This window comes from Atractosteus spatula, chromosome 7 (genome assembly GCF_055471065.1).
Source record: "Atractosteus spatula isolate fAtrSpa1 chromosome 7, fAtrSpa1.hap1, whole genome shotgun sequence".
Classification (NCBI taxonomy): domain Eukaryota; kingdom Metazoa; phylum Chordata; class Actinopteri; order Semionotiformes; family Lepisosteidae; genus Atractosteus; species Atractosteus spatula.
The window spans coordinates 1,867,330-1,936,111 of NC_142712.1; the positions used below are offsets into that span (position 1 = coordinate 1,867,330).

At 47.2% G+C, this 68,782-nt stretch overlaps 4 protein-coding genes across 8 annotated transcripts in view; 3 read left to right on the forward strand and 1 right to left on the reverse strand.

The window, feature by feature from the left end:
• Positions 1–2,750: 2,750 nt before the first annotated feature.
• Positions 2,751–17,404, forward strand: slc51a (solute carrier family 51 member A). The gene is made up of 8 exons (XM_088921356.1): positions 2,751–2,999; positions 8,856–9,007; positions 9,783–9,856; positions 10,717–10,875; positions 11,542–11,653; positions 12,043–12,189; positions 12,974–13,079; positions 14,156–17,404. The coding sequence occupies exons 1-8, from the start codon at positions 2,927–2,929 to the stop codon at positions 14,332–14,334; spliced, it is 1,002 nt and encodes a 333-aa protein (XP_088777482.1). The 5' UTR covers positions 2,751–2,926; the 3' UTR covers positions 14,335–17,404.
• A 4,202-nt stretch (positions 17,405–21,606) lies between these two features.
• On the forward strand, positions 21,607–43,812 carry LOC148830064 (pyruvate dehydrogenase (acetyl-transferring) kinase isozyme 3, mitochondrial). 2 transcript variants are annotated; one of them, XM_088921567.1, is made up of 11 exons: positions 21,607–21,965; positions 31,061–31,202; positions 32,563–32,634; positions 34,418–34,602; positions 35,220–35,309; positions 35,539–35,616; positions 37,081–37,157; positions 38,131–38,232; positions 38,667–38,777; positions 39,192–39,305; positions 40,089–43,812. In XM_088921567.1, exons 1-11 carry the CDS (start codon positions 21,860–21,862, stop codon positions 40,230–40,232), a joined length of 1,221 nt encoding a protein of 406 aa, XP_088777693.1. In that variant the 5' UTR covers positions 21,607–21,859; the 3' UTR covers positions 40,233–43,812. The 2 variants fall into 2 exon arrangements, with proteins under 2 accessions (XP_088777693.1, XP_088777694.1); XM_088921568.1 differs by lacking the exon at positions 35,220–35,309.
• An 867-nt stretch (positions 43,813–44,679) lies between these two features.
• On the reverse strand, positions 44,680–58,850 carry LOC148830065 (choline-phosphate cytidylyltransferase B). Of its 2 annotated transcripts, none has more exons than XM_088921438.1 (8): positions 58,436–58,850; positions 53,047–53,146; positions 50,831–50,947; positions 49,689–49,840; positions 49,019–49,097; positions 48,325–48,467; positions 47,609–47,797; positions 44,680–46,677 (listed from the first exon to the last, which is right to left on the reverse strand). In XM_088921438.1, the coding sequence occupies exons 1-8, from the start codon at positions 58,505–58,507 to the stop codon at positions 46,480–46,482; spliced, it is 1,050 nt and encodes a 349-aa protein (XP_088777564.1). In that variant the 5' UTR covers positions 58,508–58,850; the 3' UTR covers positions 44,680–46,479. The 2 variants fall into 2 exon arrangements, with proteins under 2 accessions (XP_088777564.1, XP_088777565.1); XM_088921439.1 differs by lacking the exon at positions 58,436–58,850 and adding an exon at positions 55,478–55,594 and having other exon boundaries at positions 44,686–46,677.
• A 2,143-nt stretch (positions 58,851–60,993) lies between these two features.
• Positions 60,994–68,782, forward strand: part of pola1 (polymerase (DNA directed), alpha 1) — a 77,704-nt gene continuing 69,915 nt past the window's right edge. For 2 of the 3 annotated variants that reach the window (XM_088921490.1, XM_088921492.1), the window contains exons 1-14: positions 60,994–61,136; positions 61,913–62,037; positions 62,259–62,355; positions 62,602–62,682; positions 63,323–63,441; positions 63,631–63,693; positions 63,858–63,959; positions 64,077–64,233; positions 64,569–64,737; positions 64,942–65,123; positions 65,786–65,898; positions 66,375–66,488; positions 66,896–66,970; positions 68,356–68,494. In XM_088921490.1, coding sequence (XP_088777616.1) covers positions 61,088–61,136; positions 61,913–62,037; positions 62,259–62,355; positions 62,602–62,682; positions 63,323–63,441; positions 63,631–63,693; positions 63,858–63,959; positions 64,077–64,233; positions 64,569–64,737; positions 64,942–65,123; positions 65,786–65,898; positions 66,375–66,488; positions 66,896–66,970; positions 68,356–68,494 — 1,585 coding nt within the window. In that variant the 5' untranslated portion in view covers positions 60,994–61,087. The remainder of the gene's footprint in view (positions 61,137–61,912; positions 62,038–62,258; positions 62,356–62,601; positions 62,683–63,322; positions 63,442–63,630; positions 63,694–63,857; positions 63,960–64,076; positions 64,234–64,568; positions 64,738–64,941; positions 65,124–65,785; positions 65,899–66,374; positions 66,489–66,895; positions 66,971–68,355; positions 68,495–68,782) is intronic. The other variant, XM_088921491.1, reaches the window with a different exon arrangement.

The window sequence follows — 68,782 nt, forward strand, 5'->3', positions numbered from 1 at the left end:
CTCTCCGTGGGCACCAACCACCCCATCTCGCGTGCTCATCACTGGCCCAGATCCTCGTCTGGGAGGATCTTCCCCCTTCCCTGCTTGTGAAAGAGTGAATCGATACTGTGTGCCTTCCAAGAAAGAGGGGCTAAAGGTGAATTAGCAGGACGGCTTGCAAGTCGTTTCTCCCGGCGTGTGATGTCACATGCGGCAGCACCACAGTTCAGATAACAGTGCAGACTGAAGCTGCCGCCACTCTACACACTCCACGGACTTTGGCACACAGCTCTCCACGACTGTACCCTTCTGGGGCTGTTCACTAGCATGCGTACTCTTTTTTTATTTTATTTTTTTCCACAAGAACAGACTGTGAAAGCTGGGCTTTACTTCCCTGAAGAACTGCAAGGAGATGCTGTTTACTGAGGAATACGTCAACAGCATGCTGGTTTCCTCTTTCTGAGGAAAGGCAAAATTCTAGATTCAATAATAATGGTACTGAAGTTTTCAGTGCCTGATGGCATTCAACCAGTTGTGCTTAAGGGAACAAAAGATGTTTTCTGTAGACAGTTAGTAGTACTATTCCAACAGTTCCTCAGAGCCAGTATCCCTGCACTAGAAAATTGCCATTTCCCAGAAATAAAGGCATTAAATTGTACCCAATAAGTGTTAACATCTGTTAAATGTAAAATGTAAAATTATGGAAAAGATCATTACAACTAGGCTAAGAGATGGTCTCTATGAAAATATGGTTTTAAACAACAAACCATACACACAAGACCACTTTTTTTTAAAGTGCTGTGCTAGAGGTCAGTCAGTGAGCCACACTTGGCATTTAGTCCAAAAATGTATTTGTAGTTTAGTTTTGTTTCATATCCAAATAGTAAAAAAAATAATGAGCTATTCTAAGCCTTTGACTTGTTTATTTTGACCCTATTAAGGTTAAACAGGTGACTGTCCTGGACTCGCAGTGGCGTCAAAAGGGTGCAGTCGCAGTTCCCTGGTGACGCCCTCCCGGGGGGGGTGACAGGGAGAGAGGTGACCGCCCGGCGGTTCAGCAGGCCTCCGAGGTGAATGGCCTCAGTTCTGCTGATCTCCACAGCCCACAGCGGCGCTGAGCCTGGCCTGTCAGCCGGAGGGAAACGCTTTGGAATACCTGCACTGAAGTTTTTTTGTTTGTTGTCGTTTTACGTGCTTCTGTTCCAAAACGGTTTTTGTTAATAAATTCTGCAGAAAGTATGCCCATATTTCTGGATAGCTGTGCCTTCCAGAGACGTTCACTGTCCGGACTTGGGACAGGTGTTTTTGCTTCTATGCCTAACAGAGTGCTTGCACTGTCCTTACTAGTAAAGGTTTTATCCTCTACAGAAACGCCATGACTGTTTTTTTGGACAGGTGTGCTCTCAGTTTCTGTAGAAGACATATAGATCAATTTATTTCCCATGTGAATGCCAGAGGTCTGTCCTGAAATAAACAAAGGCTGTATCTAATTGCTTGCATGAATGGTCTTAAATCTTCACTTTCCAGACCAAGTATCATCCTGCAAATCAGCCTGCTCACTCTACTAACTGATAATCCACCCCCCTCCTGCTGAGCGCTCACCTCCAGATAGTTAAAAACAGAGATCTGTTTTCAGCTATTATGCACAAGTATTCGGATTTGATGTTGTTACATGGGACACGCTGTACGTAAGAACATGTCAAATGTGGATTTTAATATTTATTTATAAATATAAAATATAAATATAATAATATTTATTTTAGCAACATTGTGCACAGTATGCCGCATATCTAAACTGGCAAACTTTCAGGAATCACCGGCTCACGGGACGGGGGTATCTCGGGGGCACTTCTCCCGCTCTCAGGCTCTGCGTGTTTGGCGCTGGGGAGCGCCTCCGGTTCGGGGTCGAGGGTGTAGGGGTGTTAATAACCACTCCTGTGGCACCTCAAGGCAGCTGGCGGTTTCAAAGATAAAAGGGCGCAAGGCTGTTGGACGAGGGCATCCTTGACAGAGGACAGGCCGGCATGAGTCAAGGTTTGTCTGGAGAGAGGAGGGAGCGCTGCTGTTCGAAAACTGCTAAACGCAGCTCCCGGACTCTTCGCCTTTTCCGCGTCTTGTGAAAGCGCTCAATGGGAGAGTTTATCCACAGGCACTGCGGACGAGGCCTGGCGCCCAGCCCGTTCGCCTTCCGTGAAGACCCGGCTCCGGAGGCACACGAGAGGAGGCGACCTGCGGCGAACACTGGTCGCTGTCGCAGTGGTGCTCTGAAGCCCGTGTTTAATGGGGATATTGTTTTCCCGTCAACAACGAGTTTGGTTAGGAGTGTGTTAAATAGACTTAAAACATCTCCAACCCCGGTCATCTCCCCTAGATCACATGCTGAGCAGTGCTGAATGTCTCTTTTCATGAGAGAGGAGATCGCCCGCTGGCCCTAAACGCAGAAAGGCTGCTTTAAGCCACTTTTTTTTCCCCCTATTACGCGCAGTTAGTTTCAAAATGTCCCAAATATATACTTAAGATACAAAATCAACCTGTTCATTTTTTGTGCTGCCGCTTGTATGAGTTTGATAGCCAAATCAGAGGCGACTATTTAGAAGCGGGTTTTTTTTTAATTTCATTGTTCCGACATCATTGTGTTTCCTTTACCTCTGCAGGAGTTATCTCTTAATCGAAAACCTTCGGTCTGCTGCGGGCGTGAGCAGCTTGCGTAATGGTTTGGAGCCGTTTGATGCCCGTGAAAGAATTTCTTGGGATGTGCCCCCGGAGGAGGCGGTCTTAGCTGTGCTCTGGGGGGCCTGGAGAGAGTTTATTCAGGGCGGCGCACTCTTCAGCTGCAGAGAGCACCTAGCGAGCACAGAGGCGCTCCGAGCACCGGTCCAACACTCGGATCTGCGACGCCAGCTCGCTCAGACACCTCACTGGTCTCCACCGCCCAGGGGCCGCAGGCATGGATGGGTTAGGAAACGCCACGGACCCGAGCTGTCTCCAGCAGCCGCCGGTTGCCATCGACATCATAAAGAGTGAGTGCCAGGCGGATCTCTGCATTTCTAAACAGCCCTTGTAAAACGCCGAGATTTCGGTTCATACGTCAAGATCGGTGATGATAGTACGAACAAAACTAAAGCCCGCGTTTCCATTGGTAATAGCGAAATAGCAACAAAAATCTACAAGAGTGTTTTCCTTTTTTGCTCAAATGAAAAGAAAACACGGTTAGAGGATCATGTGTTGTAGCGACCCTGCAGCAATAACTTGCGTTGTGGTTTGTTACAGTGCTTCGAAAACATCAGTGTGCAAACCAGGCTGTTGCCGTTTCGGCACCACTTGCGGTGCTCTGTTTTAAAACTCTCCTGCCTGCCCGAGGAGCTTGTACGAGTTGCGCTCTTAGCTGTTGACTCTGCCCTGCTGGCACGCCGCTCGGCTACATTAACATTAACACATTAACGGGTTGTTTCTCCTTGGAGTGCGAGCGGCGGATTAACATACCAGTCATAGCGAAGAGCGGACTCCCCCGGGCTGCGCTCTCCCTCAGGGGCTGCCTTTGCCTTGCAGAGCTCACCTGCTTCTCGGGAGAATCCAGTGCGGTGGTCGAGATGAAGTTGTCGTGCTGGACACTTGCTCGCTATGAGCTTCCTGTACGGCAACAAAGTTAAGCGCAATAATAATAATAATCCTAAATTGTATATTATATACCTTAATAAATAATAGTAATTTAATATTATTTAATAAATAATATATTTATGTATTATTTATTATATATTATTAAATGATATGTCCTTGCATTTGTGCCAGCACTTTTCATGCTCATCCTCAGGGGTCCAAAAGCACTTTGCACATAGGAGGTTATCAGCCCTGGGTAGGTGACATTGCAGCGCCATTCTGCACCAGCAGCCCCAGGACACAGACACAAGACACAGGAGACACTGTTGACCTGTTGAATCAAGATGCCGACTGTAAAAGCAGAGAGTGGTCTCCAGCCAGGACTCAGGGATCAACACCCTTACTCTTTCCAAAAGTGCTGTGGGACCATTAAGGAGCAAAGTAGTCAGGAACTTGGCATTGCATCTCATCCAGAGGACAGCGCCACATACGGAAAAGTGCCCACAATTGCCACCCTGGTTTTGGAAGTTCTGGTCCAGACGGTAGACCCCCACCTGCTGGACCAGCAACACCACTCACAGCAGCAACCGGGTGTGTTTTAGAGATCTCCCATCCTGGTACTGACCAGGCGCTGACATAGCCTTCTAAAGATAACATGGCTCGAGCTCTGAGTGTGTTTTCCCTCACTAATCCAAAGCAGTAGATGGCATAATACTGTTTGTGCAAAGATTTAAAATTCTTCATCTGCTTGTAAGTGCCTCCTGTTCTCTGTTCTACATGCATTTCCGTGTTGTTTTCCCTGATAACCTCTGCTCCGTGTTTCACTGCTAATGCTGAAACAGTCTGGTTAGAGTGTGTCAGTGCCTTCGAGGATTATGAATACTTCTTCTCTATTGTCTTGTCATGTATCATGTTTCGAAAGATCCTGGGGTTTCTGGACTTAGCATTTAGTTACACAGAACTTCCTTGGTCTTCTGTGCCCAAGCGACAGTTTTCCCTCGTATTCATCCAGACCAATTGATCAATATCCCACATCTCTGATCACCACCCTTGTCTTACAAAGTGTGTTTGAGCCTCTGATTGCTCCAAGGATCTGTGGAGATTGTTTAAGATTGTCCATTGGATTAAAAACACCTTCACAAAACAAACATTTCAATCAATCAATCAATTAATCAATCAAGGCTTATTTATCAATGCACAACCATACAGCATACAGCGGTGGTTGTTGGCAGTGAAATGCACTTTCCACCAGCTCGCCAAGGAGAGATACTGAAGGACAGAATTTGATAGAAGGTTACAAGAAGAAAACAATAAATTCTACAGTAACGATTTACAAGGTTACGCAACAGTAAAACAAACGCAGGCAAGAAGAAAAACCACAGTGGACTGACTATTTATCGGCGGTGGTTTGTGTAATTGCTGGTGGCTGCTGTGGCTGGCTGTTCAGCAGTCTCGTTGCCCGAGGGAAAAAGCTGTTTTGAAATCTGCTGGTCTTTGTCTGCAGGCTCCGGTATCGATTTCCAGATGGTAGAAGGGGAAAACAGGTTGTGGTTGGGGTGATTTTTTATCTCATGTAGAAATCCGTAGTTTGTAACTTGCAAATGAGCTCTGGAGACAATGTTTGTAGTTTGCACTGTACACTTTGAGCTAACCAGTGAATCTGCTGGACACTCCTGAGGAGTGGAGCTAAGAGCAGAAACTCCAGGAGAAAGAGAAAGTACCAGTGTCGATGGCACCAAGTTGTATAGTTGAGAAACCAACAGGTGAAAACTCATCCCAGAGACACACCCAGGGCAATGTGGCTGTGAGCTACGTTGATTTCCGGGCTGTGCTGTGCATGAGGGGTATTTTTCCCAGTGTTATTTGATATCATAACTCTAGCTGGTCTTACACAGTTTCTCAGATTGTGCATTCCACAGATGTTCTCTCCATTCACTCGAGCCAGACCAGACCATGACATTATTTACATTGACTGGTGTGCTTCTTCAGAAATCAGGTATGACTTTTAAGTTCTGATGGAAACTCGTCATAGCTAGTTTAATAATTAACCTTTACATTGGACAGCTTGAGGCTGGTTATTATACTTTATAGGGTTCAGAAATGTAATAAAACACAACAGTACAATTGCATTTCTCCACAAGCAGGGGCTTAAATAGAGCAAAATGTGGTTAAAAATGATGTATGTCACATTTAAAGCATTTTTGATTTTCTGGACAAAACTCTTTTTTCCAAAACTCTATGTCTCACAGCATTACAGCATTGCCATTGTGAACCAGTATTGAGTAATAACATCACACTTGTCTTAACCTGTTAAAGATACTGAAGGAAGTACGAAAGAAAAGAATCTATGAATAACATGTTTCTGCATGGTGGGAAAAACATACATACAGATCTTCACTGCAGCCAAACCCCCTGACACTAAGGCTGGAAAAGCTCATGAAGTAAACACACACATAGCTATTACATCTCCCAGCATGCAGTATGTATTTGCACCTGAAATGCAAATCAAGTAGTAAACGAGGGATTAGAAAACCCACATGTATAGCGCGTGATAGGAAAGATGGGTCCACCAGGGTGGGTGAAGACCACAGCCAGTCGCACAGATCTCTTCGGTAACTCATGTAAGGAGATGAGTCCTCCTGAGCACTTTCTTGGTTCACGGCAGCTGGCTGTGTGTTCAGATTCATTAAGATATTCAGGGAGTTGTCACGACCTGTCCAGTCAGCTGAGACCTGTAGCCTAGACTTTGACAGTGCAGCCCTGGTCACGTCATTGATCGCAGGGCTTGGCGAAGCATCAGCATCTCCAGGGAAGTGTGGAATACTGTCGGCAAGCGACACTTCTCCTGTCGATACGGACTCTCCTATGAGGCACCATGGAGCGGAGCTCACGCCAGCTCAAATGACAGATGGATTCAAACACTTGTCAACTGTCCCCTCGTGGTGCTGGGCTCCTAGGTGGACAGTTAGGAGAGCACAATGAGGGAGCAGACCTGGGCATCCCAAAAAACACACTCTGCTATCCATCACGTCATCTGCTGACCAGATATCTGCGGTAAGGCAGGATTTGCCTCAGAACTTGACTAATTTCCGTCTTGAAATACAAGATAAATGAATCAAAACACCGTCTCCATTCCATGAAATCTGTAGCCAGTATCTCCCCGAATGTTATGAATTAAACAAAACGGCATTTTCGAATTTGGAATGTGTGTCATGTGGTGTTGTCTGTACAACAATACATGGGGCCCAAGGCAGGAAAAGAGCCTGATTCATCAAAGAACAGGTAATCTTCAAATCCCTACAGTTCTCAACACTCCCCAGAAAAGATGCGAACAGGGAAAGTAATGGGTACGACCAAAGCCAAACCGCTCGACGTGAGACGGAGTCGAGGACAGGTTCCGAATTCAAGACCACTAGTTATATTCGAGAGAAAGTGCAAGGCAAGTCATCCCTAAGGAGCAAGCGATGAGATGAGAATGGGAGAGGGTTTAAATGAGTCTGGATGTGGAGGGTGTGGTAACCAGCGAGCTGTCCTGATTGGTTAACGGATCTGATTGGTGGCGTTTGCAGAGACTGCCCCCAGCTGGTGCTTGACTGGGGTGAGACCGTGTGTGTGGAGGACCCCCATTAGCAGCAGGCGTGAAAATCCCTTGATTCCCTTTTTGTAAATAACTTCTGTCATGTTTGACAACTATTTGACAGGAAGAAACAGGAAGAAACATGCATTATTCAATCAATGTCTCCACCTTCATTTTACTGAATTGGTCACATTACCAGTGATTTTTTTTTTTTAACCGAAGAAGAACTAAGAAAACATTCAAGCTCACGATTCAAGGTAGCTCTCTTCCTTCACACCTAGCTAAATGCAATAACATATTTAAGGCACAATGTAAAAATGTGAATTTGTTTCAGACTTCCCTGGAACACCTGAGTCTCCAGCAGGAGTTCTGCTTTGCTGTTATAAAGGAATGTGGGAGGGAAATTAAAGTCCACTTTCCCCTGCTGCAGATCCCACTGGACACCACTCTGTTATCTGTGAGGACACTGGTCATTTATGCTTGAGGGGCAAATGTTTCTTTTGAGTTTTTCATAGTTCAGTTTCATACAATACAGTTGGAATATATCTGGGTTAATCTATTAAAGAAAGATTAGATTACAAAACAAATATGTGGTCAAATAAGATTTTACACTTTTAAAACTGGTGGTTCAGTGGGTCAGCCTGTAGAGGAGCATTTATATAAATTACCTTACAAATGAATTTCCTTGAATCAAGTGAGGCAGGTAGATTATCGGCATCGGTCTTGAACCGCTCCGCTCCAGGGACCTGGCAGGAGGATCGGGGCTCCGTGGTGCTGAGGTCCCAAAGCGAGGTCACTCCCTGCAGCAGGGACAGTGCAGAGTTCTGCTGCGGTCTGGGCCGAACTGACTGTCTCTCCTGGGTTTGTGTCTGCCGCGTGAGTTAAGTGACCAGTGTGGGTTCACAGCACTCATAAACATTATCCTTGTGCGTCTGAGCAACTTCAGTAACGTTTCAATTATTCATGCGTCTTTTATTTATGCACGCTTTGTTAAGACTGTATTGAGATCTAATTCAATCGGTATTTGATGTTTTTTTAATTTCTTTTAATAACAATAATAATAATAATTGCTTACACTTATAGAGCGCTTTTCTGGACACTCCACTCAAAGCGCTTTACAGGTAATGGGGATCCCCTCCACCACCACCAGTGTGCAGCCCCACCTGGATGACGCGACAGCAGCCATAGTGCGCCAGAACGTTCCCCACACATCTGTGAATTCTGTTTATTCTTGTATTTGTTATCCTATTATGGGATTTTGTTTTTCAATAGAAGCAAACTGTCTGAACACAATAAAAAGTATCCTGAGGGGATGGACCTGAGAACATCAGTGTACTGCTTCTCCCTCTTGTGCTCCCGGCTGACTCGCAAGCCTGCCTGTGGCCAGAGCTTTGACGGCACTTGTCTGCAAAAGCTTCGTGTTCCCTGAAACGCTGTGTAGAGCGCAGGCCTCTTCTAGAAAGCAAAGGAATGTGAATCAGACTTCAGCTACTCTTGAGAAACGGTGTTGTAGCACTCGAAATAGAAGGGCAAGGGAGAATGAGGTCTACTCATTTCCAGGCTGAAAGATTAATTTGGTGTTTCGCAGGGGAAGTGTTTGGCGGAAGGCAAATGAAAGTTTATTGACCCTTGTGTTTGTTACCCAGTGGAAGGCTCCCATCGTGCAGAGCCTGACCCGTCTTATCCCTCCTCCCCCCCACAGACCTGGACATCTTCGGGATTATCCTGTATTCGGTTCTCACACTGATGACCCTGCTGTCTGTGCTCATATACATGGAAGAGGCAGTTTACATCTACAAGAAAGTTCCCTCTCCAAAAAAATCGGCCATTATGTGGGTCAATGGTGCAGCTCCTGTAAGTAAAACTTTTGTTTTTTAACATTATTTAAACCTCCAAACTGAATGTTAGTACACTAACTTAAAGGAATATTTTATCTATGATTAGGGAGCATAACATTACAAATAGTTTGGTCAAAGTCTGAGTCAGAACCATTAATAAAGAAGTGAGTAAGGACTTACTAATCACACATGAATTTGGTGGTTATTTCCCTTTTACATCAAAACAAAACTGCATAATGACCTTCCACATGCCGAAGAATAGAACTGACCATATTATACTGGATGGTGCCAGAATTATTCCTATCCTGGCTTTTAAAGAGCAATACGACTTTCACTAGCCTGGAAAGACAGTTGCACAGCCACTGCCCCTATGGCCATCCTGAATGTCATTGTTAAAGGCATAAAACACAAGAAGGACTGAACGAGAGGCCGTTGAGCCTGTCTTTCTCGCTGGGTTCTCTGATGAAAGAATGAATCAGCTGAGGACCAGGTGCAGCTGTTTCATGGAAAATGACAAGAAGTCAACGTTATAGCCAGGGAGTTTGTCCGAAACTCCTACTGTAGGTGCCGCTTTTGCTACCCGTGCTGTTGGAGTGGCTGTGGGTTTAAAGTGCCCCTCAACCTGCCTGGTGCAGCAGTTTCTCTCTCCTGCCCCTGACCTGCTCTTCAGTGGGGATGAAGTGGGTCCCTTCCTGTGCGGTTAGTGTCTAAAGACCCTTTGGGGTGAGCAGTCCTATACCTGGTCAATGCAAGGAATTATTAGCATGAGTATTTCTCATACTGTCTTTCAGGTGATTGGCGTCACGTCTTGTGTTGGCATGTGGATCCCTCGCTCCAGCATGTTCACAGACTTCACAGCTGCCTCGTAAGGGCTCGTCATCAGACACCACTCGGGGGCTGTTCTACTGCAGGAGCCCCAGCGCGTCACCTCTCTTACAAGCACATCCTTTCCCTCTGAAGCAGAGCCCAAGACTCCTGTCTGAACATCTAATAGGCACATGCGATCTTTGTAAATGTGTTCTTTATAAAATTCATGCATTGAGTTTGATAATTTAATTTCCTGCTTGCTGCACAACATGCTGAATGTGTTGCACAGAGCAAAGATGGCCAGATATGCAGCAGATATAGAATGAAATACAGATTTACTAAACTGCTGTTGGAGCAGACAAATTACGCTGACACAGGCTATTTAAATAGCCAGAAAAGGCTCTTGGGCCCAGAAAGAAACAGATTGTAGAGATATCAGACTGAAGTTTCCCCAATTCTGAGCGGGATTAATAGTGTCAATCCAGTGACCCTTTAAACTCAGCACACAAGGGGCTTCAGTAGTTAAAGAGCAATTAAGTAAAGGATTTAGAATAAGAGACACAATGGGACGAGCTATACAGTAGCACACAAAATGAATAACCTCCCCTCGCCGTTGGTGTTTTATGTGTTGCCATGTTCGTGAGACAGAGCTGTACGAGCTGGTGGGGTTAATTGCTTTACTCCTTGCTGTGGTCTGACACATTGCTGAACTCTCCCGGCACACAGTCACATGGTGCTGCAGGAACCATCTGCCTTAATGAGGTGCTGTTTTGGTTATTTGTGTATAAAGTGGCACTTGATGTCATTACAGTTAAAGGTGCTGCGTGCCGCAGAAAGATTTGTCCCCAGTTTCAGATGTGTTTTGCTAGCTAGTGCAGGCAGTAGTAGGACACTGAGCCCCCCGCGTTGCACTTGCAGGTACTTCGCCATCGTTATCTACATGTTCCTCGTGATGATGATCGAGGAGTGCGGAGGCGACGAGGCCTTCCTAAAGCGCTGGGGAAGAGATCGCCTGAGGATCAGCACGGGGCCCTGCTGCTGCTGCTGTCCCTGCCTGCCGTACGCGGGCATCTCCAGGTGAGTCCCTGGGGCCTGGGGCAGCACTGAGGTCACTCTGACCACTCTGAGCACCTCGTGTTCCGTCAGGGGAGCGCAGACCTGGTGTGGACAGGTGAAGTTCGGAGAACAGCCCCGTGCTGGTCATTGAGGACCACACGGCAGTCCCTGCGCTTGAGAGAAGAGCCTCCACCAGTAATTGTCCATAATTCTCCAGCACTTTAATCCCAAAGGGCGCAGCTGTTGTCGTTTAGCACATACATCTCACCGTGGGGTCACATTCTCTCCAGCAAAGGCTGCGAAACAGCTTGGTGCTCGATGCAAAAGGACAGCAAAAGCTTTTTCGGGAGTAGTCAGGGTGTGATAGAACAGAACGTGTTTTAGACATTAGCAATGCTGAAGGGGTAAGGAAGTAGGGAAATATTATAAGTCAGTCCTTCAGCTGTGCAAAGACCTCAACACCCCCTCTGTCTAGCAGGGATTCCCCTTTTAAGATAAGAGCATATTTCACTGATGATTCTGTTTGTCTTTACACGTAAAGTATTTCAGTGCCACAACACCTTTGTACTTCTCTAATGGATCATCTGCTCCGGTGACCTTGGCTGTCAATGTACTGTAAGTGACCGACCAAGGTTACAGGAATCTTCTTTTCTTAACAGTGGTGTCATTTTTTTTATAATTTGACAGACGAACCCTGTTCTTATTGAAGGCCGGATCTTTCCAGTTTGCTTTACTGAAAACAGTCTTCACCATCCTTTCCATAGTGCTCTGGGCGAATGGGAACTTCGATCTCGCCGACGTAAGAACACGTCCCTTTTGTGTACCAAGCAAGGTCCCAGCTATGGAGATCCACTGCTGCTCTTCAGAAGATCAGTGTACAAGTGTCAGGCACAAGTGCAGACAGAGACAGTTGCAGTATGTTTGCATTTATTAAAGAGGCACCACTTTAAGTCTCAGCTTTGTTCACAGAACAGTGTAATTCATATCCGTATATTTATATACATGCACCAGCTGTAGGCATTGAAAAAGAAACCTGTCTATTTTGTCTGCAGATGCTTGGCCATTATTTCATATATATATATACTGTATAGTTATTCTAGAGTTTGCACCTTCTCAGCAAACACATGGCAGTCAGGTACAAAACTGTTTATGCGTTTGTATAACAAGAATTGCTCTTATTTTTTGCAGTTATCCATCACCGGTGCTGCTATATGGATAAATCCCTTTGTTGGGATTCTCACCATCATTGCTCTGTGGCCTGTTTCAATTATATTCAAACATGTCCAGGGGTTGCTGCGCAGCCTGAAGATTATCCCAAAGTTTGCCATGTATCAGGTAGGAGCTCTCCCTGCCTCCTCCTCCTCCTTCTCAGGCTTCAGAAATGTCAACCAGACTCCAAAAAACAGAGCAAAGGTTACATACGAGAAGAGGCCGTTCGTTGTCGGTGCCCTTGTGCAATTTTCCGAATCTGAATCGGATTCCCTCGTGGTCTTTTCTGTCAGTGAGAAGGGCCAGTTCCCTGGAATGGATCCAACTGCTCTTCTCTGAATGGACTTCAATATCTTTAGTATAAGAAGGGGACCAAGATTTTACATAATATTCTAAATGCAATCTTACTATATTGTACAATTTTAACTTAACATCCCTCCATTTAAATTCAACACTTTTGACAATATTTTCATCTAACATCGAGTTTCCTTCTTCACACTGTCAAGAAGATGTGAATGATGTGTCAGCACAGGCACATGAGTCTCTTTCATAAATGTCTTCTCCCAAGATTAGTCTCTCACATTTCGTGAATTTCATATTTCACAATATTCTGCACTTGTCTGCTTTAAACGGCCTTTGTAATTTGTTTACAATCATGAATTGTATCTCATTTTCGACAGTGTCTTCTAACCCTCTAATGTGGTATCATCTGCAGACTTGAGTAGATTACTATTTATGATTTTAGATCATTAGTCAGATTATAGCCTCCTCTTGTTTTATAACCTTTCTTATGTTCCTGTGTTTCTTAGACCTTTTAAGTAGTCTCTGTCCAGCTGATCGTAACAGTTATGGCTCTGATTAGTGGGGGTTGTGTTTTCCTGGGCTGATGTTAAGCTCCGTATTTTCACAGATGGTGCTCATTCTAAGCCAGCTTCAATCTGCCATCATCAACATCCTTGCCATGGGCGGCACCATCGCCTGCGCGCCTCCATTTTCATCCCAAGCACGGGGGACCTGTAAGTTCACTTTGATGTCTCTCGCCTTGTTACCATGCTTCCAGGTATGGCTGTGGGGGACTCCCAGGAGTCTACGCCCGCGCGCCTGGGTCCACGCTGGACATCTGCATGTGGTCCAGATGTTGGCAGGTGATGTCAAAAGCCAGCTGCAGCTGGTACTTCCCAAGCTGCCACCTCCATGTGCCAGAGATCTGGATAAGCAGGGCCCTAAGTGGGCGTGAGTGTGCCAGGGCCCTCTCTGCCTCTGGCAGAACAGTCGAATCTCGCAGTGATATTGCCACATCAGTGACGTCAGCGAGAGACACACGCCACTCTGAGCCATCAGGCCCTGCGGATGTGGCAGTGGGATGAAGCCCGTCTGCAGGTCCTCATCCCCTCCAGCTTGTGCTGCAGGCATGTCTGTAAAGTCAAGCCTGAAACAAGCAGCGATTCTAAGGTGAAAACAGTCTGTCACTCTGTGTTGTGAAGCTACCTGAAACAAAGGTGCTTATTAATTAAACACTGGAAAGATAGCTTTATAATAAAGAAATGAAACTGTCTGCAAGTATTATAGGGACATAAATTAACATGGATGCAGTTCTTCTGCTGCAGCCTGCTCTTCAGACAGGTCCAGCTTCAGCCATTCACATGTTTATACAAAACTTTGCCAAGTCCTATCGGGTTGCACCTTTTCAGATAAACACCATTCCTTTGTTTCACAAAGATATTCACGGAAATGACTTGTTACCAGTCATATAAATGAGGTATTGAAAACAAACATGAACCAAACATTGTGCTTTTCATCAGAAAGCGAGCCCTGCGGGGACACTTTGATACGGAGGCTACGGCACTGAGTCATGAGGCGACAGCGCATGGCCCTGTGGGATTGTACCGCCATTGTAAAGTCAAAGCAAAGTTCACAAAGTCAGGGAAAGCGGCGACAGGGTGGCTGAAGGTGACATGTGCAGCGGCTGCTCCTACAGTGCTGCCGCCGCTGATAAGAGCTGCTCGCGCTCACAAGCGCACAGGGGGTTGTGGAGGAGCCGCGGGGAAGACCCCCGCACTGACCGGGGCACCCTGCCCTTGTGTCTCCTCAGTTATGAACCAGCAGCTGCTCATCATGGAGATGTTCATCATCACCCTGGTGACGAGGATGCTGTACAGGAGGGCGTACGACCCCCTGGACGGGACAGATGAGCACGAAGAGGACAACAAGGACAACGCCAAGACGCTGCTGCAGGCGGGCTGCGGGGAAGATGGGGTACAGAGCGTGTGAGAGCAGGCCGGCGCTGGGTGTCCACAGTGTGCGCGCGACCCCCTCCCCTGTGTTTCTCCCAGGACCAGCACAGCTCGCCAGAGCACGAGGGGAGGGGGTTTGATTCAGGATTCCTGCAAGACCAAGAGCCCCAGCCAACACCTCCCGCAGTCCTCCTGCTGCTGCTGCTGAGCCAAGGCCACGGCCTTCCATCAGCGGCCCGCCCGAGCCCACGCCGGTCAGGGGGCAGGCAGAGGCTGGGTGGGGGCGTGCACTGACACAGAAGGGCGTTTTAGTCTTGTGGCTGAGTGCAGGTGAAGGCCAGCAGCGCACCAGCTGTGAAAAGAGGAGGAGTGGGACCCAGTAAAGGGTTTAGTGCAGAAAATGCTCATCATGCGAGCAAGTCTACCAGCTCACGGCAATTTCCAAACCTTAACTACTTCCTCCTGCCATTAATTGGGGGTTTCAGTAATTCACATTGCAGAATACACATTATTTGATAGTTGTGTCCACGTGTACTATCTGGAATATTCCCATTACAGAAAGCACTTCACATGGCTCAGCCCAGGTAACAATTTAATATTGGCTCCCAGGCCGTTCCAAGAGCGATTATTTTAGTCACGGAAGCAGAGCCCTAGAATGTTCCCCAAACATTTTTCAAGTTCGTGTTCCAGATGGGTTCAGAACGTTATGGTTGGAACAACTGTAGCATTCTCAATTGTATTGTAGGACAGTGATCAATGAATCACCACCACACAGGTGATTTTTCACTCTGCAGCCCTAGTTGTTTTATTCTTTCTGCTTTTCTTCTGCCTTCGGTGGGAGTTAAGGACAAGAAGCCTTTGGAGCAGGTGTGGAAGTTCTTTTACTTGTAAGCTCCTCTCCGCAGAGTGCCCGGCCTCCTTCTTAGCTGAAAAAATAAACTCATGCGGACACAGCATTATAAAAAAACCTTAAACTGTGGAAAAAGTGCAGCAGGTTGGGGTTTGTCTGAGATTCCCCCTGCTCCTAGACCATGACATCTGCCCAGAATCAAGTCTGTATCATTCACTCCACGTGGTAGACACGTGCGTTTGGCGCAGAGGAATGGGAAACTTCAGGAATGACAGGAAATGTACTAAAACACAACAGTGGTGGTGTAGGTCTGTGTATTCTTCCCCAGTGATAGCTCTGCAAAATACTTAGTATATTAAAGTCACATTAAGCACCTGCATAATGCGTGATAGTGTAAGTGGGCTTCAGAGTAAGACTAAAGGTAATACCGTGTGTATTAATGAAAACCCTGATTTTAGAATTACAAATTATGTGTTTACCTTAGTATCTTAAAGTGTTCCCAGTATTTACAATGTATTTGACTGTTTATTTATTTAGCATATTATGTTTTAGGACTTCCTGAAGAAACTCTTCTTACTCAGCCACAAGACTAAAGCCCCATTCTAATCGCTGTGCCAGTTCCTCCATAGGCTTCATTCTCTACAGATTGAGATCTCAGCGTGTCCAACAGAAAAAGCAAATTAAAAATTCCAAGTGTCTCCTGATGATGTCGTTAGTTTTTATTACCAAACTTGAACAAGCCACAGATCAATAGGGTACACTAGCAAGTCCACAATATACAATCCATAACACCGTATATTCTGGTTCTTGATCTTCAAGATCCTAAAGATTTTTTTTTTTACTTATTAAGTTTAAACTTGATATTATATCACCAGAAGGTCATCTGTGAATCCTCTGTCCTGTTTAAGAAAGCCTTTTTTGCCAATGATCTTCTGCTGGAGATCACTCAAGGAAAGACCCCAGTATCTTCTCTTGTTAAAGGGGTTATGACAGACTGTCTCGCTGAGCTCGGACCCGGACCTGCACCAGTACCAGCTATGGGTACCAGGCACATCGTGAACACTGATGTCACGATTTGGTTTCAGCTCAGCAGAACAGTGTTGTGGTGTGGTGTTGTGTCGTGTGTTGTCAACAGTGAGCTTCACTGTGAGGGCTGGTCTGGCCTCGGCCTAGGTGAGCCAGTGTAAAAAGGCCACAACAGGACACTTTTCTTAAAATATCAGGTTTAAATATAACAATACAGTCGCTGGAATCTTACCTTTACAGTAAGCTTACACTGCTCTTTTGAAAACATTGCCTTTCATGCTCTGAGCGTATTGCACCGTCAGCAGTGAAAGATGCATTTGCATTCATTCTTTTTCTTCTTGCGTATTACAGACAAATTCTGAATTATTTCACATTGTCTTTCCTAAAGCCACCTCACCCTCACTGTCATTGATCTCCCACACTAGCGCCGGCAGGAGAAAACAGACTGTGAGCAGCAGAACAACCAGGTTTCAGTCTGGATGTCACTGAGGTGCAAACACAGCAACAATTGCTCATGTATCATTTTAACACAAATTCTACAACTTCAATTCTTATTACTGTATAGTAGTTGGAAGCTTTTACACATCCTGTTTTTATTAACTTAAAGTAAACTCAAAGTACATCCAAAACCCCAAAAAAGAAAAACGATCACATTGAAGTTCATCAAGTTTATCAAAGAGAGGAACTGGAGTTAAAAAAAATAAAAGTTGCTTTAAATTTTATCTGATATGGTTATCAGATCATTCTGCTTAATGTGTGAACTGAAAAAAAAAGAAAAACAGAAAGCTAAAATATAAACCCAAGAATGAGTTTGCTTGAAATAAAAATTGAACCTGAAGCTGGCCTTGTTATCTAAATGTAACACTGCAGGTATTTCCTTATGTACATTTCAGCTCCCTTAGCTAGGACACTTACACTGGAGCACCTTTTCATAGAATAGTAAGTACAGTATATACATTTCATAAAAAACACTCTTCCAGAATTGCACAGCATAGGATATGAACAAAGGGTTAGTGAAAAATAAAGTCTCTATTGAAGTATTTTGAATGTATTGAATGTTTCTTTTTTTTTCATTTTTGCTGTTTATTGCCAGAACAGATGAGGACAAAACAAAGAATACAGAAAACTGGGATATTGTTTGTGTGATTGACAAACCGGCCACAATGGTGAAATTGTGCGAGTAGAATTCCACAAACAGTCAAATGGTGAATAAAATTCACTAACTGGAGAACATCTCAGTCTTGTCTGGTTTTATCCAAATGCTTTGGTGTATTTTGTTCTAGTTATATTTTCTGCTTTGTGCCTTTTTGTTTTTCTTTGTATCTGCTTTTATTTGCATGTCTCAGTCTTTCCGGGTGTTGACAGAGGTGATGCCACTAGCACTGTGTTACCAAGTGTTCAGTCTGCAGTGTGCACAAGTACTGGCTCAGACTCAATCAGGACAAACTGCCAGTTCAGCTTTTGTTTGGACAGACATGTCTTTCTTCTGTTCATTGGAAACTCACCATGGTGGACTGGGCCTGTAACAGTGATTAGCGCAGGACCCGAAGAGTCTGACTCAGGGCCTTCATGAAGGTGAGGCAGATTTCCGAAGTGTCCTGTGGCTCAGGCTGGTGGTGAACCCATTTGGAGAGGAGGAATTAAAACACTAGTTATTGAGGGTGATTGGTCTGGGGTTTTCAGCACAGTCACCAGGGCTGCCTGAGGTTCAGAAAGGAGTCAGGCTGCAGAATAGTACAAGACTCTGTGTGCTCAGAAGATATGGACACCGTCGTCATCATCTTCATCATCTTGTTAAAGCTCTTTGTCGTATGATGCCATCTTCTGTCGTGTGTTTATATCTGTTTTTTAAACAAAAGTGCATATAAATAGAAAAAAAAGAAATAGAAAAGCGTATTTTTATAATACCTAATATCTTAATTGATGTACTAACAGGCAAACAATAACAAATATGAAGTATATATTTTGTAATGAGTCTTGCCCTTGACTGTGCAGTACGTTTTTAGTTTCGAAGTAAAGACGTGAGTATTAAAAAATAACTGGCCGAAAATGAGCAGTCCTCCCAGTGTAAACTTGTGGAATCAGAATTCCAGAGATGGCATTCTGGATAAGATGATATCAGTTGTTGAGTGAACTAATAAACAGTTGAATTTCTCTGAAGTGGTGTGTGAGTGCTTTCTGAAGAAAGATATAACATCCATCAATTGGCAGTTTTTGGACTAAAATATATTAATAATAATTTATTTTAAACACAATAGTTGCTATGTAAATGTATACAGTATACTATAATTACTGTATAAACGTAATATTATATTCCTGGACAATTGAAACTGCCTGTGATATGAAAACTGTTCTTGACTGCTGTTTCATTAACAGATGTGTATTGTGCTCTTTAGATAAAGAGGCTTGATTAATAAAAATCCATATCCTGCAACAATGTGACAAGTTTCAGCGGTATATGATAATAAAATCATGTCATTTACTCAGCGCTACGAGTCAAGGAACTGGATTTCAGAGAACAGGAACTGGGCCTAAGATCATAAACTTTGCAGGAATACTTTCTATTCTGGGCTTCCATTGTTCAATCCCTGATTCCCGAAAGTTCCCACGGATTTGGGATTGTTCCCAGGTCCATCCTGATAGATCTGGCCTATCTTTTTTCGAAACGCTGAATGCTTCGCAGCTGGATCCAGACCATGAGAACTAGGGATATTTGGCTCCTTCTTAGCAAGTAACCTAATGTTTAATGGTTATAACGAATGCACCCACACACTATGATCTTTGCTGTCATTTAACGCTCAGTACTGGCTGTTTCCCATTAGGTGGCGTAAGGTATCTATCTTCTGTGGAAATGCTATCTTACGGCAAGTCCAGCACACAGCTCGCTTTAAAAGCAAAACCTGCGATTAACAATAAACACAATATCATTTGCCAAAAAAACAAAAATCAGCTCAGTGGTAAAACCGCAATGCAGATGCTAAAGGTATTTATAGGGTTGAGACCTTTCTACCCCCTATCCAAATGCAATACTATATATAAACCAGAGTCAGAATCACTTTCTTCGCCAAATATGTTACATGTACAAGGAATTTGATCTTGTGTCGTTGTGCCAAAACACAGATAGAAACAATCGATAATACAAATACACTTCACACCAAGAACGTGCACAGAGGACCACAGTACCTGACACAGTGCGTCCCGTATCCAGGGGGACGGCCACAGGGAAGAAGCTGTTCGGGTGCTGGGCAGTGTTGGTTTCGATCAGCTGGTAGTGTCTCCCCAAGGTTAATTAAACAGGTGGTGTCCTGGACAAGGGGAGTCATCAGCGATGTTTTCTGCTCGATTCTTTAGTCTGAGTTAATTCAGGTCTTCTATCGATGGCAAAGGGCAACCCGTGACTCCCTCTGCACAGGGGACAGCGAGTTGCAATTTACAGGTACCTCTTAAGTGGACAGACGTATTTGTCAAAACAAACAGTTATAGAGGCTGTGAGAATCTGCATCCCATCTGAGGGTGTTGGAGGTGGTTATTCCTGGGAACTTGAAAGACTCCACCATACCCACTGCAACCGTGTCCGTTTCTAGAGGGTTTTCAGAAAATCAATTAACATTTCTTCTGTTCTGAGACTGTTGAGCTGAAGGTTGCTGTTGACACGCCACGTTGATCCGCTGCCCGTCTGTGCCTGGTCTCGTCAGACCCACCAGCAGTGTGACAGAGGGGCCACTGGAGGTACACTCCTTGGGATACAGAGGGCACAGTAATGGGGAGACAACAGAGGCTTGAGGTGCACCAGTGCTCACAGATACGCAGTCTGACAGATCAAAGCCGATCTGCACTCATTGCCTTCCGTTGTGTCCACTGGCAGGTGGGGAGGAGAACATTCAAATGAGTCAGTTTGTTGCGGAGGGCTTCTGGGATGATGGTCTCGAATGGAGAGCTAAAATCAACAAGTAGAAGTCTGACATATGTTCCTGGAGATTCCAGATGCTGTATGATATAGTGGAGGCGAACGTTAACAGCATCATCCACTGGCTTATTGGCTCAGTATTGAATCTGTGATAGTTTTGAGGGATCTGAGTATGCGGCTCTCAAAGGTTTTCATTGACAGAAGAAAGTGCAACTGGTCAATAGAGTAGAGAGAGTATATCCCCAAAGGGGCAATAGTCAGGTTACATTATCCTTCTTGGGAGCAGGGATGATAGCAGAGGGGCTGAAGCAGGTAGGGCCCGCACTGACCCAGGGACAGGTGGAATCTGTCTGTGAACTCTGGGGAGAGCTGAGCAGCACAGTGCTTCCGTGGCTGGAGAAACCAAACCAGGACCAGCAGCCTTCCTGCAGTTTGGGCTGGCAAAGAGCTTAAGGGACTTCCTGTTCTTTAACAAGGGGAGAGAAGATTCAGAGTTTTCTGCTGCCTGCAGGGAGAGGGGGCAGGGGGGAGCCAGGGGGGTTGTGAGGTATTGGAGAATAAAGGACATAACAGATTGCATGAACTATTGTTAAGGAACCTTTGCTTATCAGATCTGCAGTAAAACTGGTTCAGCTTGTCTGGAAGACAAGGGGGGCTGGGGGGATTTCTGTGGTTTGTGATAGCTTGAAGGCCCCTCCACACAGTGGATCAGCCATTGTTAGCAAATTTCAGTTGGGACCCTTGCATGTGTTTGGATTTTGCATGACTGGGCGCTTTGTTGAGATGAGATTTTGCTTCCCTGTAAATCCACCGTTCTCATAAGCTATAGATGCGTCTTTCACAGGGTCGTGAGCTGAAAGAGCAGAGCCTTGTTTTGGCGCTTGAGGAGTTAATTCTGAGGATTAGGTCCAGCTTACTCACGACATGAGCCGCAACACGTACCGGAGCGCCGCTTCAGCCGGTGTCGAAGGGGGACACCGGCGGTGGGATCGTGTTTCGGTTTTACTCCATTTCCGCGCAAGATGCAGTCAGGGCTGCGAGAACGTTACGCACACCCTGAGCAGCCTAGCCCCAGCTTTGTGACACACCTTTTGCAGCCTACAAGCCTAAGCGAAATCTACCGGGGATGACGAATAATGTGGCAGTGCAGTCTGTCCACCTGTGGACTGGGAGCTGCTTGGAGAAATAGCGAGCTCTGTTCTACGAAGAAAGAAAGGGCCTCTGGGGTTTGCAATCTGGGCTTTCCTGGCGTGGTTGTGTTGAGCTATTCACACGTGTGGTCCGGATGGAAACGCCAGTAAGACGGACACAGCCCCCCAGAATGCGTAGCCCCTCCACAGCGTGCAACTGTGACACCAGTACTTTCGAAATAGCATCGGTCACACTAACCCCTGCGGAAGACCCGAGTTGCCCACCCACAATGGTTTGAGCGACACCTAGCTGGTCCAATAGAACGTAAATATACTTTTCCGCGATGCAGCTAAGGACCAATTAAACATGGTCTAGGGGCAGGACGATATGTTCTCAAGGATGGTTGACCGGAACTTGGTGTACGTGCCGTTTAATGCCATAATGTATCGCAGAAGACTGCCTAGAGGGCATCAAATGTAGCAATAACGAAGTTTTTAGACAATCTCGTGTAGCACCGGCTAGCGAGAAGGAGCACTGCCTGATGACGTCGCCGGTTGTTCGTTTTTATTGAATTTCTCCCGATTTATTCCCATCACTTCATCCATGCAGTTTTACTGGAGGCATCATCAGTGAAAACAACATTCAATTATGAGGCTGTTTAGACTTCTCCTGAAAAACAGCACTCCGAAGCAGATAGAATATTATTCCAGATTTTCCCCCTCTCCGCTGTCCATAAAACAATTCCTGGATTTCGGTAAGTAGGAATACTTCCAGATAAGTAACAGCTTTTGGTTGTTGTAATTATTCAGTTGTCTATCAATATTCTAAAGTGTTTATTTGTGTTATTTATCGAGTTATAAGCCGTAGTGATAGACTAAATGAACTGAAACTCAAAGTTCATTTATGTCCAAGACGATACTGAGCTACCAAGAAACTACGCTTAATCTTGAATTCAGGGTTATGGCGTCAGTTTTTCATTTAATAACATATGTAACCATATAAATATTTTCTATGACAACTGCAGCCTTCCTGCACAGCCTACTGCTTGAGCGGTCTCGCCAGTATAGTTAACTGCACTCCAGTGATACAGGCTCAGAAGCCAGACTGAAAAACAAATGCTTATTTGAAACTGTTTCACGTCAGCTGTCCTTTTGTTTGGGGACAGTGTGTTTATAGTTGTCAAGACCACATTACACTCATTTCTGAACAGTTTTAAACGCCCTGAAGCTGATATTTTGCAGGAGCGTAAGAACGCATTAGCATGTTTCGGTGAATCGCCTGAACTCCAGGGATTGTGGTTCTAGCTTGGTGTGAAATGTAACGATTCGGCATCTGCTGCCACAAATCAGCTTCCTCATAAGTGTCTGAATTTAAAGGAACCCAAGACTAATCTAAATTACCGCATCAGCCTTAAGCTTTGCTTAAAATAGAACCAGCCTCACAGCTATTGAGTCTGCACAGAGAAAGCGAATAGATTCCGCACGGCGTGTGATCTAGAGCAGACGCATGCCGGGGGTGACGTGAGGCAGCAGCTCTGGTCTGCGACCTGCGTCTGTCGTGGCCTGTGTGAGGCGTTCCGCCCGTGGCGATGAATGACCTACCCTCGTACGGGCCCGAAGGGAAAGAGGCACTCCACAAGCTGGAGCGTGTCGAGGACAGTTCTGACCTGCTGGACGAGAGAACCAGGGAGCATTAATGAACTGTTTTGGTGATCATGCATCCCAACTAGCCAGAGCTGCCACCTGACCGTCTCCGATACTGCTGGAAACGGACACCGGTAGTTAATCAGGCCTGCTGAGTTCGGAAATGCAAAACTTTTGCACGCTTGAAAGGTGCCAATGTCATGTACTTTCTCCTTTCTTTCTTATGAGCCCCTTATGAGCTCGGGCGCTGTGGTTAAGGATCTGCTCCTGTGTCTGGAAGGTTGCCGGTTCGTATCCCGCGGCCGGCAGAGGAGTCCTACTCCGTTGGCCCCCCCTGAGCAAGGCCCTGACCCCCAACTGCTCCAGGGGCGCTGTATAAATAGCTGACCCTGTGCTCCGACCCCCAGCTTCTCTCCCTGTCTGTGTGTCTCATGGAGAGCAAGCTGGGGTCTGTGACAAGACAAATTCCTAATGCGAGAAATCGCATTAGGGATTCAAGCCTGAAGGGGTTAGAATTGGAAAGACTTGTCCCTGTGAAACACCCTGGAAGTGCGTTTAGAGCACTCGACACTGTGGCGTATGGGACAAGCTGCCTGGCACGGACTGAAGCTGATATTCAGGTTACAGCTGGGTGAGATCCTCGGTCCAATCAGCTACCAGCTTCCGAATGAGCTAGCTAGACCAACTGGCCTCCTGTGGTTTGTAACTTTCCTCATAATCTTGTTTTCTTTCATACGCGTGACGGATGTGTCTGGAGGGCGTCCAGGGAGCCTTCTGAAGTCAGGGTTACTTTTCCCCTATAAGCAGCCCAAAGGGACTTCCTCTTAAAAAAAATCGGCATGCCTGAACTTGTCTGCGCTGGAAAGCTCCAGGGGAAAGGTTTCCAACAAGCCTGTGGTGGTCAGGTCTCAAAATGCCCCCCTTTTGGGTGGGTGTGGAGTGGAACGATCCTCTTTTAATTTTAAATTCTCTTGGCAGCTGCGTCCCGACACCCAGAATTGCACGGCCTGGTTTTATCTGTGATTTAAGCAAGTGAAAATCCTTCCTGAAACGTACTCCTTTCAAGCGTGGGGGGCAGACAGACTTGTAGCAGGGGCAGGTGGGACTCCAGCCCTTTTACTGTCACCCCTTAGTATGAGCAAAGAGGAAGGCTTGTCTTCATGGAAACGGGGCGGTTTGTCTGAAGTCTGGTGTGTATCCACTTGCCAGCTGCACAGTTTAAACAGCGGATGAAGGCGGAGGTTTCCACAGGAGTGGACAGGCTCCAGGGCTCTGCGGAGTGTGTCCGCTGGGTTCTCTGCCGAACTGAGCCCAGGCCGCAGGCTCTGGGAATGTGTGCGCCGCAGGGGAGAGGGCTTGTGAGGATAATGTGTTTTTTGTTATTTTCATGCGGGAAACAGCCTTGTGTCTCCAGTTGTGTGCCTTATTGTAACACCATTTTGACAGCAAAATTCAGTCGCCAAATTTTTCAGCTGATTAACTGGATGCATATGGCATTGTAGCATGCTTTGCAAAGACTAACAGAAACCCCTCTTATTGACTCTAGACATGTTTGTTCACTTGCTCTATGCTTGCAGAGTGGCAAACATCCATGCTAGTATAAAAATAACTGCTTTTCTGGGTCTAAATTTACTTCATATAATGAAATTTATACTTGTATTAAGTGAGCATTAATTCATTGAGGGAATATACACATTACAGGAAGTATTTTAGGAAGGAAGAATTAATAGATTATAAGCATGTCAGTAAAATGTGATTTTCTCCTGGAGTAAGTGGTTACATTGTAAATACAGAGTCAAAGATCCAGGAGTTCTCCAAGTAGTAAGGTCCACTGTAAGCAAAGGCACTTAATACTGAGTACTATGGCATAGATTATTCCCTGGAGCGATTCACTATTAACTGGTTTCCTACTCATTTTTGTGAGCCTTGGGCCTCTCCTTCAACATGTTCAGATCACAGCTCAGCACTGGCCAGAGGTGTGCATGCTTAATAGTGGATTAGGAGCTCAGAACCAATCGGCACTGAGTATCAAGCCCATCCCCTGACACACCTAGGGGTCAGAAGATTTTCCAGGATCAGTTTCCAGCTCTGGGTCGTGTGTCAGACATGCCTAAAGTTCTTGGCAGCTCCTAGAAATAAGCACGTATACTGCTGCTCGTGGACAGAGTCCATCGCAGAGCTGCATGCTACACGTGCAGCTCTCTACAGTGTGAGAGCCAGTGTGAGGGCGATAAGAGACCTGCTGCCTGGAACATGTCAGACTTTCAACCTGCCATTTAATTACAGGTCTGGACTGCCCAGGGCTTCCTGTCTGCACTGCTGAGTGCTGGATCTGGGGTTCTGCCTCTGGCTGGTAGATTAGGAAATGTTACTGATTTGGTTAGCGGATATTCTTAGTCAAAACGATCCCCGGGTCAGTGTTAGTAAAACATAAGAGGTAATCTTTGGTATCAGATGTGACAGGAGTGAAGTATGACTTCTTGTGATTTATGGGCAGGCAGTAGAGAAGGTGAACATCTTTAAGCTTCCTGGCACAATAGTCTCCTTCACCTCAAACTGGGACAGCAGTGTACACCAGACCGCGAAGAAGACCCATCGGAGACTCTGTTTCCTCAGGCAGTGCAGAACGTGCGCTGTGTCTCGGGAAGCCGTGGTCCGTTTGCACAGGCCAGCAGTTGAGAGCATCTCACCCTTTAGTGTCACGGTCTGGTTTGGGAACTTAGCCCCTCAGGAGAGGAAACAGTGTGGACCACTCTATCCAGCTGTTCCGAAATTAATTCCGTATACGCAACATGTTTTAGTGGGAAAACTCTGAAGATGAATCAGCGAGCACTCCCACCCAGACTCTCCCCTGTCTGAGCTCCTTCCCTCGGGAAGAAGGATAAGATGTATCCAATCCGGAACAGAGCTGAGGTTCCGAAAGATCGCCAGTCCGGAGGCTATTCCCTCTCTCCACTCAACATTGTTCTGAAAGTTTTTATTAAAGCATTTATTGGTTTGTAGATTCTGTCTCCACTGTAGTGTAGCATCATGTAGTATATTGTATATGATATGTGTTATTTATTTTCCTTTCTCTTCTTCTGTCTGTCTCTTTATTTTTCCATCTGTTACGTCGGTCACAACACAAAAAAGTCCCGACAACCCGAAGCTGTGGTTTGGCAATAAAGCTGACTTTGTTCATCGGCGACTTGCAATGTTTCTGTACTTTTTATACATTGCAGGTACAGAAGGGAACGATAGGCATGATGACAAATAGGAATAAGGATGCTAGAACTACGGTACAGGGCAGTGCAGTAACGCTGGTATAGGAAATGCAGAGCAGCTGCTGCACAAAAGCGAAACGAATGTGTTCTGGGCTGGGGTGTCAAGCAGTACATGGCTGTTTGCAGGTATGCTGGTGGTGCGGGGCAGTACCCGAGGCGGTTGGGGTGAGCAAGTGCGACAGGTGAGTTCGTTACCTGCCCGAGAGTGAACTGCGAAGTCTGCAGGGTGGGTGGCCGAGGGGCGGGGGGGGAGTGAAGGAGTTCTCCAGGAGACACGTGGGGGGGGGGCAGGCAGCAGAAGAGAGTGGGGTACCGCAGCAGGGAGCCGACGGGGGGCGCCCCAGGGTGGAGAGAGAGCGGGCATTCTGCAGGGTTCTGGGTGAGTGGGAGGTCCAGTAGTCCAGGTGACAGAGTACAGGCCTGGGACTGGAGTAGAACAGTTGGCAAGGAGGAGTCAAAGCCGGCAAACGGTGCAAAGAGCAGCGCCTGGCCATGCAATATTTGCTTTTGTGTGTAACTCTCTTGTTCTGCAAATCCTTATTTAATTTTGCACGATGTGTGCTCACACTAAGTGGGTTTTACACTGATTAGCTACTGTAAACCTGTGTCCATCTGTGAACGTTTAGATTGCATCATTAGTCTGATTCCCATTGGCAGTGAGGCGTGCAGGGAGTCTCACAGCGGAGCTCTTCCGGGGGCTTCCTGCAGGCTTTCAGCATCACACAGCCGTGTAGCTCTTCCTTTGCTGGTGGAAGTCATGATCTCTTGGTCCTGAAGACAAGGTCCAGAGGTGCATTAGGATTGAAGCCCTCCAGGTGTTTGACCTTTTTCTCACTCTGAGCATCCGTCTCCTCTTTGGTGGTCCTCAGGGATGAGCTGGGACATTTCCCAGGGGTCACCACACGTCACACGTCGCACGAGACATGCCTGCATGGCCCACCAGTGACGTCGGGCCTCGGGGGAGCCAGTTGCTGGCTTCAGTGACAAAGCTCATTGTTCTGGTTCACTGGAAGCAAAGGCAGATAAAACATTGATGCCTCGCCGGTCCTCAGTCATGCAGGGTGTGCTGGCTGTATTGTGTTACAGCACCGCAGGATGCTGCAATCCTTTGTGAGCCATTCCCTCGGTGATGTACACGCTCAGGGGGGGACGACCTGTCGCCAGCTTCTCCTCCACCTCGACAGGACTCTTCACTGGCCAGTATCCAAAAATACTGCAGTTAAAAAGATCAAAATGCTACTTCTTCTGGGCTGTCTTAATTTTTGCAGTGAACATTGAAGACTAATATATATTTTAAAGCCCTCGCACATTCATACATGTGATAGTGAAGCGTTTTTTCCCTTAGTCACTGTTTGACGAGGTCTTTCTTTGAGTCAGTGATATGTTAACAGGCCTCCTCTCTGATGAGCTCAGTCTAAAAGACACTTCCTCCCATATGGCCAGGAAAGACACTTTTATTCTTCCACTGCAAATGAAAACTGACCATGAAGTTTAATGATTATGATTTCTTATTTATTGCACATCTCCAGTCAGTGTTTACATTCAAGTGTTTACTTGTTTACTTGTACATTGTCTACTGTTTGTATATTGTCTTGATGCACTGTCTGCACTTTGTGTTTTTACACTTGTTTTAACAAACGAGAGACTTTCTGTAAGTAAGAATTCCATTGTACCAGTACATGTACCGGTTACATATGGCAATAAAGTTCAAGTTCGAATATAAGAAATTTTAATGAAGTTGTTCATAAAGTAGTGGAAAAAATCTATAGAGTAAAGTAACATAATGCTTATGTGAGGTTTTTGTTTTGTTCTTCGGGTGGTTTTTGAAACATTCTTATAATGAAGATCATCCTGCTTAATGGCTTCCAGCTGGGTTTGTTTTTTAGTTCGTGGAGGCTGTCTGCCAGGACCAGAGCTCGTGTCTCTCCCCTCTCTCCCTCTTTTGTTCTGTTTACCTACAAACTGTTATTTGTTACACGGTGAGCAAGCAAGGCTTTTTACAGACAATAATTGGCTTTTAAAGTTTGAGTTTCAGCATGATTCCTGATGCACACTGAAATAGTGTCTACTGCAGTGTACTGTACCGGAATTCAGCCTACAGAGTCACTGCGAATCCAGGGGCCTCCCCTGAAGCACAGCCCTTTTCAGCATGCCTGCCATTTTGTAACAAGGAGGTACAGCTCTGGCTCTTAGCATTAAGAAATTAAACTAAAACAAGGTTTACTAGATTTAAAGAAGCTTGATAATTCCGTTCAGCCTGGGGGTGATGAGACCTCCGGTGTCTCTGTGCTGGTCTGCAGAAAGCCTCCCTGGTCATCTTCAGCACATGGTCCCTGAGCAGGGCGAAGCATAGGCTCGGAGCCCAGAGAGGTTTGCAGTAGTTAAACGAGTTGGGTTCTCCTTTGGAGACGTTGTATATCTGTGCAGTGAAAGGAAATACTGGGCAAAGAAAGAAATTAGCAGTGAATTGTCTTTTAGTCTTGAGTTACCCGTCAGTTTGCTCTTCCGAAGCCCGTTGGTAGACTGCAATGTTATAATAGTAAACCCGTCTCGGATCAGGGGGAGGAGTGAGAAACTGGTTCACCAGCTGGATTGAGGAGGAGCTTTAGGGACAAGCCCAGAGGGGAGCCGAGCCAGGACACTGGGCTCGCCCGCCTGCACTTGTGTTACAGAGATATGTCAAGAAATCTGTAATGTCCAAGTAGTTTAATGTCTGCCCCAGGGCAAAGCACTGCAGCACAGTGTGCCTGGTCACCATACTAGGGCATTCAGAAGCAAGAGTGGCACCCAGTCCAGCAGGCTCCACCTGGATTCCCTGGGAGGTCTCCGGTCCCAGGATGGAGCAGGTCCAGGGCTGTGTTTATTCCTTCTCACGATGTCCACTGGTGGAACCCTGTGAAGGTTGTGTGGACTAAAGAGTAGATCAGTCTCTCTTTGACTTGGCCTTGAGGGATCGTTGAGGGTGTTTTATGGAAAAAGAGAGCACAGCCCAGAAGAGCACAGCAGTAACCCAGTGCCTGGCGTGGAGCAGCCTGTGCTGAAGCATACAATAGCAGAGGCTAAAGTGCCCCCTACAAAACTGCTGTCTGTGTGGTCTGCTGTTCCTGGCATTCGGAAACTGTGTTCTGACTGGTAATGAGTCCCAGTCATGTGAGCTCATGCTGTGCAGCAGCAGACAGCAGCACCAGCTCGTTAGTTACAGTGTGTCTCGCGCCCCTGCCGGAGTGCGTTTCATTCTCCCGACAGCTGGCCTCAAGCCGGGCTGCAGCAGGACAGGCCCAGAACGCTGAGGTCGCGAGGAGCACGGCGCTGCGTGGGTCACCCGCAGGTCCCTGGAGCTGCTCCCCACTCGAGGGCCGGGGCTGCGGCTCTTTTTATCTCCTCCGCTTGTGTTTGTGCGGCCGCAGCTTCGGTAGAGCTGAACAGACAGTGGGACAAAGCTGCGTCGCTGGGATGCCTCGGCTGTCAGGAGCCCCTCGAATCCAACGGCCACAAGCAGCCAAATGAGGAGGGCAGTCCGCATGGCCTGCTCTGATTTCGAGTCCTTCCTCTGTACTGAAACAAGAGCTCAAGAGCTCAAGAGCAGCGGCACTGGGGTGAAAGAGCGGTGGCTAGTCACGTGTGAGAGAGCGTTTCCTCCTGTGGGGTGGCAGTTCTTTCTTTGACTGGGGACCTCTTCCCTGGGGCGCAGTCCTGCTGCTGCTGCTGCTGCTGTTCTGGGAGCGAGCGCGAGCAGCGTGCTCCTGGAGAGCTCCAGGCGAGCAGCAGTGCTCGTGAAAAGCCTCCATGACACGTCGTCGTGTCGCGCAGCCCGACAGCACTCACGGCAGCCGCCAGGCCGGGCAGATGGGTGTCGAGAGGGCGGCTTCCTGTCACGAAAGGCTGCTGTGAATAGGATGGAGGTGCGGAAAGCAGAACGGGCAGGGGTGTGAAAGGGTGCAATTGTGATGTCAGCCAGCGTGCCGGGTCAGGAATATGCCAGGCAGGGGCGTCCTGGAAGAGGCGTGAGGCAGGCCTGCCTGGGTATCGGACTACAGCACATCCGCAAGCTGTTTTTAAAAAACCATGGAAAACAACACAAAATAGTACACAGCACTGAACCATCCCAGTATCTCCCATCTAGGGGTTGGGGATTATCTGCTGGCATGGGTATTTTTAAGTTAGGATGTTTGATGGGTTAGGAATGTGCTTTTGTCCAGCACCTGGTGTGGCCGTTTTGTTCTTGGTAATTAGAGTGTAATAATTATGAGCTTGACTCTTCCTGTCTCCGAATGTGCTTGGACTTGTTGGACTGCCCTCTGGGGTCACTCCGCTATGCGCAGGGCGGGAGTGCAGGCAGGGGCTGGGCCACACGATCCCACAGAGGGTACACATATAGCAGGGCCACGCCTGTCCACACGAGCATATAGACACACACGAGTCTATATACAGTATGCTCAGTCCATTGGTACATGCCTTCCTGAAAGGTTTGTTGGTACTTTTATTAAAGACACTTATACAGTTTTTAATGCTCTGGTTTCACGTTTCTCCTTTAATAATTTACAAGCTGAAAATGTAGATAATTCCACATCTGTGCTGTTGGTATGTACGCAGCTGTGCCATCCACTTGCAATAAAGTCTAGGAGCCATTGATGAAAAGCTGGAAGATCAAATTGCTCTGCGTTGCAGCTCCACACTAAACCTGCTCTTGAATTTGGAATTGGCTGTATTTACAGATGACATAAGGAGAGGCTGATGAGCTGCATATACAGTATACATCAGAATACTTAATATATAGCTGTTAAGGCCTACGAGTCAATTTGGTGTTGGAAACAAGTAGTATATTTATATATGCAGCGTAGTTACCTGTAATGGGGAGCACTGTATGCCATTGTTGAGGTTTCTAGGCTGTGTGCGAATGCCTGGTCGTAATGACCACCCGGCCGCTCTGTCGCCCCCTCCAGGCCGGGACAATGCCTGCGAGAAGACGTCCTACATGTTCCTGCGGAAGGAGCTGCCCGTGCGGCTGGCCAACACCATGAGGGAGGTCAACCTGCTGCCGGACAACCTGCTGAGCCAGCCCTCCGTCAGGCTGGTGCAGACCTGGTGAGTGTCTGGGGCGGGGCGCGGTGGCGGCGGCGAGGGGCAGGGCGGGGCGGCGACCTCCCGCTGGTCTCCTGCAGAGCTCGGGAGCTCGGGAGCCACTTCGCCTTCAGCTCTGTACTGATGTTAGGGGTGGAATCTCGGACTCCAGGCCAAATTTCCCCCTGGCCTTTACCAGTCATGGCCTCCTAATAATCCCCATCTCTGAACTGGCTTCATCCCTCTGCTCTCCTCCCCACTGAGAGCTGGTGTGTGGGGAGAGGACTGGATCACATCATCCAGGTGGGGCTGCACACTGGTGGTGGTGGTGGTGGAGGGGATCCCCGCTACCTGTAAAGCACTTTGAGTGGAGTGTATAAGTGTAAGCAATTATTCATTATTAATATCTCGTCCTGTTCCCTTTTTGCATCAGGGTGCATCTTTCAAGGTGTGCACAGCAGCAGGCCCTGGGCATGGAAGCTAGGTGGTGAGAATCCAGCCTGAGCCACTGAGCCTCTGGCATGCTGTTCACGTGGGACTCTGGCCTGGGTGTTTCATAGTCCAGCCCATTATCTCTGTAAATTGCTTTATTATCCTCTAAAAAGGCTTTGATATTATATTCTCTCAAACAAGTTGTACTTTGTTTCTTTAAACAAAAATGCAAAGCTTGCAATTATGATTTTGAACTTTAACCCTGAATTCAATCAAAGCTTCAGAGTAGCTGATCAGTGAGTTGTCTTACTGATCCTCATTGTGCATACAGCATTCCCTGTCAAACACAATAAGAACAGAGAAACAAAATCATTCTGAACCATAGCTTGCAAACTTGTATTACTGTTGATGTCATTAAATGTTCTTATGGTTTAATTGGGGGTAATCTGTTTCAGATTATTGTTCCACATCACTCATAATCCAAGTATCTTCAGACCCCAATAATTGTGTGAGTTTCACAAGCCAACAACAGAGGCAATTTCTTATTGTGGAAAGGTCTCCACACATTCCTAAACCAAGAGAGTTCAGAGTGGCTTGCAGTGTCTTCTTTAACAGGATCCAAGTGCAGCCTCTGATAATGTCTTCAATTACAGTGTGTCAGACCAAAGGTGAAAGGCTACTTGCCCATTCAGTCAAAACGAATCGGCTATTGTTTAATTGTCCTGTTGTTGTGGTGTATAGGTCAAAACGCACAATCAGTAAAATATCTCTACAGGTATGTGTGAAATGCATGCACTGCTTTGGATATTGAAGACAAAATTGAAGCCCCTCTCTGTGGTCTGGACCAGAGAGTTATAACCGTTATAATGTCACATCCAGACCCCTGACTCATTGTCTTTCCTGACCGTGACTGCGAGGACCAGCTCTGAAACGCTGTGCCGTCTTCTTTCAGGTACATGCAGAGCTTTTTGGAGCTTCTGCAGTATGAGAACAAGAGGCCGGAGGATCCCCATGTGCTGGATGAGTAAGTACGAAGATCGAGCTCCACAGCCACAGAGGCAGCTGCACGAGAGCTCTTCTCTGTGTGTAGAGTCAGTAAAAATAGTGGTCAGCTAGACCGCTAGGTACATTTTACCTTGGTAAAGGTACATTGAACAAACCTTCACCAGCACCAATCTTAAAGTGCCCCCCCCCACACACATCTCTGCCCTGCTGCCCAGTGAAACCCCCAGCTCCTGTCTTTTGACCCTTGAATCCTTAGGTACTGTCTCTGTCCTCAAGGCCAGACTGTGGTCTGTTGGTGTCAGGGGTGTCGGCGTCTGTGTGCCTAGACTTCACTACACACACTTCCAGACAGAGTTATGGAATCGGCTTTTCTAAAACCGGGCCTCAAAACCCATTTGTTTAATCAGGATTTCCGTAACACTTATATATTTGCCAGTTTTGATATACAGCACATTCCAATGAAAGCCACTTTACAAAATAAAGATTGTCATCACCTGAAGATTTTAAAACCTCAGACATTCAACAAAAGCAAGGCAGAACCTATTAGCTGTGTGGCTGACTGCTTGTCCTGTCACAGTACTGCTATTTCATGAGAAGATGTGGGTTTCACAGTCAAACAAAATGTACCTTTAAGCAGAAAAGTCTTTTTTTTCAGTGACCCAGAGTTGCCCCCTACTTGGCAGTAGTTTTCCTATTACCTAAGCCTTTTTTTTGGAAAAACACCTCATTTAATTCAAATGCCCTCTCACACAGCTGAGCTACTTTAGGGCACAACTGTTTTTCTCAAGCAGTAATCTGCAGTGCTGCGTTTTGCCTGTGCTGTCTGACAGTGTAGGCACTGTATAGTGTGGAAAGAGCTATGTTCCTTATCGCAGTAAAATTATGCCACAGTTGTGTCACATATTGACAGTCTTTATCCCTTTCAATCTATGGGTAACACTAAATAAATTACTCTCCATCAAGTCAGTGATATAATTAAATGGTATGTAGTATTGTTATAGCTTATGCCATTCTTAAATGTTGTAATCTGTGTTATTACAATTTGAAGGCAGTGTCTGCGTTTAAGTTGGGTCCTGCAGAGGCACTGATTAATTGAACCTTAGATGACCTTAATAAATGGATCAGCCTTTCAGCCCACATTATGAAGTCTTAACTTTGAGTCCATGAATAGATATGTTATTTAAGTGTAACAGTATGGAAACAGTGTTATAGTGGTCGATCAGTTTAGAACAGTAGTTATAACATGCTGTGGTATAAGGCCACAATTTCTAAATATGGCCTTAATGTGCTGGGTAAGCTGATAGTGAGGTTTTCGTACTACCATATACTTTGAACATCACATTAAAAGGTCTAGGTATCGGTAGTTCTTCAGTACTATTACAGATGTCTTAATTTGGTCCACAAAGGCCATCTTGTGCACTGGAGAATCTTTATCTCGGTTAATCAGGAGATGAATGATGCTTGTTCAGTTTTCTTATACAATTTTTTCTTGTGAAAGCAGAAAGACTTCGCCCTCGAGCTGGTAACATGCCCGTATTCAGTGTGCAGCCATGAGTGTTCAGCATACTCTCAGTTCCGTCTCGTGTGTTCAGAAGGCCGCTGTCAGAATATGGTTGGATTTATTTGGAATACCCTGTTTGCGTGGCACGCAATGGCTATTCAGAATGTGCAGAATGTGTGGTATTCTGGATACAGCTGGCGTATACGACTAGCGAGTGGCAGAAAAAGGAATCCAGCGTACAGAGCATTCACTCTGATGCAAATCGAATTGTAACTTTTGTCTTTGCCTTTCGTCCTGGAAGTTTCCTGGACGTCCTGATTAAGATCCGGAACCGACACAACGACGTGGTCCCTACGATGGCCCAGGGAGTGATTGAATATAAGGAGAAGTATGGATTTGACCCCTTCATAAGCAGCAACATTCAGTACTTTCTGGATCGCTTCTACACCAACCGGATCTCCTTCAGGATGCTCATCAACCAGCACAGTGAGTGGATGATGATAATTGCGTGACTGAAGTCTTAAGCAGGACAGACCATGACTCACCCCAGGAAGCTTGAGTTTAAAACTCTCACTTGCCTTGACTGTTGTGTAAGTGTTTAGAAGTAAATGCTGGTTCAGACCAGGGATTTCCAACTTCAGACATTGTAGTTCACAGAGTCCATCAGGTTTTCTATGTATCTTTAAGTCATCAATATCTAAGACTGTGGAGAAGGGATTTAATTAATTGGGTTGACATCAGCCTTCTCACTTGGAGAGCCATTTATAACTTAAAGACATAGAAAACATGTTGCATTTTTGCAGTAAGGGACTGGAGTAAAGACCCCTGATTGAGGCTTTTTATTAAGCTTGTTTGGAAAACTTAAAAGAAGAGGAGGACCTTTAGCTGAACGCTCATCCTGAATGAGCTAACATTAGAATATGTTACAAAGTCCCATATATTTTTGAGCTGGTCTTAAACACTGTCAGAGGTTGATTGAAACTGGTTGTGATGCAGGTTCAGCAGAGCTTTGTGTGAGGTAGAGAATAAAGGGCACTACGCTGTGGGCCTTGGCCTTCCTGGATTAATTGACACATTAATCGGATTTTAAAACTCTGTTCCAGCTCTCCTGTTTGGTAATGACACAAACCCAGCTCACCCCAAGCACATAGGGAGCATTGATCCCACCTGCAACGTTGCAGAGGTTGTGAAAGGTAAAAGGATTTTTGGTTGTTGTTTGGTTTTCACCGCTGCACTGAAATATTTAATAACACATTGATAAGCTTACACAGGGCCTTGGCGTGGCAGCGTCTCCAAACACCTGCTTTGGCTCACGCTTGTGAAATGAAACAAGAATGAAATAGAATGATTTCTGTTTTGGGAACTGTTGTGCAGAGCCTCTCTTACTTGTTAGCTCTGATGAGGTCTTGTCTTATTCCTCAGATGCGTACGAGACCGCCAAGATGCTTTGTGAGCAGTACTATATGGTCGCTCCCGAGTTAAAGATTGAAGAATTCAATGGTATGTATGTGAGCTTCAGCACATATAGAAACATGTGCTTTGTAAAGTCTTATATGAGTTCAGCATTGCCAACACCGTATCAGTGCAGATGTTATCGGATATATTGGGTATTTTAAGTATTTGAAGGTGCGATTCACTCACAGACAAACCCAGCATATCCATTAGATATTAGAAAAGGATGCCTGAATGTCGGAGCCTGAGGAAGCAGCAGTAGAAGCCCTTGAGCAATCGTTCCTGGAAATGGCACACTGCTCGCCCAGAGTACTTTTTATGTTCAGTAGACTGTTGTCCAGCAACTGAAGTCTCAGTCAGAGACACAGCTGCGCCTATTTATACAAGCCCTTAAGGTCACTGCGGGGAAGGAGAATCAGATGAAAGTCAGGAGGGAAACAGGATCGCACCTCAGCTGAACTGAGGCTTCTCGGCCTGTGAAGGAATTCTGTCTGCCTTGAGTTTCATCCGAGGACAACAACGCCAGTCCTTACTGCTGTATTTGAGGAAGCTCTTCCATCCGTAACTTTTCCATCAGTATTCCGTCAGAAGCCCTGCCATCCTCAGTTACAGTAATACAGCAGGGGAGCTCTGAGCCTTGTTTGTCCAGCTCCCAGTCTCACTGGAAATTTGAGCTCTTGTGTTTTTGGTTCCAAAAGGAAAGCTGGGCAACGCTCAAAAATTCAAAAATATACCAAGAGGCTTTCTTGTGAAGGGATGGAGAGTGTATTATTAGCTGAGTGTGTTCTGCGGTAGGTGCTGTCATTGTGCAGAATTGCAGAGCCTTTGATAAAAATGAAATTCATGTTTCTTCACTGGCATTTAGATGAGCTGTCAGTGCGTGCCAGAGCTCCTGTTAGATTTCTTGGCTTTTTTTTGTTAAACGTAAAGGTTCTTCCATAATTAGTCTTTTTTTAAAAAAAAGCTTGTGAGAACTGGGACTTTGAAAGAATTTTCATAGAAGCCTGTGGATAATTAAAACCAGTATTTTGGAGTGTAGATAATCTTTTTCTAATATTGCTTTGCTACCTCCTTAGAATATGGTTTACAGAAAATGTGAGAAAATTCGTTAGTTCATATTTGCTTTGCAAGCAAATTATAGGCACACTCTCATCTCCTCAAGTACAATTAATGAAGTGGGTAATTTCCTGTAGTTTCCCTACTGGGAATGTCAAAGCCTGATATCTGAAGTGTTTTTGGAGATTTGCCAGCTGTTCCAGCTGGCCACCACACCGGAGAAGGTCAACCACAATTTCTGTGTTGAAGAAAATTTGATTTCATTGCTTTATAAATATACTTTAACAACCGTGAGGCTTCACATACTGTTCTATTTTTAAACCCTGTGGGAAATCGGTTTGAAAGAGAAAAGATCAGGTTACCACATGCTGAAGTGGCTGCTGTCCTAAGAGTTCTGCAATAGAATCGTCTTACAGTCTCTGTTTTTATTTACTTGTTTTCCCTTTTCTCTCCTAGCAAAGGCCCCCCAAAAGCCCATCCAAGTAGTGTACGTGCCCTCCCATCTCTTCCACATGCTGTTTGAGCTGTTCAAGGTGAGTTTGTTGCTGAAATGCCATGCAGCGTGTCTGCCAGACCTGCCCCCAGCCCCCGTGTTACTGTGAGCAGCCTGGATGCTGAGGCGCTCTGGAGTGTTCCTGGGGCGCCCCCACCGCTGCAGGACTCACCTCTGTCCTGGGTGGGGGCCCCACAGACAAGCCTGCTCCCGCCACTGCAGTCACAGGACCTCAGAAAGCCCTACTGTTCCACAGCTGGCAGGAGGACCGGCCGACACGGAGACGAGACTTACTCCTGGCAGCGTGCGGTATCATTGAGGTCACGTGCACTTCTGTGCTTGCTTTTGCTTGGCTTGAGTCACTGCTGAGTAGTATGGCTTAGCTCCCCCCTTTCTTAACAATAGCAAAAGCAGGTCAAAACTGGAGAGCCAAGGGATCGAAATGAGTGCCCCTGCCATGCCTTGGACCTTGCAGACTATTCTCCTGTCACACTGAGTCCTGAGGACCTGTCCCTGCACGCAGCCGGAGACAAGTGGAAGACGCAGCTGCTGTAAAAAAGAGGGATGTGTTTTCACGAACAGGGAAAAGCCAGTGGTAGCTGCCTACTCACTCAGGCTGGATAAGCATGTTGGGCATCCCTGAGGTTCCTTTGGTTGTGGATCAAAACAAGATTAAAGCCAAAGTGCACATGCATTTATTACCAGTTATATACAGTATACACCCTGCTGACACTGCCTGAGCACAGACATCACAATAGCATCTCACAGTGGTGCAGGGCGGAACTGCACTGTCAGATACTCTTGACCTGTTAAACCATCTTCACGTCTTTAAGTGCTCTTATGTCCATGGGGTTTGTTTTTCCAGTTTTTGCTCTGTTGCACCGCTGAGAACCTGAAAGGAATGTGTTTATCCGATCAGTAATGTCGTTCTCCTCGAGAGGCGGGGAGCAGGCATGCGGTGTTCTCAGTGATCTGGGGTGTCGCGTGACAGTGTGGCGTGTCTCTGTGTCCAGAACTCGATGCGCGCTACAGTGGAGCTCCATGAGGGCAAGAAGGAAGGCTGCCCTCCCATCAAGACTCTCGTCACCCTGGGAATGGAGGATCTGTCTATTAAGGTGAGGGCTTTTTCCAGTTCTTTTCGCCGCCGGCTTCCTCTCGCTGTTAAAAACCTGACAGAGGACGGGCTCCTCCTTACCTTTCAAACTGGCACTGCGGACTCAGGCCGCGAGTTTAAAACAGGTGTAGTGATGCGTTGCGGTGAGACATCTGCACTGTGGAAGTGCGAGTCTGTGTGAGTCTAGTTTTCATGACTCCAACTGTCTTTATAAAAGACAATAATTAAAAGTAATTAAAAATCTATAACTGCGTATCTGCAGATGAAATAAGATTTCAGTGTATGGGAGTCACTTGTTAACGATTCTGATTTCTGGGTCTTAATATAATTTGATTCTGGGGGATTCTTTCAGGGCAGATTATTAATGAAGTGCTGTTGACAGGCGGTACACCTGATGTCTCATGTTTTTTCCCTCCTTGCTCCTGTGCCTGGCAGATCTCGGACAAGGGCGGGGGAGTTCCTCTGAGGAAGATCGACCGGCTGTTTAACTACATGTACTCCACCGCGCCCAGACCCAGCCTGGAGCCGTCCCGGGCCGCCCCGCTGGTGAGCAGCTCCCCCTCTCGCTCGGGCCTGTGGCCCCGAGGGCCGGCAGCTGGGGCCCCCCCGGGGCCCAGAGAGAGGCCGGCTCCTGGGGACCCCCTCCGTGCAGGCAGGCGCAGCCTGATGCCAGCCAGAAACGCGCTGCCGGTGTGGCGCCTCTGACGGGTGTCTGTGCCAGCTGGCGTGCTGCAGGCCCAGCGGTCGGACACAGCGTCGTGCAGGAGGAGCTGGGTCCCTGTGCAGGCCAGTCCTTTTAGTCAGAAACATTTTTATTCCCGTTTTAACTGTGCAGGATCGCCATTATCATTCTTACTGCTAACTGTGGGTCTAATAAGTCTTCCTTCCCTTGTGTGTAGAGACTGCATGCCCATGCTTTTCCTGCCTGTGACCTCTCTGTGACCTCTCTGTGTCTTTCAGGCGGGCTTTGGGTACGGGCTGCCGATTTCCAAGCTGTATGCGCGATACTTCCAGGGTGACCTGAAGCTCTACTCGATGGAGGGTGTGGGTACGGATGCTGTGATCTACCTGAAGGTACAGTACCTGCGGCTGGGGTGTGGGCGGACAGTACAGACTGATTCAACTGGTTACTCCTTTTTTCCCCACTTTTGAAGTTCTTGGTGAATTTATCCTTTGTCTTATTCCATTTCTTACTTTGAAACATCTCATTGTAAGATCAGGAGACCAGCTACCTGGTGTCTGTTTTCTACTTATCCAAAGTTTATCCGCTCATCTTATCTAGAGTTGGCAACGAATACTTCCTGCATAGCTACTGTCTGGCAGGTGAAACTACATCAGGAGAAATACCCAACACTGTAGAAGTGGCCAAGGCAATGTGACATAATTCACGACTGGGCAAGCATCTCAGATGACATTTAATGTAGATGAGGGCAGAGTTTTACGTGCAGAATCAAAAACTGAATATAAAATGGAAAATGCCGAGTGTGAAGATGCTACTGATGAAAATGACTTGGGTATCCATGGTGACATGTCATTTTCACCTTCTACACGGAGTGAGGAAGCAATAAAAAAAGGCAAACAGACTGTTAGGATTTAAAGCTGAAAGTGCGAAATTTCAATCCAGGGAATCAGTTAGCAGATATAAATGGCCCCACCTTTGAAAAAAGAATAAATAGCCTGGAAGTAATCTGACCCCGTGATCTTTGTGCAGAACACATTTGATCCATCCTGGATCTCAGCTCAGTGTCTTTTTCATTTGTCTTGCGCCGGGCGGGGTCTCGTATCACCCGGATAGTCCCAGTCTTCCCAGCTGCTGCTGCTGCCGTCAGGCTGACCAGTCTTTCTGCTGGGTTCCAGGCCCTGTCCAGCGAGTCCTTCGAGCGGCTCCCGGTGTTCAACAAGTCGGCATGGCGGCACTACCAGACCGGCCCCGAGGCGGACGACTGGAGCAACCCGAGCAGCGAGCCCCGCGACGCCTCCAAGTACAAGGCCAACAGATAGCTCCTCCGCCACGCCCCCTGCGCCCCGCACACCTGACGTGACGTCCCCGTCTCCAGCAGCGTCCAGCGTCCTTCACTCCTTGACATTTCCATCGTGAGAGCTGGTGGTTGGCAGCCGCAGGGCTTCTCCACGGCCTCTCCGCCCGGCTGAGCGCTGCTCATCCACTGCAGGAGTGTGGCACAGTGTCTCCGTTTGTAGCGACCTCTCTCGTTTGCAGTGGGTTAGAAAAGTACACTTGTTTTGTAATGTGACAAAATAGCGGCCCTTGCTGAAACTTTACACATAGATCTCTCTCTGTAGTGGTGTTTGTTACCTTTCCAAACCGAATGACAAAGTGCTGAGACGCTGCAGGAGGTGATGATTCCTCTTGGAAGAGTTTGTCTCTGCCCTGTGCTGTCATGAGCCGTTCTGTCTCTGAAGCTGGCCAAGAGGCAACACGGTATAGAAAGGTTTCAGATTCTTTCCTAGAAAAACTCATGTGCTGTAGAACGGGGGGGAAAAAAAGCACCTTATGTTCGTGTTACGGAACAATTTTAATGAATAAGAAAAAAATGCACAGCTATGTATGCAAATCACTATTTTACATAAATTATATATATATTGTTGGAAGTTATATTGAGGATGAGAGTTTCACAACAGAAAATGTTTGAAACTTTAGTTGCACTGATTTTAACTGTTGATGTTTGGGGCATTTTAAAGAATGTTATAGGTCCTCGTTATTATGTTTTTTAAGACCGCAAAAAGCCTAGCTGGCTGTTTCACTGCTGATGTGAGGATGGGACCAGTCCAATGTGTTCCATTGGCCTGCACTGCAGTCGTTCTTAGCAATTGTTGCACCTTATCTGAGCTCAGGGGAAGGGCGCATACAGGAAGAACAGAGGACGAGTGTGCAGCAGTCGCAGAACAGTCTTCCTCTCTCCCTCTTGGCATTCTGTAAGTTAAGTTCCTGCTGCTTCCGCTTTTGTTTAAAAACAAAAGAGCTGTTCTGCATTTCTGCTCCCCACTGCGTCTCTCCTCATATCTGGTGCACACCTGTAATGAAGACCAGCCCAAGGTCTGTGTACTCAGGAGAGTGGTGATGCCAAAGTTCGCAAGAATGTGGCTGAAATGGGAATTTTGACTCATGCAAGGCAGAGCTCGCTTTGAGACGATCATGATGTGTGTCGCACACATGGAGTGGGTCAGCAGTACTGGAAAGTTGTTTAGGCAAAGGTAGAGACCAAGTAGCTGCATTAAGGCCCAGAGGAGAATAGATTTCAGGCTACAGCTGGGGTTGTTTCTCTGTAAGTTGTTCAGGTGTTCATGTGAGACAGTGTAGAATATCACAGAGTGTATACAATCCACTGGGCCAGTGTAGAATACCACAGAGTGTATACAGTCCACTGGGCCAGTGTAGAATACCACAGTGTGTATACAGTCCACTGGGCCAGTGTAGAATACCACAGAGTGTATATAGTCCACTGGACCAGTGTAGAATACCACAGAGTGTGTAGAGTCCACTGGGCCAGTGTAGAATACCACAGAGTGTGTAGAGTTCACTGGGCCAGTGTAGAATACCACAGTGTGTATAAAGTTCGCTGGGCCAGTGTAGAATACCACAGAATCTGTTTGTAAATCACTCCACAGTCTCTCATGTATCAGAGTTGTTCCTTAATTGTATGAAACTTTATTACGAGCTAGTGAATAATTATATATGAACAACGAACATTTGCTTTAAATAATGCATTCATTACTGTGTGACTACACGAACACTGTCATTGGTTAACAATTGCAGCGCGTCGTCTGTGTTTTTAGTACGAAGCTCATTTTACGAGAGCAGAGATCGTTTCAGGATGACTCCCTGAAGCTCCACAGTGTATTACTCTAAAGAAAGACCCAGAATGGGAAAGATGATCATTTGGTTTGGGTGTTTTACTACTTTTCTTTTGCCTTTTTTATTTGTAGTTTTTTTTAAGACCTAGATTGTAAAACTGGGTTTTATTATTGGTATTTTAAATTGGGGCAGCTGACAGTTGTACCACCAGTGCAGTTGTTCACAGTGCAGTTACCACTTCAGTAGTGTTTGTGCAGGTCGTGAACCAGTGTTATGTTAACATTTTTATTGTTGTCAGATTGACTTGATATGGAAATCTTACTGGGAAATGATATTGTGTAATTTTAAGAAACTTGATTAATGAAATGTTTTCTGCCTTGTTGTTAGGCTCAGTTGCTGAACTTGGTTTCCTGTTTTCCTGGTATCCTGCTTATTAGCACAACAGAAAATAAGTAAGAGAGCCTTGTACCTTCATTATTATCCTTATATTTTTAATTATTTTCTGCTTTTGTTTTTTAATTAAGATTTATAGAAAAGTAGTGGGTATCATGGGAAAATGCTGTGTTAATAAATAAAATAAAATAAAAGAATAAAATTCTTATTGGGCATCAATTGAAATGCAGGTAATTTCTCAAATGCAAAAATTGAATTATTGCACCTTTGCAATTGTGCACACATTATTTTAGTCTGCTGGCATAAACTTTGCTGTTGTTCAATCATGTCTGTGTTATTGTTGCACCAGTAAAATTGCATCCATTTAATCTTTCTGCTCCTTGTGAGGTGTCATCAGCATAGCAGTGCAGTTAGATCTCAGAACGTTATTGACCACAGATTCCATAACATGGAAAATGTATGCAGCAATGAAAGAAGCTACTTGGGAAAAGACCTCTCCAGCTTGGTTTTGTGCTCAGTTTTGTAACTGGTGCCTTTTTAATTTGGTGAGTGCAGGTAGTGGAACATTTTTAGTCGTTGCCACTTTTCTGCAGGAGAAACAGTGTGGTGGAGAGAGCTGTAAGAGTGCAAACACAGGTTAATATGAGTTTCTTACATGTCACCACATAGCAGGTCAAGTGCTTGTGCAGTGTTGTTCGCACATTGGCACCAATTCCACTCCTCTGGGCAGGATGCATCACAACTCCAAACACGAAAGCAGGATAATACTTTTTACAGAAGAAGCTGGCAAATTTTCAAATCAATAACACTAGCTGTGTGCAAAGCCATAGTTCTCAGCTTGGCCACCCCGGCTCAAGTTAACTGTCGTCATTGGTGCTTCACAGCAGCCCCTCAGACACTGATGAAAAGATTAGTGTTGGAAAGGCTGTGCGTGGGCTCTCGCACAGCAGAGAGCCTGGTGTCAGTCAAAAGAGGGTCTTCTCTCCCAGGGCTGCTGAGAGGCAGAAGTCTTTGACCGAATGTTATGAGAAACAATGCTGGGGGGGGGGGGTGGTCTGGGATTGACATGTCCTGTGCAGACAGGGATCCCTGGAGAACGGCTTTCCTCTTGTCTGCCTGCTGCCTTCTTCCTGGAAGAGAAATGCTCAGGATCGCGTTCACAGATGAGGATGTGTTCAAGCGGCTTTGATCATTGTCTCTCCGTTAGTGCAGTGCAGTAATATACAACATGTGCAGTCTGTATCAGCGGAGGATGACAGTCTATTTTTATTGATTACCGATTTGCCAAAAAGGTTGTAGACATGTTGCTACTGGTTTGACCGAAAGAACATGTTCACTGTGTTTTGGGACAATAAAAATGTAACATTTCAAACATGAGTGATTGTGTGTGGCTTGCTCCCTTTCCCTGTGGCTGTTATCTCTGCTCTGCACCACTCATAGAAAAGAACTTGAGAAACGCATGACAGGGTGTGATAAATATTCTAACAGTAAATTCAATGTTAGAAAGCCAGTGTGTTCTGCTGTAGGTTTTCACTGAAGACCTCAGGACTGTGTTGATCAGTTCTATGGGATTTTATATTTAACCTGGACCAGGACTGCACTCAGTATACTTTGGACAGATCTTGTCAGAATATTAGTCACTTAGAGTTGGACCTTTTCATCAGGTCACTACAGTGACTGAACAGGGGAGTTCAGTCTTCCTTCAGCTGGCATCTGTGAAACATGGATTTCTGGAAACTCCTGAGTTTCCTTGCCCTGTTTCCTCACGTGCTCACATGCCACTGAACTGTGGAGCCCAGTAGCGCCAGGCGGGCCTGTTGATGTTGGATCCAGTAGCGCCAATCGGGCCTGATGATTTTGGGCCCAGTAACGTCAAGCAGTGGATCAGGGATGACGGCGTCACCAGCGTGGCGGTTCGGTGGCTGGGGAGTTCATCCTGAGGACTGTTATCCTGTCATCTCTGGACCCAACCAATTGCAAAACCAACCACTCAGATCCTCCCCAAGCCAGCTGAGCCACCTGGTTCCCTAGCCCATGTGAGAACTGTATTTCTAACCTGTTCAAGCAGAGATAAGGAGCACTGTTCACCTTGCAGCGTGACCTCCAGCCATTGTACGACAGACTGGCTACTCTAAGAAGGAAATGGAAGTCTTGCTGATCGGGAAATTTCTTCAGGTATTTACCTCCCATCCTCACCCAAAGCGAATCCCGGCTGTGACACACAGACACACGAAGGCCTAGTCTTGTCTTATACCCTTTATTTGTTACATATTAATCCATTTTTTTAATTATAAAAAATCTAATTTGAAACATTTCTTTCAGAACATTCAATACATCGACTTTGTACAGAACGCATCGAAATGTATGGACTCTTGAGGCAAAAAGATGGTTTTTTTGCCCTTGATTTTTTTTTTGAATGAAAACCCCACTCCGCACTCCGTGTGGAAAGGATCAAGGCCTAACATGAACACCTATTAGATATTCTTGAATAGGTAGGCTCGTGGTGGACAGCTCCAGTGCTGCAGGGCCACTTTTTGGAAGTTTAGAGTGACCCAAGACCAAGACCAGTGGGTCCAGTTAGCTGGTGGAAGAATGTGCTGGAGTAATGGAACATTATGACCAAATAACCTTAATAACACAAGGCTCTGATACGGGGGTTTGATCAGGATTCACCCTTGCACACTCTTAGAAAGACATCTCCAGCAGTCGTGGTCTCTAAACATCCGTGCATGATGCACAGAGACACTGAACATGAAAGAAGATCAAAGAAAACAAGGTCACATTTTCACTCGACACTCAACAGTACCGAAAGCATTATACCACTGGAAGTAAACCCACCATAGTGTCATTAATGTGCCGTGGTAAAAAAAAAAGTTTTTGATTTGAATTTGGTTTGCTTTTTTTTATTTATGCAGTCATTACTACTAATCGTTACAATAACTACACATTTAACAGACGTCGGACACCTGTCCTGGTCAGAGGAGACACACTGTGGCAGGTAAGCAGAAGTATTTGTTCAGCTGGAGAGTTTTCCTCTCAGTCATAATGAACTAATAATCTGCAAACCTGCTCGTCTGCTGTCCTCCAGGACTGGAGTTGAGCACCACTGCTTGTTACATTAAGTTAAATGAATTTGTTCAAACAAAACGTGCAAACTTTGCACAAAAAAACACATGAGAAATCAGATTTACAGAAAAAATTCATCCCCCCTACGAGCTTTCTCTTTTTGTTACATTATAGTGGTTACACATCTTTAAAAGCATTTTCTAGAATTCTCAAGTAACCTTCTGCTTTACACAATAATTGTATTGAATTGCTGTGATTCCGTCAGGAGTTCCTGCATTGTCAGAAATTCATGATTGTTGGCGACTGGCTTTTGAGTCCTTGAGTACAGAGTCCTCAGGCACCACTCCTGTGGACTAAATTCAATCCTCTGTTTTTTTTAAATACATTGATATCTGCGTAGGCAGGAACCCAGTGTTAATCTGAAGATCATTAAGATATAGATTTTTTTTACATTTTCTACTGATGACTTGAAACAAAAAAGCAACAAAGGACTTTTTTTTCAATGCACGTGTCAATTTTTGCAAAGTGTGTCAAAAAAAACAGCTTATCTTCAACGGCTCAAGTACCAGTTCGTTCAAAACCGAAGGTTAACATTCATGTCAAGTATCATCACCCCAGTCTTTGGCAAGTAAGCCGGTCCTGAGTGGTCAAGGGATCTTAGACACTTCTGTTGTGAATTAAAAACACTTACCTGCTATTCTCTAGTTAGTTCTAGGTTCAAGATTAATAATCATTAGATTGACAGGCAGAATGAAGTGTTTCAAGTCAGAATACATGTGAGTACTTTTAAATACATTTTCTCATTGGTACCCATGAGGCTAAGCTTTTCTTTCAATGTGCTATGTCCACATCTCCCTGCAACGTGTTTATCCGGGGGGCGACTCACAGCACGGCCTGCCGCTGTGGAAGGACCGACACAGGGGCGCCGCCCTGTCTGACAGTAGCGGTACTGCGTCCCGGGCTGGCAGGCGGTCCCTACTTCTCGTCCTCGTCCCCCTCGCTCATGCTGCTGACGGAGGCAGAGGCGCCGTGCGGGGAGGCCGGGGGGGAGGTCTTGAAGGCCCAGCGCGAGGTGGGGGAGGGCGAGCGCTCCCGCGTGGGGCTGCCCGTGGGGGACTGGCGCGGAGACAGCGCCTGCAGCATCCGCCCGCTGCGCTCCTGGAACATCTGCTTCTGCGGGGGAGAAGCACACGCGGTCAGCCCTTACTCGCTCCCGCCTGAACCCTGCAGAAGACTTTAGAGTCTCCTCTGCTGTGTTTAATCTGAATTAAAAAAACCCCAAAACTGAGGGTTCTGCTGGGCATTTTAGAGAAGAACCATGCTCTTCGAAGGTAAACTTGAATACTCACGTCATCCGTGAGGTTTAAGCCTTTTTGGGTGGACTAAGGCTAAATGAGTGTCCTGTTCCTTCAGGAGACACCTTCTTTTTAATTACAGTCGTTTGGCACAAATGAATCTATTGTTAGCAGCTTTAGTGTGATAAGTTTAAAAAAATCTTCATGTAATTAAAAGTGTTTCCCAAGGGGGAACATTTTATAATAAGAATACAGAGATCTTCGGAGGTGGGAGTACCTCTAATACAACTACAGTATTTAAAAAAAACTGGAATATTTAATTGTATTCTTGTCTAATACTTTTCACAGTGTGCATTGCTGCACTTACCTGTAAATATTAAGAATTTGCAAGACAGCCAAGTGCAAATTAAATGTTCTTATACCTCAAAAAGGTCTTCTGCAAATCCCACTTTAATTGTGTCAGAAACAACTTTATTGATTAATATGTAGAAACTTACAGCAAATACTGATCAATAAAGAAATAGTTTGAAGACCGCTTATTCCTTTTTCTCCTTTCTTGAGTGTCAGACCTTTGCTGATTAATGGGTTTGACCATTTGCAGTTTGAAAGTCACCTGTGCAATAAACTGTATGAAAATGACTCTTGCTTTCCCCGCAAGCAGCTCCTAAAATGCATATTTTTACATTTAGATTTGTCTAAAGAATGACATTTTAATAGTGATTTTGTTGCGGACTATTGAGGGATAATATCTTACCAGCAACAGTCAGAAGACACATTTCTCAAAACCGCGGAAGCAGTGTTGTTCTTACCCAGGCTCCATCAGGGCCAAAGAGCTCCAGAAAGCTGCCGATAAACTCTCTGGATTTCTCTTCCCACTTCTGGATGAGATCATGGCTTTTCTCCTCTACTTTGTTCACAAAGTGCTTTGACTTCTCCTCCACGTTCTTGACCTTCTCCTTCATTCTGTCCACCTGGTTCTGCAGGCGGTACTTCTTCTCCTGCGGTGCAAAAGAGAAGCTGATGGGCTGGGTGCTCAGCGGGAGAGCGAGAGGCTGGAGGCCCTGCAGAAGCCAAAGAGCAGGAAAACGAATTTCCCCTGTCGGAGGGGCTGGAATGAGGCTCCTCATTGTGCTCCGTTTTGGACACGTTTTTATGGGCTGTTTACGGATCTGTGTCCGGCTGTGTTAAACATCATCAGTGTGAAGCCCTCTATGTATTTCATATTCCTCCTTGAAAGGGGGAGAATACTTCCTCCTGAAACTCAGGCCTGAGCTGATCTGAGCCTTCCCCATGGCCTGTGCATTTCCAATGCCTCCTGCAGACTGACAGGCTCCAGATGCCACCTGAGGAACACAGTGCTGGACACTAAAGGTGGTTTGTGCACATGGCTACAGAGCAGAACATCTGTCTTTCTTAGCTGTGCTGCCATGATGCGAAGCCACACTCAGCACAGTGAACAGCCTGTTGTCAGTGTAGCTCCAGCCCCTCCCTGGACAGCTCTTGGAACAGCAGGCCTGACACTCACGTTGATGAAGCTCACATTCAGCTCCTTCGCCGTGTAGCCTCTTTGCAGGTTGCGTCTGGCGTACACGTCATAGTCGCGCACGATGCGAGTGATGATGTCCGACGTGGAGATGCCCTCTGTTCTCTGAGTGGGGACGAACATGCCTGGAGCAGAAAAAAGACTGGAGGCCCAACGTGCATAGAGACTACTAAGAAGCAGTAGTGCTCCATCTAAAGCGAAAAGACCTTCACATTACCATTCCACATCCATACCCACATGGCTTATAGTAAACCAGGTGGTTGTAACAGGAACTCAAGCTGTTCGGAGAGACAGAAAAGGTTCATTTCCAACATACAACGGCTATACTTTTGTACCACTCTCTTAAGTGTTGTTATCTTTCTTCCTCTGAAAGATTCTAATTTTGCACATTTGAGTGAATGCTGGTGTGAACAAGAGGGATACAGAGCTCTTTGCTCATTTCCCTCTAGAGAGCTGGGTGTCATTCCATCAACCTGTTGACTGGACTAGATAACACTTTACCATGCTGCTGTCGATCACTGACACCTAAAGCTCACTTGATGTTCAAACATATTGCACAGAACAGCGTTCTTCTCAAGGAGAAACTAGGATGTTTTTGGTTTGAGTATTTGTGACTGATTAAATGACACAAGGCATGGATTGTGCATAGTCCTTAAGGGTTGTTTATACTCCTCACCTGCCTCCTTTATGTGCTTATACACATCTTCTGAACCAGCAGAAGAATATGGAATATCGTCGTGAGCAACAAAGTCAATCTGCAAAAACAAACAGACGCATTGAATCTGATTAAGATTTCACTGAAGAGGAAATTCCCCTTATTTCACAAAACTCTGACTGTCCAGTACAATCCTGGACAAAAGGCCAATCACTTTAATTGTAGTGAATAATTCTTGATGGCTAGAGTTTGATCTCTGCAGACAGAGGACAGAGAAGAGGCATTTTCCCATTTAGCACATCATAGCAACACAGTCTGACACTGAGCCATGTTGCACAAGGACTTTTGCCATGAATGAATCTTCATTTGTATGCTGGTCAGGTGGTCCATGATGAATGGCTATGTGTTAGCTGGGGGTGAGCACTTAGACTCACACAGCTTGGCACTGGCCCCAAGGACGATCAAGGCTGAAGTCACTGCGCTTTTTGTGCCAGAATCTGGCAGCGTCCCTTAACATCCTGTGGTTTGGAAACTATGATGTTCCAGTGCTGCAGAGTGACAGAATGATATATCCATCTGTATATTTGGAGTGGACAAATAGCAAAACCAATTCGCTTCACTCTAAATATCAAACACTTCCCATCCATCACAGCCATCTCCTCTACAAGCACACGTTCCCCACAGAGCTGACCTTGTGCTGTTCGAGGAACTCGGGGGTGAGCGTCCAGGGGGCGTCCCTGATGACCTCGTCGACGTAGCGGCAGTGCCTCAAGGCCTCGTACCTCTCCTCCTCCGTCATCACCGTGAAGCCCTTGTACTTGTGCGTCAGCTCGTCGCTGCACACTGAAACACCGAAAACCGCCGTTAACCCCCAGCCCTGAGGTGCGGGACTACAGGACAGGGGGTCCAGCCCGTGCCCATTCGGCCCACCGTGCTGGATCTCAGGAGCTTGTTTACTCTAGAACCTCAACGAGGAACAGACTCAGAGCAACAGAGCTTGTTTTGAAATTCGCGGCAGGAATCGACAGACCCCCCCACCTTCGAGTAATTTGCTGCAGTATGTCTTGTTATCGTATACTGGTTATCTCACTGCTGACCCAGATCAAGCTCAGTTCAGCCCCTGACAGCCTGGCTCTGACTGAGTAGAGGGATGAGAACAGTGGTGTTTAAAGTGTGCATCTACAGCCCGGCCAGGCCAGACAGCTGTGTTTTTGTAAGAACGTGGAAATAAAGAGGGCTGCAGAGCCCATTCGGTCTGACTGGCTCATTCAGTAGTTTAGCAGCTAAAATACCTTTACCTCTGAAAGCGTTCAGAGTCTAGGCCTCAACAACCTAACCGTTCTGGTTACTCGCAAATCTTTGTGTGAAAAGTGCTACCTATCACCTGTGCTAAAAGAACCCTCTTCATTTCATGCTGTGACCCTGAGATTTTGTTTCACAATTTAGTGTGCAGTACTCCTGTGGATTGACAATATCCATACCTATCCACAGGGCTCCGTAAGCTTGGATCAAATCTCCTCTCAGTCTCCTTTGTTCTAGGCTGAAGAGATTCAGCTCCATTAACCCTTAAATATAAGTCATTATGTGACCATCCCTGAGACCAGGTGTCATTCCTGCTGCTCTTTCTATGAATTCTCCAGACTTTATCCTTATTGTGGTAAGACGATAAAAACTGAACGCAGTACTCTGAATGAAGGCTTACCAGTAACATTGTAAGTCACATTTATTAGTTTCAGATTCTGTGTTCACCATATCGATACTACGAGCATTTAATAATTTCATAAGTAAGCCGGGTTTAAAGAAGCTGGAAGTGTCACACTGAAATAGTCCTACCTCCCACTATCAGGTATCCATTAGGGAAAAGGTTCTTGGCCTGCATGAGAGCGCGGGCGTGGCCGGAGTGGAAGAGGTCAAATATCCCATCAGCGTACACCCTCACTGGCCTGTCCACTGCGAGGAGAGAAAGACACGGTCAGCAGACACTCTTCTCTCCCTCACCAGGCCGTCCTGCTGCCAGCCTTCCCATTCTCTAATGAACACCAGTCCTGGATCAAACTACAGGGAACTTGAACTCGAACTTGAACTTTATTGCCATATGTAACCGGTACTGGTACAATGGAATTCTTACTTACAGAAAGTCTCTCGATTGTAAAACAAGTGTAAAAAACAAAACAAAGTGCAGACAGTGCATCAAGACAATGTACAAACAAACAGTAGACAATGTGCAAGTAAACATGTAGACAGTTTGAATGTAAACAATACAGACGTGTAAACAATGACTGGAGATGTGCAATAGATAAGAAATCATAAAGAGGTAGATGGTAATGGTGTAGGTGTGGTCCGAGGGGGATGGCTAAATGTGTTCGCCAGTCTCACTGCTTGTGGATAGAAGCTATTGAAGAATCTAGTGGTAAGTGTCCGTATGCTCTTATATCTCTTGCCTGAGGGCAGTGGGGTGAAGAGCTCATGCCCGGGGTGGTGACTGTCCTCTGTGATGGCCAGAATTCTACCACGGCAGCGGTCCTCATAGAGCTGTTTAATCTCGGTGAGACCGCAGCCAATGATCTTCTGGGCCATATTGACCATTCTCTGCAGTGCCTTTCTTTCTCGCGAAGAGGTGTTGCCATACCACACGGTGATCCCGTTGGTGAGGATGCTCTCGATGGTGCAGCGGTAGAAGTTCACCAACACATCTATTGGCATCCCCTATCGCTTGAGGCACCTCAAGAAATAAAGGCGCTGCTGAGCCTTCTTTATGATAGAGTCCGTGTTCACAGTCCAGGTTAGATCTTTAGAGATGTGAATTCCCAAAAACCTAAAGCTGGTGACTGTTTCCACTTCTGTTCCATCAATACTGAGTGGGCTGTGTGTGTGTGGCCTGTGTCTCCGAAAGTCCACTCCGAAAGTACAGGGAAAACTGAGAACAGGAGGCGTTTCTTCACACAAAGAGTCGGGGAGTCTAGAATAAGCGGCCCAGCCCTGCTGCTGAAGATCATACCCCGGTTTCCTCCAGATCCTCCAGAAACCAAACGAGCTCGATGAGCTGATCCCCATCCCTCGTGTGCATCCAAACGTGTGACGGAAATAAAGTCACAGCAGAAAAGATCCTCCTTGCACTGCTTTCCAAGCTGCAGTTTCACCACGGTTTGGCCCCTTACTGTGCCTGCCTGGCTTCCCCAGCTCGTCCTGCGCTGTGCTGTTCCCCTGTTCGCCTGATACACTGTATGATTTCAAGGGCTCTGCCTTCCTCGGAAAGCCATGGGAAATCAGTTAGCACACACCAGAACGGGAAACTGCCGGACAGCATCCCCTCTGGCAAATCTTACTGTCCTGTTTTGTTATCCTCACTTGCTCATACCAGCCTTTTCTTCCTGTGCGGGAATAATATCAGAAAGACGATGCTCAACCGTGTGCACATTAAGAATGAAACTGGGATTAGAACTGCAAGGGGTTTCCCGTCGGTGGTCCTTATCTGCAAGTGTGCCGGGGAGCTGTACTTTCTGCTGCTGTGGGCTGACAGATTTGCTGACAGAAGGGCATCAGATGGGGCGCTGAAGCAGTGTTTTTTCTCAGTGCTTAGTCGGCATATTTAAAAGTAAGGCTTGTCCTGACAGCGGACCTCAGACAGAGCTCTCTGTGTGGTTAAATCATGACCATGCGGTTTCTGCTGGAGTGTGTTTGACTGGCCAGAAAGAACTGAACTGGCCTCTGAGCCGACTCTGACTATCTCAGATCGAATATATTTTTCCTGTCAGGATTTATATTTCGAATAAATAAATATTAACATGTGTTGAGTATGATATGTCTTCATTCCAATCCAGTCCAGAATCAAAGATCGCTGCCAAACTGCGGGGCTGGATTGAAACTCAAGTGCTGTAACTGGAAGGTATTGCTTGTGTGCTCAAACAATCACCGGCACTGCACACAAAATGAACAGCTGTGGCAAGCCTGTTGCACTTCCTTTGTTGCTAGTGGGAAGACAGAACACCTAGAGAACACAACCTGGTAGCAGCAACGGAAACCTGCAGCCCCAGAGAGTCGGGCCTGACCTGGTGTGCCCAGACGCGCCTGAGCAACGGTGAGCCTCTCGTGAGGAGCTCTGCACTGACAGCTGGTTTCGTCCGCGAACGCAGCGGGCTCCCTCAGCGTCTGAAAGAGAGCAAAAGAGGGGAAAGCGTGTGTTTGGAGTTGGCAAGCTTGGTAGATTCCTGGGAATCTGCCTCCCCTGTCTTTGGCATCTCCCTCGGGTGCTGCAGGCTGAACAACAGGTACTGTAGGACCAATATCTTAAAAGAGGCGTCCTCCCAACTGCCTGCAAAGCTGACTGTTACCATGCTTCTGAGAACCGTTAGTTTCTCTGGTGTTTTGAAAGCTGGGTATAGCTCAAGCGTACAACACAAAGATAACATACATATGGTCCAGTTGTTGTGTGTTGTTGTTTTTTGCAATGACGAGCTGCATGATAGTCGTTTTGAATGTGCACAATCACTTAATGCATACTTGGGACCAGCACGGCATAACCTGGTCAGGATGCATTTCAAAAACACAACCCAACTGCTTTTGCTGCTTGTTTGTTTTTTGTATGACTCCTGAAGCTTGCATCAACAAGGATTTTTTTTTGCTGAGGATATTTAGATTTAAAGCGAAGTACCCTTTGGATGGTCCTTTTCAAATAATGTTCCCTGCCCAATTCATTAATCCTCCAGACCATGTTAAAAATGAGGCTATTTTCTCTGGTGAACAATTAAGAACAATTAGTGTGCCCTTGACATGCCCCTGGGTTGGCAAAAAGTCAAGGGCCAGTCCACCTGGACATGCTGTTTCCAGTCATCAATAATTCAGCGCCTGTAGCTTCCTACACTCATGTGAACATGTCCTTTTGTTCAAGTAGAAAACTAACATCGTAGCATCTTGGGTTTTAGTCTTCTGTAGCTGTCCATATTTTCTCTCACTGGAATTACAGCGGACCTATGAGTATGGCCTTTGGGCAGCCTTTATTAAGCACGGTTTTAAAGCAAAATAGTGTGACCTGACTGTGATTTGAAAATTATCTGCAGAGCTGTCAGATGGTAAGGTTCTGGATGTACCCTATTGCACAGCGTCAAACAAAGGAGACGTGATTCATTAAATACAACAGCACAAGACTGAAAAGAGCTGTAGAAAAAATCATCTTGTCCTGATGGAAACTGGCATGTTTGTCAATACCAGCCTTTTTAAAAATAACTCTGGTGTTAGAGTCTGACCCCAATGACCTCAGGTTTTGTTTAAGCACACCACAGCTTAATTGTATTAGATATCAGGGATATTGACTGCTTGTAAGAAACAGATCTAGAGCTGCTCAGCAGTTTCGAAAATTTACGGGGATGTAGCAGATAGATTTTCGATTTAAAGCAAAACAAAATGAAAGTGATGTAACAATAAAAGACCAAATGTTCTCAGCAGCTTTCTGCCTGACAGATATTGGCCATGGTGTGTAAAATCCACTGAAGGAGATGTCTGTTCAGGGGTCAGGCAGTGTTGAACAGGGAACAGGAGAGAGAGCTACAAACTCCGCTCATTTCGCCCAGCACAGACAAAGGGTGTTCTAGGTACATCTTTGGCAGAAGTGAGGTTGTGGGATTTCAGAAGATGTAACCCCGCTCATGGTCAAGAGGCGAAGAAGAGCGTCCAGTCCAGTGCACAGCTGGAGGAGGTCCAGGGGCTCCAGTATGAGGCTCCACAGAAAAATAGGCCATTAAACAGCTGGAGCACATCTGGCAATAGCCGCCAGCTCAGCTGGACTGCCCCCTGTTGGCTGCTGGGCTGACTGCCCTCGATAAAACTGGGTTAGAGAACTGAAATGGTCAGAAATCAATAACTTGCATGTGACAGATGCTTATTGATCAACGGACCTGGATTGTTTCGACTACAGACTTTCTGTCAGACAGAAATCATATTCAATTTTCCTTAGCTGCAGGGGTAACAGAGGGGAAGGGCGTACTGGATGCTGGGACTGAGTACTGTGTCGCCAATGGTAACAACCTTTCAAGACCCTTCCCAGAAGGCCGATGCACTGCAGGAGCTCCTGAAGGGCGGCTGAGACACACTGCTCTTATCTTGCAGGTTACTATTCTGGTCCTATTCGCTGTGATAGTCTGACATCCTCTGCAGCACCAGCATGCAAGACGAGAAAACGGAGAAACTGAGAAACTTAAAAGGCCGCATCCACAGTAACTCCAACCCCAATCCCGCCTGGAACAGGATGGCTAGCCGGGAGGTAGCTGGGATGTTGCAATTCCAAGCAGGAGCTTGTTGTTAGCGAGAGCAAAGAGGTTGAGCCTGTCCCTGTCCCAGTGTGCTGTCAGGCAGCAGCACCGCGAGGGGAAGCGAGGAGCGGCTCAGCATTTCACATCACAGACACAGCCCTCAGCATGCTGCTGCTTCCGCCAAGACAAAGGAGACATTTCAGACACGGAGGAGAAAAAAAACACATTCACTCACCGTCCGCGGCTGGGGGCATGTGTGCTCTATTTCCTCCATGGTTCCTGAAGGAGGCTCAAAAGAAGGGAATTTTGGGATACCTGTCTGTGACTCAGCATCAGGGCTGAGCACTAGCATGGCTATCCTCCTCACTCTATTGTGCCCAACACGTCTGCCCACACTCCAGCCGGCTCCCCCCCCTCCCCCTCCAAGGTTGGCAGCTTCTTCCTAGCAATTCGTTTGCTCTATGATGTCCTCGAGAGGAGGCCGAGAGAGGGTGGGGTCCTCTATACAGTATTGTAGTAAAATGCAGGCTGGACAGCCACAGCCTCGGTCGGTTACCATAACAACAGCCTCATGGAGGCAGAAAAAAGGCAGGGAGGGAGGGGAGGCGTCTGCAGGGAGAGCAGCAGCCCTGCCGAAGCTGCTGCTCCCTCGTTTGCATGGGAGGAGCTGATTGGCTGCCACGGCCATAGCGCCACCAGGAAGCGATTCGCACAGGCCTGGAGTGTCATGGGATATGCAAATGAGGGAAGCTGTCACCGTGTGGGTGGAGCTCAGCTCTGTGCCCTGGATGCGCCAGGCTCACTCAGCCTGAGGTTTAGGAGGCTGTGCGGGGGGCACACTCTCAGGTACAGGCAGGTAACGAGCTGGCTGACCTCAAGCAGTATAGTGAGGGATTTAAGGGACGTATCAAGTTCACATTTATTTGTCATTCCAGCCATATACAAGTATACAGTGGAACGAAATATCATTCCTCCTGGTCCATGGTGCAAATACAGGCAGGACAGACAGGACACTGACATAGACATTGTAGACAGGATACACATAGTACAAAGTGCAGATAGTGCAAATGACAAGGCAATACATAATACATTATACACAACACACTGGGGGGATTTATACCCTGTTTCTGGAATTGGAGTGGGTGCAAGTAGATTCCAGGGTGTTGAGGAGCCTGAGAGTCTGCAGGAAGAAGCTGTTACAGAGCCTGGTGGAGCGAGCCCATACACTGTGATATCTTTTCCCAGATGGTGTGCATGGGACATAAAGTGCTTACAAAGACGACATTGTACCCCACATTTATAAATACATTCTTACCTTAAAATTTTCAATGCATTTTTACCTTCAATCATTTCTAGGCATTGGCCATTTATTTACAAAATAATGCCACTGTATGATGTTACTGCAAACTAAGACAGTGTTTTGTGGGAATATCAATTGCCTTGGATTACTGAAACGTACAGTATACCCTGTTAGTTCTCTCCTCTGTGCTGTCAGTAGTGTCTTGGAGTTAGGAGTCCAGGTGAGTGAAATGACATCCTAAGGCTTTCACAAGGCTCCAAACTACTTTTGCAAAGTATGCATTATTGCAGTGTTTCCCAGAGAGATACTCTGGTGAAGGGGTGATGATGATGATAATAATCATCATCTTCAGCAGCGCTTCTCTGGACACTCCACTCAAAGAGCTTTACAGGTAATGGGGATCCCCTCCACCACCACCATTATAGCCCCATCTGGATGATCTGCCAGTACTCTCACACACACCAGCTCTCAGTGGGGAGGAGAGCAGAGTGATGAAGCCAGTCCAGAGATGGGGATCATTAGGAGGCCATGATTGGTAAAGTCCAACGGGAATTTTTTCCCAGGACACCAGAGTAATACCCCTACTGTTTTTGAGGAACACCCTCGGATTTTTAATGATAATGTAGATTGAGGAGCTCAGTTTTACGTCTTACCCAAAGGACGGCACCTTTTTATAGTACAGAGTCCCTGTCACTATACTGGGGGCATTGGGTCCTACACAGACTCCAGGGTGAGCGCCCCCTGCTGGCCCCACTAGCACCTCTTCCAGCAGCAACCTTAGCTTTCCCAGGAGGTCTCCCATCCCGGTACTGGCCAGGCTCACACTGCTTAGCTCCAGTGAGCTGCCAGCTTTGAGCTGCAGGGTGACGTAGGGATGGGATGTCATTATCTTTGGTCCTGGATTGGACACATCCCGTTCTGTGACTGGGGGAGGAGAACAGACCGATAACATACTGCACAGGGCAATTCCTCATGTCCACACTTGGGGGCAGTGTTACTTTCTCAGCGCAAGTGAACCAGGGAGCCCCTTCAAACCCAACACAACCCCCCATGCCCCACGCCCACCCACCCCCCAAAAAACAAACTCTTTACATGATTTTACTGTAACATGGGATCGAACTGAAAGCAAGACACCCTTTGATTTCTAAGTACTTCGAAGGAGAATAAAGGCAATGGTTTACTTTTGTCTGAAAATGACATTCTGTCCTGTGTATGAAAAAATAAGTTTGAAACTTGTATTCAACCGAACTTTCTATGCTCAACACGTTATATAATCAGAAGAAAAGAAAGAATGTTAAAATAAGGAAGAATATTTTAAAAATATTAAATATAGCCGGTCCTTGATAATTTTCAGTTTAGGATTTGAAACAAAAATCTTTCTTAGACAAGTGTAATTGAGGTTAATCCAAAATCCAAAAATATGTTACCAGTAAGTCACCAACATGTTAAAAGATATGTAAATGATGTCGCCAATGTTAACTGGTTAGCAGGAAAATTTGTCTGTACCGATTAACAACATACAGGTCAACTTCGTTTCCACTCTCTTTCTCTCTGCCCCGGTGTCGGGTGTCTGGAAATTTTCGTTTTCATCTTTCTCTCTCGTCAACCAGGTATAGACCGAAGTCACGACTAAACAGACCACCCGGAGTCCTGCGCGCATTCGGGAAGGCAGGACACCCGAGCCGTGTTTTGCCGGTCGGACCTGTCGTCTGCCCGGCTCCAGCCGCGATCCTGGGGCTGGGGGCAGGCTGGAGTCCAGCGGCAGACGGGGTTTATTCCCCTGCCAAGCCTATCCGCAGGGCAGGTATTACACTGTGACACGAATCGACATTTAGTGACACGGCTCCCCTCTCGCCTCCCTCCCTCCCCCCTGCTTGAGATTGCCAGAATTACCTTGCGGGGCGCTTTGACGCCTGGAAGAGGCTCCCCAACTCTTCCTTCGCCTCTGCGTTTCCTACCAACCATCTCCGACCGCGGCAGCCCCCGAGCACGGCTGGCCTGCCTCTGTCAGCGCGGCGGAGCCCGGTTTCGGGAACCCTGGCTGACCCTCTGCTGACGAAGTCGACAGTGTGCAAAGTTCATGCCAAGTTGGTCGCGACGGGCTCCTCAGTATCGACAGCGAGAGCGGTGAAAGGCCAGTTTATCTAATGGGGGGGGGAGCTTCGGGACTGCTGCCGCTGGAGCGGCACGGAATGACCGCTGGGGACCCCCCTCCCCTAATGCGGTGACTCGGGGTTCGCTGCGCTTGCGGGACGACCCCGATAGCGGCGCCCTGAAACCGCCGGGCCGCTCGCTCAGCCCGGTGTGAGCGCAGTGATGTGGGAGCGAGGGGAACGGCACGCCTCGGTGAGCAGGGTCTGAAAGAGCTGCTGAAAACAGGCTGCCATTGTTGGGACAGAAGCACCCGGGGTGGTAGCCATGGCAACTGCTTCCTCGGGATAAATCGCCCCATTTAGCCAGGACCAAGCGCCTGGAGAAGTCCGCCCGCTTAGCTTTCCCACCGTTTCCATTCAGTTCAGCTCTTAAAGGCGCAGGCCTGACCCGAGGCGGGGCCCTGTTGTGCCGTACTGCCAGCCTTACAGCCTGTGAGACGGAAACTCATTTCAAAGACAGCTGTGGTATCCGATGGGAGATGTGCATTCCTTGGATAGACTATGATACAGGCGTACCTGATTAAATGATTAGTTTTGCTCGTCAGCATCCAAGAAGCCTGTTTGAAACGTGTACAGACGAGCAACACGAATAACCTACCTGACAAATATAAAGCCTTCTCTTCTGTGTGCTAAAGAAAATGAGACTGCACATTGCAGCTCTATCATCCGACTAAATATTATAATATGTATAATAATAATAATACTGTAAAGGAATAAGCAAGTGTTATTTTCTTGCTTTCAGAGACTCGGGGACAGGCTTGCTTTTGTGGCGTCTTCACACTAGGACACCCATGGTGTTGGGTTCTCCACAATTTCTATTTTTTTAGAGCAAACTAATAATAAAATGACTCTCTAATACAACATAGGTGTAATTGAATATAATTTTATTAGCTGTGTCCTACCGATTGTAAACCAAATAAATAAAACTGCTTGATTATTTTTTTTTTGCTGGCAAAAAAATGAATAAAACCGTCAGAAACTATTTTTTCTCTCACATGTACAGTAACTGTACTTCCATGTACCAGCGTCACCTGCACCAAATTACAAGTTGGGAGTTTATTTGAAATACATGTAGCCCTACAGCGCCACCCTGCGGAGTATAAATGATATTCCGGGAGAACATCAGAGATGACATCAGATTCGTTGTTTCTCGCTTGTCAGCACAGACTCCGGCTACACCCGCGCCTTGTGTTGGATACAGCGGTGAGGAAAGCGGATGGTTGCATGGGCGTTATCTCTTTTATCTGACCCACCATCCCAGAGGTTCTCCCACGATTCGGTTAACTAGCTGGGATACAGACGACAAGGTACTGCACCAGCTCTAAGAGAAGACAAGACACTGCACTGGCACTGGGAAGGGTTTACCAGCGGCTGGGAGGTAATCTGAAGGAGTGCTCGCAGTCGTTTCAATTTCAGTTAAGAAAATGCCCTGCTGGCATGACTTACGTGAAAAGTCTGGCCAGGTTCTTGAGCGTTAGGACTGTAACAACAAGTGAGTTAAAAACGCATTCTGTTACATGCAAAAACAAACACGTACAAAACGTGCTTGTACAAGAGCGAAATCATCACTGACTTGCAGTAATGTTTGTAACGACGGTGCAGTGCCAGCGGTAAACAGTATTGTGGTGACTCTTGCAATTCTACCTTTTTAATTATTCGCAATCTTTTTAATCGTCGTTGAAATGTTTAGTTCGTATTCATCTCCTTTGCTTTTATTGTCGGAGTTTATGCAGTTTAGCAAAATTCATTATATTCACAGTAGCAGGCAGATGCAGGTGTATAGGGAATGGATTTCCTTCAGATGAAGAACACAGAGGAAATTAGGGAAAGTTTCTGGTATTTCACTTCACCTGCAGCTATGTAGGGCGAACCAAAGCTCTATCGATCAACCTGCGTTTTTGATTTATCTAATTGTTTCCGAGAACAGTACATCAGTACAGTTGGGTTGTTACAATTAAATAATATGTAGAAAGTACAAAAGATTTATGAGCGCCTCAGATACTATGAATATGAAACTGCCCAATACCCATAAAGACTAAAAAAAATCTTAACCCATCCAACTGCAAGAGTTTAATAAATTAAGAAGAAGCTGTAATGGACGGAAAAGCTTTGTAGCGCTTCAATGACTGAAACTACAAAGACCATCATTCCTTTAATCTTAATCCTCCGTCCCATCTTCCTTTATTGCGACGTAACGTCCGGGCGTGCGGTTTTCAGCCTCCGCGCGCAAACGTACTGTGGGTATAATAAAAATACACGAAGCTCATTGGTCAGGTTTCTCCTGGCGTCATTTCCGCTGTGCAAGTTTTCCCGGGAAAGGCGATTGGCGCGGACTTGATTGTTTTGGATAGAAAGTGGAGGATTACGGTGTCAGAAGCATTGGGAGATCGTTATGGCTCCAGTATCCACATCAGATAAAGATGCTGATAATCACGACGGTGGTGAGTAGCAGGTCGCAAGTGCAGTGGGAGACGGGTGGATCAGCGATTAATTTAAATCACGTTGCGGGTGATATTCCTCTGCCGTGTGGGGCAGGTTGCGGGCGGGCTGTCGCTTTTGCTTAGTCAGAGCGGTTGCTTTCCGCGAAGACAGGCCGTTGTGTTTAAGGAATGAGAAACCTCGCATCCTCGGACGCAGCAGGACGACGCTGCAGTCTGAGCGAGTGATTTGCACGCCCGGCCGGGGCTCGTACGTCCCTCTTCCGCGGCCCCGGTGGCTGCCCGTGTGGTGAGGGTGCCCTCCCGGGGTCGCAAGCAGTTCTGAGTGAGGGAGAGCTCTCGTAGAGGTAGTTTGCCTCACTCTGCCCGGTCCTCGTCGCAGTTGTGCGTGATGGCCTTTGCTGGTTTGCACTGACGAGCAACGCTGTGTTCGAGATCTGAACATTCCCATGCGTCATATTCAAGCGCCCATCCCTTCCGAGAGGCTGGCAGCGGAGAACCTGGAGACCTTGTTTTCGAATGGCCGAGTATTGAGACAGGCGGAGTGACAGGTCACACCACAGACCGGCTCTGTCCGAGGAGAGGGTTTGTGTTCATAGCAGGACAGTCAGCTTTAAGGGTCTGAGGGGCTTTATTTCTCAAGGGGCCCGAGTTCTTAAACAGACCTTTTCTTCTTTGCATTGACGGGTAGTTGATGTTTTTAAAGACTTCAGATTAATTTTGTCCTCCTCTGGGCATCCTTCCCGCCTGTGAGTCTGACAGATTTCTGTCGTGCTCAGATGCTGGAGACTCCTGTGGGATTGCGGTGTCGCGCTCCAGGAGGGAGAAGAAGGAGAAAACTGGGCGCAGGTCTGCCCTGGAGCAGCTGAAGAGAGCCAAGAAAGGAGAAAAAGTCAAGTATGAGGTTTGTGGCGGCCCGCTCCCTGCTGACATGCATGCTCGCTCTTCGTGCTTTGGGGACAGAAGGTAGTTTGGGGCATCGCGCTCTCTGGCACTTCAGTAAGGTGTCGCATGGTCAGGGCCTGTCAGTATTACATGGAGTGTGTGTGAGTGTTCTCAGGGCTGTGGTGTGCCATCTCCCTGGTCTCTGTGGCGATGTGCTCTGAGTCTGTGTGGCCTGCGCAGGTGGAGAAGCTGACCAGTGTGTACGAGGAGGTGGACGAGGAGCAGTACTCCCGGCTGGTCAGGGAGAGGCAGGACGACGACTGGATCATCGATGATGGTGAGACGGAGTGCGGTGAAGCAGAGCGCCGGCGGTCGAGCTCGTAGCCTGCAGTCATTTCCAGCAGTCACTGGTGGCATCTTTTTCACCTCCAGCGCGGGGATCCGGCTTTCTGCTCGGTGTCTCTGCAAGAGCTGTCACGCAGAGCGGCAGGGAGGGAGGGAGGGAGTCTCTGTCTTGAGTTGTTCTGACTTGTCCTGTGACTGAGCGTGCCCTTGGGCGTTAACTCTTCGCCTCTCTGACCAGATGGGACGGGCTACGTGGAAGACGGGCGGGAGATCTTCGACGAGGACCTGGATGAGGATGCACTGGACAGAGCTCCCAGAGGTGACTGATGTGTGGGGCATATTCGGGGCTGGGGGCAGACAGGGTGCTCTTGCTCTTCAAAATGCCCGGCTGTGGTTAAGAATGAGGCAGAGTGTTGCGGTAAATGTTTTTACTGTACGGCCAAGTGAGTGCCATTTAATAACAGGAGTAGTAATTATTATTATTTATACCTGTAACTGTGTGCATTAGTATAGCATTGTTCGTCTGAAAGGATCCCGAAGCTCTTTATGTACAGGTGGGAACAGTGAATTGCAGCCCCTCCTGGGTCCCATGCCTGCCATTCAGCAGTCATTCTGCCGCACGGCAGCACGGGTGGAGCAGTGTGATACCGCAGCGCTGGCTGACTTCAGGGGGGGCTTGAGGGAGGCCACATTGTTCGAGGCCAGAGTGGAGTTTAAGCCCGGGCTCCGAGGATAACACCTCTGTTCTTGTGGAGAGTGCTGTGGGATCTTTGTTGCCCAAGTAGTGAGGACCGCGGTGGAACATGTCGTTTGATCCGCTGTGTCCTTGGTCACCATGCAAGGAGAGTGGCTTGGGAACAGTAGTCCAGAGGTAAAGCCGATGACACTTGCAGCAAGAGCGGTTTCCCTTGGAGGTAAGACGGCCGTGTGAACGTGTCGCCCTGTCTGTGCCTGTGCAGGGAAGGGGGGCGACCGGAGCGCGGGCAGCAAGGAGAGGAAGAGTGTGAAGAAGGCAGCAGTGTCCAAACCCAGCAGCATCAAGTCCATGTTCATGGCCAACAGTGCAAAGAGCAAGGAGGTCAGGCTTGGTGTCCTTCACTCTTCTTCATCCAGCCAAAATACCTTCAAGAGAACTGTGTAACAGTGGTGTGGTAAAATTGTGATTGTTCGATTAGCTTGAAGGTTAAATTGCACGATAAAGATGGGTAATAGAGACAGCAGCGTTTATGTATGACTGACTCGGATGAAATGCTTTTTGGTGTTTCAGAAAGATGTTGACTTGTCCAAGGATGACCTCCTGGGTGACCTCCTGCAGGATCTCCATTCTGAGGTACTGTGACGAGAGCACGTTTCGTGCACGAGCACCCCCTCTTCTGTGGACCCCCCTCTCTGCTCCTGGCAGTTCGGAGCAAGAGGTTTTGTAATTGGAGGGCAGAATCTCCTGCTCTTGGTGTGAAGGAGCGACACCGATGTGTTTCTCCCCCCCTTTTCCAGAAGTCTCCCGTACTGACCCCACCACCTGTCATTGCTCTGAAGAAGAAGAAGCCCGCCGGGGTACCCCCAAACCCCTTCTCTGTCAGGACTCTGACTCCTAAGGTATAGGAATCGCACCGCTGAGCCGAGTTTTGTCGCGGTGTCGCTCGGCACGTTTCTGGGGATGAACGAGGCGCCTGTGCTCTGCCGCCCTGTGTAACGTTTCTTCCCCTCTGAAAGGCCCCGGCCGTGACGCCCAGCAGACCGGTCAGCTCCGCGGGCCGGCGCGCCGCCGCTGACCTCTGCCCCGGGGTCAGGGCGCGGATCGCCCCCCTGGAGACCCCCGACACGGCTGATGCCAAGCGAGTGAAGGTGGAGGAGCAGGAGCTGCCTCAAGGTACCCGCCGGCCGCAGCTCCGCGGTGTCCGAGCGAGAGCCCGAGGAACGGGCAGTACAGTTCGGATCCGCTTCCTGAAGTGGAGGTTCAGAAGCCTACGTTTACGTTGCAAAAAGTTCCTCACACTGAGGTTTGTGAACAGCGGGCGTTTCCATTCAGACGCTAGCTGACACTTGAGTCCATTTGTAACCCTTCTCGGTACATTTCCGGCTCGTCCTGCTGTGAGGACGAGTCCCACAGGACTGTTGCAGGGGAGAAGGCCTGCAGCCGCGCTCGGCGGGGCCCGGAGAGTCACGCTGGGGCCTGAACATGCGTGTGTGTGTGTGCTCCCCCAGCAGGGGGCGCCGCCGCTGACCTGGTGTTTGATGAGGGGGACTTCGACGAGCCCATGGAGGAGGGGGACGAGGGGGCCGCGGGGGGCAGCTCGATGGCCAAGGTGAAGGAGGAGCTGGAGCCGCGGGCTGCGGTGAAGGAAGAGGTGGAGCCGCCGGACAGCGCTCTCCAGTAAGCAGCAGTCCTCCCTTCGCCACGGAGCCGCCTTTCCTCTCCACAGGGGCTGGGGGCTGGCCTTGGGGAGCTTTTCCTTCTCTGACTGAGCTGTTCTTAGTTGTGTGAAAGAGTTATGGCCGGATATTATAGCTGCTGAAGCGTGCAGAGCAGCAGGGGGGGTGAGTGGATCGGGGAGATGTGACCGGCTCTCTCCGGCAGGCGGGCAGCAGCGGTGCCAGAGGTGTCGTGCTGGGAGAGGATGGAGGGCGACGGGGGCGCCGAGCCGGCCGTGGACGTGCAGGTGGACTCTAGCCGCCTGCCCCTTGTGGAGGGGCCGGACGGGGAGCAGGTCTTCCGCTTCTACTGGCTGGACGCCTTTGAGGACCAGTACATCCAGCCAGGTGAGCGGCCGGGCCGGGCCGGACCGGGCCTCTGGGGGCTCTGTCACTGGGCCCCTGTTGTCTCCTTAATGTGAGGATGAGAGACTGGAGCCCTTGCCTCGCCCTTGTCTGGACGGCAGCCCCTCTCACTGCGCTCTGTGCCGAAAGGTGTTTAAACCCTGTACTGTGCACAAAGTGAGGGTGAAATCCGACAGCTTTTCGGCTTGCTTGTGTTTTGCTCCTTTCCCTGGAAAACTGGACAGCACAGTTTAGGATAGCGTGGCACTGTGCTGGCACAAAAACACACTTGGTGAGCTGGTCTTTAGTTCAGAAATTCCCAGTAACTGTTTGTTAGCTGTTAAGTCTGTTTAACTGAGGTATACACATCGGAGCTGCAAAAGCATTTTGTTTTTTAAAATATTAATTATTTTAGTTATTAGTCTGTGGGTGAAAATCTGCTATATATCTTATTTCAGTGACGTGAGATTAAGGTGCCTCACCTACTGAAGAGAGTTCACTTTAAGATGAAAAGCAATTCCTTGCACGTACATCGCACTTTACTCCCCGAATGATCACAGATGGCTTTACAGACGTAGGAGGGGAGCCGTGAGCGATGGGGGCTGAGCGGGCGCAGACAGACGTGTGGGAAGGGGTTATCCTGACTCCGAGCTGCTGTCTTGCAGGTGTTGTGTACCTCTTTGGAAAGGTGTGGATTGAGCCGGCCCAGGCACACGTCAGCTGCTGCGTCGCGGTGAAGAATATCGAGCGAACGATGTACATCCTGCCTCGGGAGCATGTTAGTACCCCTCTTCCCAGCAGGAAATCGGCAGGTTTATCACCCTGCCAGGAGATCCGGGGACGCCGCCATTAGCAGATGAAGTGGCCTCTGGCAGCACATAAGTGTCCTGCTGTCTAACGGACGATAGATGCTGAGCAGGAGCTTGTGGGTACGCAGCCGTGCCTTTTCGGCATGAGGGTTTGGGCGGTGCAGGATGATGCCCAGGGCTGCAAGAGGCATGCCTTGCAGGTTTCCAGCCGGGAAAATCCCGCTCCTTCTGCCTGAGGGCAGTAGCCTCTGCGTCACAGAGTTGGTCCGTGTGCTGTGGGGCGGAGCGGGTTTAAAGCAGCAGGGCAGGACGCGTTGGGCTGGAGTGGGCTGTGGCAGCCATGTCAGGGTCCGACAGGTCCCCCATCCAGTTAGCCCCCACCCCCCAGGCTGTCTGGGAGCCCTTTGGGATTGGAGTTGAACGAAGGGAATGTGCTCTCTTTCAGAAAGTGAACCTGAAAACCGGAGAGGAGTTGGGCGTCCGAGTCACCATGATGGATGTTTACCAGGAGTTCAGCGAGCTGTCGGAAAAATACAAGATAATGAAGTTCAAGTCAAAGGTTTGGGACTGTGTTTGCTCCTGCTTATGAGTCTCGGGCGCACCAGGGAGTACTGGGATATTTCAGTTGCAGGAAGTAGGAGTTAAGGGCTCTTTGGGGATGGAGCTGTATACAGTATTGGCAGTGTCTGAGATGAATAGTCTCTATAGAAGTAACATTGTTGTTTCTGCCTCCTACTTCTGTTCCCCTTGGGCACTGACTCTGAAGTGAGTCTTCACGTGCTCGAAAACATTTCTCCCAAACGGTACCTTAACTGTTACAGCAGAACCTGATCAATATTTGCAGTTGGTACGCTGTATAGCCAAAAGCCATCAGTTGAAAGAATATTATTTCAAAAAAGTTTTGTTTTTGCTTAGAAAAGTTTCAAGACGGGAGTGTTTTTTTTTTTCCCTGCTTTGTCTCCTCAGAAAGCTGTGAAGAACTATGCCTTTGAAATCCCAGACGTACCTACACAGGCCGAGTACTTGGAAGTGCGGTATTCTGTGAGTAAATCCTGCCCCGCAGACCTGCTGTGCTAGTCCTCCTGTGATCACATTCAGAATGAATGCTTATAATTGACCCCTGTAGAGCAGGCAATCAAGGAAAAACACATTTGATAAGTCAGCTGATTGTCTGCAGCTTCTAATATAATCAGCATTTTTTTTAAGGCCTTATTCATTCAACTAGTAAATGATGTTAAAATAACAAGTAGGTTGGACAGAAAAATTGATTCTCAATCTTTGGTGCATTCATCCAGAGCTTTACCTGAGCCACAGACGTACATTTTCTAAAGAATTTATTTCAAGTACAGTAAACCCTTGCTGTAACAGACTTCAGATCTAATGGAGAAACTCCTGTAAAAGGGGGGTTTTGTCCACAGAAGGGATGTCTGTGTTGTCGACTTGTGATCTGAAGCTGGTACATGAAACGGAATTTCAAATCCAGTGGCGGATGGCTCTGGTGATTTTGTAAAAGTCACGGTATAGTTAATAAAAGAACCTGTGGTGAAGCTTTGTGTGTGATGGAGATCGAACAGAGAGAGAACTGTTCGGTAAGGAATTGAAGATAATTTCCCAACTGCGCAGTGCTGTCGAGACTCATCTCTACTGGCGTTCACTCCCAGATAATACCCAAGTGTACAGGCAGGAGATGCCTACACCAGGATATAAAACCAGCAGGAAAGGCCTCAGCAGTACTGTGTGGGGATGCTGACAGCTCACAGACTGACTCCTGCTGTTGTCAGCAAGTCCCAGAGACCGAGGCTCCTCGAGGACAGACTGAACGAGTTTCCCGCAGCCTGTTACCATCCCACACACAAGAGTTGTTTGGGCTCGAAATTTCTCCCCGGTAATTAGACTGCTGACACCCCGTCTCCCGATGTAGTCGGGTGAAGAGAGGGTGTACAGTAGGGTCTCTCCACCTGCGTGGGTTCGCTTGTTCCCGATTCGTCCTGGTGGACGAGGTCTTGCGTGGAAGAAGGGCGGAGCTGGGGGGCGCTGCTCTGAAGGCTGTTGAGTGTCTGGGCAGATGAGCTGCCCTGCCCCCTGCCCAGATACCCTCTGCCCAGCAGGGTAGACGCTCCTGGTCAGCCGGTTAGGTTACTGTAAGATTGTGGTTACTGTGGTTCGTTTTAGTTGATTAACGTAAAGCCAGTGCATTAGTACTTTGACTGTCACATAAGGGAGGGTTCCTTATGTCTTTTTACCATGCAGACTGTATTCTGTAGTACATCATGTGACAGCAGAGGGGTGGACTTGGGTATATGCAAGCTTGGCCATTCGCAGTGGCTCTCTGGATGTCCCTGCTGTCCTGTATTGTGTATGGTCTTGCTGGTCCTGCCACACTTCCTCCTGATGACTGTGGACCTGGTGCGGTTCTGTTCTTCCAGGCCGAGATGCCCCAGTTGCCGTCGGACCTGAAGGGCGAAACCTTCTCCCATGTGTTTGGGACCAACACTTCCAGCCTGGAGCACTTCCTGCTGGGCCGAAAGATCAGGGGGCCGTGCTGGCTGGACGTCCGGGCCCCCCGTGAGTGCAGGGGGAGGGGTGATGCTTAGAGTTCTAGACTCCACAGCCACAGGGTTGCGGGTTTATTTTTTATTTTTTTTACAAGGTGGAAGGTAGTTTCTAAATTATTTACAATTTGCTACACCTAAGATATGTGTTTGTTCTGAAAGCAAATGTGGGAGTGGCCGGAGTGTACTGACCGCCCCCTGTCCTGCTGTGTCCCGGCCGGTGGGGGCCGGAGCGTACTGACCACCCCCCTGTCCTGCTGTGTCCCAGCCGGTGGGGGCCGGAGCGTACTGACCGCCCCCC

Coding starts and splice junctions, on each gene's coding strand:
- slc51a (XM_088921356.1), top strand. CDS start 2,927: ATGGATGGGTTAGGAAACGCCACGGACCCGAGCTGTCTCCAGCAGCCG. Junction 9,008..9,782: donor GGGTCAATGGTGCAGCTCCT/GTAAGTAAAACT, acceptor ACTGTCTTTCAG/GTGATTGGCGTCACGTCTTG. Junction 9,857..10,716: donor ACAGACTTCACAGCTGCCTC/GTAAGGGCTCGT, acceptor TTGCACTTGCAG/GTACTTCGCCATCGTTATCT.
- LOC148830064 (XM_088921567.1), top strand. CDS start 21,860: ATGAGGCTGTTTAGACTTCTCCTGAAAAACAGCACTCCGAAGCAGATA. Junction 21,966..31,060: donor AAAACAATTCCTGGATTTCG/GTAAGTAGGAAT, acceptor CGCCCCCTCCAG/GCCGGGACAATGCCTGCGAG. Junction 39,306..40,088: donor ATGCTGTGATCTACCTGAAG/GTACAGTACCTG, acceptor GCTGGGTTCCAG/GCCCTGTCCAGCGAGTCCTT.
- LOC148830065 (XM_088921439.1), bottom strand. CDS start 55,594: ATGCTAGTGCTCAGCCCTGATGCTGAGTCACAGACAGGTATCCCAAAA. Junction 48,468..49,018: donor TAAGCACATAAAGGAGGCAG/GTGAGGAGTATA, acceptor TTTCTGCTCCAG/GCATGTTCGTCCCCACTCAG. Junction 46,678..47,608: donor TTGGCCCTGATGGAGCCTGG/GTAAGAACAACA, acceptor TCTCCCCCGCAG/AAGCAGATGTTCCAGGAGCG.